This window comes from Furipterus horrens, unplaced genomic scaffold (assembly GCF_987537825.1).
Source record: "Furipterus horrens unplaced genomic scaffold, mFurHor1.1.pri manual_scaffold_4, whole genome shotgun sequence".
NCBI classification, from domain to species: Eukaryota; Metazoa; Chordata; class Mammalia; order Chiroptera; family Furipteridae; genus Furipterus; species Furipterus horrens.
In genome coordinates this window covers 196450933-196523021 of record NW_028327174.1, presented here as the reverse complement: position 1 = coordinate 196523021, position 72089 = coordinate 196450933, and the positions used below count along the sequence as shown (strand labels likewise).

At 39.2% G+C, this 72089-nt stretch overlaps 2 pseudogenes; one reads left to right on the top strand and one right to left on the bottom strand.

Annotated features, from left to right (window-relative positions):
- Positions 1–36808: 36808 nt before the first annotated feature.
- Positions 36809–36951, bottom strand: LOC150013711 (U2 spliceosomal RNA; annotated as a pseudogene).
- A 14024-nt stretch (positions 36952–50975) lies between these two features.
- LOC150013710 (actin-related protein 2/3 complex subunit 3 pseudogene) lies at positions 50976–51654 on the top strand (annotated as a pseudogene).
- Positions 51655–72089: the final 20435 nt, after the last annotated feature.

The window sequence follows — 72089 nt, the reverse complement described above, 5'->3', positions numbered from 1 at the left end:
AAATAGATTCGATTACAGACTGGCTGTTTGGCTTCACCAAGATTAGGATTTAATCACTTAAAAGATTTGTAAAGTCATGCCTGAGGAAGAGATTCATTTTTGGCATGAGCGAGTGAGAATGTCATTAAATTCTGTCCCCAAAAAGCAACTGTAAAGTTGGACAAAACTGTCAAAAACAACCACAGGCTTGTAACAGATTGAGAAGCATTTATTCATAAAAGTCACTGAATTTTGAATAGGAACACAAGTTTGTGATCTTGCCCAGGATTGATGCCATTTTTTTCTAGCTCTGATAGTATAGTAGTTCAGCCAGGGTGAGGTAGGCCATGAAAACCAGCAGCTTCACTACTCCTGTGGAAAGGGCTCACTAGATTTGGAGTGTTGTCAGTTGAAACTGATGACCTTCGTGACAAGTGAAACAGGGAGATCCCCAGCTTTGCTAGCCTAAAGTCACAGTCCTGTTTGGGACAAACAGCGGAGCAGCAGACTGGATAGGACTGCCACAGAGAGGTCTGGGAGGTGAGACAATACGGGGAGCTTGGTAAGCTCTCTAGATATCCTGGGTTGGCTGGAGGCATTATGTTTGCCAGAAACCAGTGTGAGCCCGAGCCATCTACACATGCCTGGGCACCGCAAAGGAGATGTGGAAAGCCCAGCAGAGAATTAAAAACTGAAGCAGACTTGAAGGCCTGAAGTGTGAGTGTGCTCCCCATCCCAACCACAGGTCCATCAGCAGAGAGTAAAAAGGCTCAAGGTGGTCAGACACCTCCTCTGACCAGTCAGTAAGCTCTGCAGGCAAGAAGGGTGACCCTCTCGAAGCCAGGCTTCAAAATAAAAACAAGGGGGGAAAACCCTGAGCCGTCAGAAACCACTCATTGGAGGAGAGACATGTTTCACAGATTTGGTTTAGGTAAGTTAGTAAAACAAAACAAAACAAAACAAAAGCAAACAAACCAAAAAAACCATCAGTACCACAAACTTCAGTGGGGGAAAAGTCCATATCTAGAGTGCTAACAGTACATTACTTTAAATGTTCAGTGTTCAACAAAACAATTAGAAGACATGCAAAAAAGCAAAGTGTGACCTATACTCAGAAAAAAAATCAGTGTTAACTATCTCTGAGTGATTCCACATGTTGGATGTGGCACACAAAAGACTTCAAAGCAGCTATTATAGATATTACAAAGAAATAAAAAGGAGCCATGTTCAAAGAATTAAAAGAAAGTGTGATGACAGTGACTTAATGACTAGAGAATCTCAGCGAAGTACAAGAGAACAAAATGGAAGTCTTAGATTAAAAAGTATAATAAATGAAAAATTAATTAGGGAGGGACTCAACAGCAGATTCAAGATGGCAGGAGAAAGAATTGTGAAGTTGTAGATAGATAAATAAAAAATTATTTTTTATGATGAATGGAAAAAAGATGGAGAATGGTGAACTGAGCCTCTCATCTGTGGGACAACATCAAAGTTTGTACACAAGGATACACATATATAAAAGGAGAGGAGTGAGAGAAAGGAGCAGAAAATATGACAAGCAACAATGGCCACAAGTTTCCTGAATTTGATTATAAGCATCATCCTACAGATTAAGAAAATCGGATGAACCCTACATGCAAACTGTTAGAAGATAAAGACAAAAAGAAAAATCATGAAAACAGCAAGAAAATAAGTGGTTTATCACATGCAAGGGAACAGCAGTAGGCTTTAGGGCTGACTTCTCATCAGAAGCAATGGAGGCCTGAAGGCAGTGGATGACATAGTCTTAAGTGGGGAAAGAAAACAAATTGTTAACTAAGAATTTTACATCTAGCAAAACTGTTCTTCAAAAATGAAGGTAAAATAAAAGACATTCCCACATAAAAAAGACGAAGAATTTGTTAGTAGCTGATCTGCCTTAAAATACTAAAAGAAGTTCTTAAGTCTGGAAGGAAGTTCACCAGATGATCACTCAAATCCATAGAATAAATGAACATTGGAAATGGTAAACATAATTCTTTATATTTTTCTTTCTTTCTTTTTCTTACTATTTTTTAAGTATATTTTATTGATTATGCTGTTACAGTTGTCCCAATTTTTTCCCCTTTGCTCCTCTCCACCCCGTATCCCCCTTCTCTCTAGCAATCCCACCCCCCTTAGTACATGTCCATGGGTCCTGCATGTAAGTTCTTTGGCTTCACCCTTTCCTGTACTGTTCTTAACACTCCCCTGTCTATTTTATACCTACCAATTATGATTCTTTAATCCCTGCACCATTTCCCCATTTCCTGTCCCAGCTGATAACCGTCCAAATGATCCCCATACCTATTCTGGTTGTTTGCTTAGTTGGATTTTGTTTTTATGTTTTAGATTCTGCTGTTGATAGTTGTGTGTTGTCATTTTAATGTTCATAGTTTTGATCTTCTTTTTCTTTAAGTCCCTTTAACATTTCATGTAATAATGGCTTGGTGATGATGAACTTCTATTTAGCTTTACCTTGTCTGGGAAACACTTCATCTGCCCTTCCATTCTAAATGATAGCTTTGCTAGATAGAGTAATCTTGGTTGTAAGTCCTTGCTTTTCATCACCTTGAATACTTCTTACCAGTCCCTTCTTGCCTGCAAAGTTTCTTTTGAGAAATCAGCTGATTGTCTTATAGGAACCCCTTTGTAGGTGACTCTCTTCTTTTCTCTTGCTGCTTTTAAGATTCTCTTTTTATCTTTAACCTTTGGCATTTTAATTATTATGTGTCTTAGTGTGGTCCTGTTTGGCTCTAGCTTGTTTGGAACTCTGTGCTTCCTGGACTTGTATGGCTATTTTCTCCACCAAATTAGGAAACTTTTCATTCATTATTTTTTCACATGTTTTCAGTTTTTTGCTCTTCCTCTTCTCCTTCTGGCACCTCTATAATTCAGATGTTGGCACTTCAAAAGTTGTCCCAGAAGTTCCTAAGCCTCTCCTCGTTTTTTTTTCAATTCTCATTTCTTCATTCTGTACTGGTTGACTGTTTATTTCTTCCTTATGTTCCAAATTGTTGATTTGAACCCTGGATTTCTTCCCTTCACCATTGATTTTGTGTAGATTTTCCTTCATTTCACTTAGTATAGTCTTCCCTTCTTCCTTTCTTCTTTTGCCATACTCAGTCATGTCTGTCAAGTCTGTGAGCATCATTATCACCAGTGTTTTGAGCTCTGCATCTGTTAGATTGGCTCTCTCTTCATCTGTTAGGTTGGCTATCTCCTCGTCACTTAGTTCTCCCACTGGAACCTTGACGTGCTCCCTCTTTTGAGCCATACTTCTCTATCTCCTTAACTTGCCTGGCTCTTGTGTTTACCTCTATGTCTTAGATAGAACCGTCGCACCTGGTATGTTGTAAGGGGCAGAGCCTTAGGTATTCATCAGTGCGGGTCGACCCGTTTTACCACCTTGTGGTGCTGTGGGGAGGGGGAGGTCTGAGAGGGAACAATGCCACTTGCCACCACTCAACGCCTTTTCCAGGCACTTCTCCCACTTCCTTTATGGGACTGGTGCCTCTCTAGCTATTGCCTGGTTGTGGTTCCCGGAGTGGGTGGGCCTTTGGACATTCTGGGACCGAACTGGACTCTACTGAGAAACCAGCAGTTCCTTCCTCTACCCCAACCCCCGCTGGTTTTCACAGTCAGAAGCAATGAGGCTTTATTGTCCCTGGTGATGGAGCCCTGAGCTGTGCGGTCTGGTCTCGTGCTGGGAGCGCTCCCCAGTTGTTCCCCCCTACTTTTTAAAATGTGTGACTGCGCTTTCCGCTGGCCTGCCGCTGTGGCCACTGCTGCCGCCACCACGTTGCGTCCTCTCTGCTCTGGTTCCACCCCTCCTACCTGTCTGGATGAGTATTTCTTCTTTATATCTTTGTTGGACTTCTGTGCAGCTTGATTTTCTGGTAGTTCTGGTTGTTTTTAGTTTTGAGGTAATTGTATTCCTTCTTATAGTTGTGGAGGGAGATGAAGCATGTCTACCTACAAATTCATCTTCTATGTTTTTCTTATTCTCTTAATTTTTTAAAAAGACATGATTGTATAAAGCAGTAATTATAACACTATTATTGAATTTATTTAGAACACATATATGGTAATATTAATAACAGAAAGAAGGGAATAGGAGATATATTGGAGTAACTTTCTATATTTCCTGGAATTGAGTTAATAAGTTGTGATAAATGAAGGTGCATATTGTGATGTCTAGAGCAACCATAAACAAAATAACAAAAAATATGTAGTAAAATAGTCAACAGGGATTAAAATGGCACACCAAAAAAATATTTCACACAAAAGAAGACAGAGGAGGATGAGAGCTTTAAGAAAAGACATGCACCCTGGCTGGGTGGCTGAGTTGGTTGGAACATTGTCTTGTTCACCACAAGGTTATGGGTTTAATCACCACAAGGTTATGGTGGGCACATGTGGGAGGAAACTGGTCATTGTTTCCCTCTCACATCAGTGCTTCTCTCTTTTTCTCTCTGACCTCTCCTCTCTCTCTCTAAAATCAATAAAAATAGACCCTCAGGTCAGGATAAAAAAAAGACACGAAACAAATTCAAACAAACAGCAAAACGGCATACATAAATTCAATCATATCAATAATTACATTAAACATGAATGGACTAACTGCCTATTCAAAAGATAGGGGGTTGTCTGCCTGGATAAAAAGGCAGGACCCAGCTTTATGCTGTCAACAAGAGACATGCCTTAGACTGAAAGACACAAATAGGTTGAAAATGAAGAGACACTAAAAGATAAATCTTGCAAACAGTAACCATAGGAGAGCTGGAGTGACTATGCTACTGTTAGATTAAATATACTTTTAAGACAAATAATTACTAGAGACAGAGTGACATTTCGTAAGGACAAAATGGTGAATATGAGAGGAAACTATAACACTTATAAAAATATACCTAACAGCCCTGGCTGGTCTGCTCAGTGGTTTGAACGTTGGTCTGTGAACCAAAAGGTTGCCCATTCGATTTCCAGTTATGGCACATGCCTGGGTTGTAGGCCGGGTCCCCAGTTGAGGGGAAGGCTTGGGAGAGGCAACTGAAGACATTTCTCTTGCACATCGATGTTTCTCTCCCTCTCTTTCTCCCTCCCTTCCCCTCTCTATAAAAAGTAAATAGATAAAATCTTTTTAAAAATTAAAAAAAATACCTCACAGAGCACCAAAATACATGAAGCAAAAAACTGTCAAATTAAATGAGAGATAGGTAATTCAACAATAATACTTACAGATTTCAATATCTCACTTGCAATAGTTGATAGAGGGGCTAGAGAGAAAATTAGCAAGGATATAGAAAACATAATAACACTGTCAACCAACTTAACATAGCTCATATTTGTTGAATATTCCATGCAGAATATCTCTTCTTTTCCAAGTGTACATGGAACAGTCTCTAAGAATATTCTGGGCCATAAAATATCTCAATATCATTAGTCATTAGGGAAATGCAAATTAAAACCACAGTGAATTTTCACTGCACACCTTCTGGAATGTTTATAGTCAGAAAGACTATAAAAATATCCCAAAAAGTGTTGCTGAATATATATAGAACCTGGAAAACTTGTGCATTGCTATGAGAATGTAAAATAGTATAATCACTTTGAAAATCAGTTTGGCAATTTAATAAATAGTTAAATATAAATTTACCCTATGATGGAGCAATTCCAGTCCTAGGTATCTACCCAAGAGAAATAAAAACATATGTTCACACAAAGACTTGTATGTCAGTGTTCATAGCAGCATTATTTGTAATAGCCAAAACTTGAAAATAATCTAAATTCACATCAACTGATGAAGGGATAAACAAAATATGGAATAGTCATATAATGGAATGCTAGTCAACAATAAATAAAATGATGCATGCTACAATAAGAATAAACTTCAGAAGCATTATGCTAAGTGAAAGAAACTAAACTAAAAAAGACTGCATATTGTGTGATTCTATTTATATGAAATGTCTAGAAAAGGCAAATGTATATATAGAGAAGACAGATCAGTGGTTTTCTGGGGCTTAGGGTAGGAATGGAGATTGATTGGAAACGGGCACGAAGGGAGTTCTGGGGCGCTGAAAGTGTTCTAAAATTGGATTGTAGTGATAGTTACATAATTCTATAAATGAATGAATAGAAGTCATTAAATTGTATACTCACAGTGGATTAATTTTGTGGTACAAAAATGATACCTAAATAAAGTTGTTAAAAAAGCAAAAAGAGCTAAGATTGGTTGGAAGGAGGAGGCTTTTGCCCTACTGATGATTTGTGATGCCTCTAATTAATCTTTGCCTTGGAAGCCTATGCCTGCCCTTCCTTCCTGCTCCCAAAGCCCTATCCTGTACCCCACCCCACCAAAGAATCCATTGGTAAGAACTTTCTCCAATGGAGAAACCACCCTCTCTTTTTTGGGAGGACTGACTCAACTATTTAGAGTGTGGCTGTGATGGAACATATCAGCTGATGACACAGAAGAATGCCTTCTTTCAGCCTCAGGTTATAGTTTAACCCCAGCTAAAGAGATATCTTACAAATATGTGCTGCTCGTTGACAAAATGGTGCGAGTTTGGGGAGTAAGGGAATCTTGTCTACTGAAAGTAGACAACCAGTGGAATGGTGCCATCACAGATGATATTTTGGGCTGGACTGCTGTGTGCTGTTTGCAGCACACTTTTCACTATTCTTTTTTCAGGCCGCACAACAATCCTATGAGAGAGGTATTTTTTGTCTGCCCACCCCCCCTTTATAGAAATAAAACTTACAGGATGACTTACTTGTCCAAGTGCCTACAGCCATTGCCCAGCTGGGCTTAAATTCAGGTTTTCTGAATCCATATTTCAAACCATTTCTCCTACATTCTGCTGTTTTGCCTCAAAAAGTTTGGCCACCCTATAAATTCAGGGGTTCTATGGCAAGTATAATCAGGGTAGGTTTGTCCCGATATCTGGTAGCTAATAACATTATACCTGGGTTGGAACAGGTATAATGCATGGCACAGAGGACTTGAAGGTGTTCTGTGCTTGGTTTAAGGAGCAGACCACATCCTAGGTTATAAACATAATTGTACCAGAAGTCATAAGGAAATTCACTTGACAAATATTTATGGAATGTCTAGTCTACTCCCTGCCATGCCTCTTGTCAAGATACAGGATCACAAGACCCAATTGGATCCTATTGAGATACGGACTGAGAAAACAGGAGTAGGCTGGAATTTCCTTCATTGTTTTCATTCTTTGCGACTATGTGCCCTCCAGAGTGACCACTTCCACCATGGACCATTACTTTCTACTGTCCCTGCAGCAGTGCTTTCTACAGGTCCCCTTTCTTGATAAAAATAGGCCATCATTTTTCCTTATCCACTGTGGCTTCTTCCATCTGGTTTTCAGCCAACATAGGTAGATCTTGAATCTTAAAGAAATCTTTGCTTTAAAAAAAAAGACATTAAAATAATTTTTCTTAACTATTGAAATAGTTCATGCTTATTGCTAAACACTTGGAAGACATAGATAATTTAAAATAATAAACATACAATAAAAGTCACCTTTAATTCTACAGTTTAGAGATTTCAGTTAACAGTTCTGCTTCCCGGCTTTCAGTGTGCTTTTTACTTATCAGCCAGTGCATGCACATACACACCCAGAGATTTTAGTATTTTGTTTAGTATCAGGCTTTGCCCTGTCAAGCAAATACTATTATTATATCTCCTAACTACAGATGACACAGATTTAACGGGTAAGTAACTTGTCCACATTCACATAGTTGGCTCAAACTCCTCACCGCTACCTTTCCAGAAATCTGTTTTCATCCCTAGCTATCACTCTTGTCCCCTGTATGTACCACAACATTTTCTGTATTGCTGTTATTTATTTACAGTCTCATCTGCAGAAAACACCCTTAAACTCACATAATTGTGTCTCTTCCCTGTAACTCTTAGTTTTATCTAAGAGAAACTGCATAGCATTTTGGTGGCTGAAATAGGTCTTTTTTTCATTGTCATATTTCAAGACTACTAATTCTCTAAATAAATGGCATGCATTTTCAGGTATACATTTTTCAAAGAACATGTCAGACATTCTTCTCTAATTTTTCAGAAAAATTTGAAATAATTGGTGTTTGAAGGTAAATGCCTAGAATACATGGTATCCTGAAAAACAACTCTATCTGAATTACTTTCTCTGTCCATCAGTGTGAAAGAAAAAAAAACATTGATTTCTCTTAAGTATTTCTTGGGTGGAACAGTCATGTGAATTTATGTTGTTCATTAGGTTCTTTAGGGAGGTTTTAGTATTGAGAGAGCATGAACTCGAATGCCTCGGTCTTTAAATAACGTCAGACACAATTTGATACGTATTCAGCTGTCACAACATGGTGCAAAATTTTATGTACTCTGAAGAGGGATAACAGCATGAGGGCGGCTGTGCTTGTCTGTGCGCAGAAGAGTTGTGGCAGTGGCAGGTGGCAGGAAGGTTTGGGAAGGAGCTGAAAAGTGGATGACATGTAGTGTGGTGGCGGAGGCTCGTGCTGCGTTGGTGAGCTTGGCTGTGCTTGGAGCAGCCTTCGGTAGCTCAGAATCACCCGTGGAGCTTGTTACAGTACCATACAGCTTTCAGGGCCCTGCTGCTGGGCTAGGGAAGAACTCCAGCATCTGCATTTTAAAAAGCCACTCGAGGTGATTCTGGTGCCCTGCCAGGTTTAGGAAACACTGGCCTGAGCCCCATATTTTTCCTAAATTGTCAATTTTTGCATTTTTCTTTTGTCTTTGATTTCTCTTTTTAGTTTTGTCTCAACTATACCTGTACTCTTCTTTCCTTCCAGTTTTGGATGGCTAAGTTGACAATACTGTCCTCCTACTGCCTTCTTTAATTTGACTTTTGCTCTGAGAATCTGTTTTTATCTCAGACTTAAGTGTATGGTAAATCACTCATGCCCAAGGCTCTTTGTTTTCTGTCATTATGATGAAAGATTTAGTGGCTTACCTTAGCTTATTTTATAGGATTCAGAGATTGATACTAAATTTTATTAAGAAAAATGATGTGCATCTCCTATCTCACTTAGATTTTTTTCTTATTTGAGGGACATGGTTTGCAAAGGCTAGAATTAATGGGCCTCATAGTGTTGGCCAAAAGAGAATATTTAAGTACATTTGAACAATAATAAGCAGGGCATTCATACTAAAACATACCACATAGTCATTTAAAAGAATGAGAATGAGGTAACAAGCTTGGTGTGGAGAATGTATATAATGTGTGTCTGAGTGAGAAAGCAGATTGTACAGTAGTAAGTATGAAATGAACTTGTTTTGTTTAAGGCATTCTCCAGAAAAACACAAAAAAGTTCTCTTAAGTATAAATATTTAGTTTATGATATTATCTTAATAAGTAGGTGATAAACTGAGTTTTATTATATTTTATTTATAACAAGTTATTAAACTTGTTTATTTACTATATTTACAGGTGATTTCCATTGAAGAAATGGATTGCGGATGATGAGATTTTCAATTTTTACCTTATATATTTCTATATTTGAATATAAAGTAGTAATTGATTTTTTAAATTAAAAATTATGAAAGCATTGATTATTTTTAAATATGGTGTGATTTCAAGGCACATAGTTTATTCTTCTTGTAAAATATCATTTTCTTAACTCTAGAACATCTTTTTAAAAAAGAGAAAATGAAAGCACCAGGCATTTAGAGAGCTTACTTCATCCTACGAACCAAAGGGAGCAAGAGAAGCTTTCGCCTAGTGTATTGGAGACAGCAGCAGCCCCCACACAGCACAGTAGCTGATGAATCCTCTGTACGGGCCTTCGCTTCCTTCCCGAGGGTTGTTTGGTCCGCAGTTTGCATTCATTGGTCAGTGAGTTGGTTCAGACTCGAACCCACCGACAGCAATGAATGTTGAGTGCAGCCATCAGTGTTTCCTTTTGGGCGAGTTGCTGTGGCTCCCCTCAACCCCTGGCTCTTCTTCTCTGCACTGGTTTCTTTGAGGTCTGCGTCTGGCACTTGTCTTAGTAACTAATGGTTGAGGACCCACGTAGTTATTGACAACATTGACACTAGAGCTGGGAGGTTCTTACAGAAGGGGAAACTAGGGTTCAGAGACGAGAAGGGGCTGCTGGAGCAGCTGACGGGGAGCCCTGTGCTCACACAGGCAGTGCTTGAATACTGGGAGGGATAAACAGGAGTTGAGGACCCTGGTTCTTTCTCTTTCGAACTGAGAACTCTGAGTACTTTTCCAGTTAAATTAGCACAGGTTTTATTTTGGGTTAATAATAATAATAGCTTACATATATTGAGAATTTGCTGTATGTTCTAGGAATGGTACAAAGCACATCACATATTAACTTCATTGAACCTTAGAACTCCATAAGGGTCGGTATTCTTATTATCTCCTACTTTATATGTGACATCACTAAGACTCAGCCACTCGTCCAGAGTCGCACAGCTAGTTAGGGAGTTGAGTCAAGATGCATCCCAGATCTGTGCAGACATTGGAAAGTTTTGTGCTATTTTTGCTTATTAAATCCTTCCCTTGCTCCTAATTAAAAGTTTTGAGGGTATATGGGAGAAATAAGTGTAAAATACTTAATTGGATTTTGTTCCAAAATGAAATAATTAAAAAAAATAGATCTCTCCTTGCTGCATTATATTTCTCATCAGAATGGCGTATTTCTAGAAGACATTTAAGTACATTATTATCATGGAGTTCTCGTCTTGTTGAAACAAAACACGTGTTTGCCAAAAACACAACAGAAAGCAAGGATCAATGGGCAATAGAAATAGAGGGGAACTCTAAAAAAATTCACCTTTGAGGGACAGGCAGTGGGACTGGTTCTGGTGGTCTCATGTAATATGTGAAGGTACAGCTACTCCTTTGCTTCAGAAAATGTGGTGGTGTTTGTAAGGACCCCGAGGTACAGTCAACGGTCGGTGGTTTTTTTTTAAATCCCAAACTCACCGACAGCGTTGAATGTTCCTTGGAGTCCTCTGAAGGCTGGATCCTGGCCCTGGCAACCTTTCTTCAGCCTGTCCGCACCTTCTGGGAGCCAGTGAGCAGTGAGACCACAGCTGATGTGGCTCTCACATTCTTTTCAGGTTTCAAATTGAGAGTATTAAATTATGAAATCCTAACTTGGGTACAGCTGAGAGCGAATGAACCTCAGGGTTGTGAGACTAGAAGTATTTATACAAGCAGACTCAAATATATGTCTGAGAAAATGGCTTTGAATGATATTTTTAATTCTGAAAATGTCAGAAACCCAATTTTATAGCAGTATATGTTAATTATTAAAGGGGGAGGGTAAAAAAAGGACATAACTGAGTACCCTACTGTGTGCTGAGATTTGTATATTTTTATCATCAAAATCTTGGTAACCTGCTTTTACCTCAAGAGAAAACTGAGTCTTAGAGAAACGATGCTTTGCCCAGAGTTACATAGCCAAAAGCCAAGGTTACAAGCCAGAACTTAAATATTGGACTTTATGATTCCAGAGCTCACTGACCATACTGCCTCCTCCCTTACCTACCACAAAACTTACTGTTGAATTTCTGAGGATAGAACCTTCAGTGAGAGCTACGTCAACCAAGTAAACATGCTCTTCTTGTTTGCCTTTAATAATAGTTGGTGAGGCTGTAGGTGAAATGTTTCATAAAGGAAGATGAAAAAAATTAACCTTCATAATTGATAATCTCCCTAGCTGAGATCCTGGATTGCTAAATTATCACAGAGGTTCATTGGTAGTCTACAAGGTACTGTCTATGTTGAAAAATAAAAAATGAACAAAAAAAACCCCACCACCTAATAGAAAAACCTGCGTTTCTTAGGTCGCAAGAGAGGAATTAAAATGTCATGTGCCTTTGCTTTTGGCAGAAAGGGTATCAGTGTGTTGCAGACATACTGATTATTTTTACTGGCTTGGTGTCCTTGACAAAACCTCTGGAAAATGAGTTAATTATATGGATGGAACTCTTCAGAATGGAGGGTTTGTAATGGGAGGGATCCAGGAGTGCTCAGTAGCAAAAGGGCTTCCAGAACTGCTGGCTGGATTGAGGTTAATCTTTAATCAGGGATAGTTATTACCATTTGCTTTAGGTTTAAATATTCAAGGTTAACTGTTCTCAAATTTATTTTTAAAGCAGACAAATGGCACCTATTAAAGAAAATCAACCACTGAGGATTTTGTTTGCGTGTAAACTGTTTACATTTTACATCAGTTTAATGGTTTCACCCTCTGTCAAAACACTTCAGTTAGCCAGCTTTGTTGAGTTCTCAGTGATATGACAGTAAATTGTATACAAATGACAACAAAAAATCAAGCAACTGTTACTGTGTGTTATTTAAAAATTCTTTAATGGGCTTATTTTAAATGGCCTTCTGCTTGGCCTGATAATATAGGAGATGTTAATGCCTTATACCATTTGGATAAATATTCACACTTAAAAAAAAAAAAGCTAACTCCTGCTACAACATACCATTAGATGTTTACAAAACACTGGTGCTTAAAGTTATGGCATTCTAAGAATGCTTTTCATGGACTTGAAAGACATAGGGTGTTTCTCATTGTGTTTGAGATCATGAAGTTTCATGGCATGAAAGCTTTCAGCATCCTCATTCCTTTCATTTGCTTTAAGTCCATAATTTTATTTTTTATCATCAAGTGAATTTAAGGCACACAGTGCATCTTTTAAGTGAGTTTGGCTACAGGGTTTATGCGCTCAGAGCAAGGATGAAGTCTAAGGGTTAAATTAGCCAAAAGTTATAGAAGCTACATATTTAGTAAGTTGATTTCAACTGTTTAATTCTTGATTTAGACAGGTTTTGAGTTTGTCAAAACTCACCATGCCATCCTTTATCACTTCACTTACCTCCTTTCTTTCCTTTTGCAGAGGTGCTAGAAAATACTGAAGTCCACATTGCTCCAACTTGGAGAGGTAAATGTTTCCATGGTCTTCTTGAGGCCTCTTGATAATACTTGAAACAAAACGAGAAACATAAACTCAGTTAAATAATGTATTTTAGGGATTAGAAGCATAGAAGGGGAGTCACTGTCTCAAGTGACTGGCTGCCCAGGCACTTCCTTGGCACTAAGCAGGGATCCTGTCTTGAAGTGTTTGGGGAAATGCTGCTAGCCTTGAGAACTAATCTTCAGTTGAAAAGATGACAGCAACATGTCAGCATGAATTCATGTTTCTCTTAGCCACACGGCTAGTGTTCTGCTTCATTCCTTTGCTGATTCAGCTGCATAACCCTGGAATTATTTTTCCTACATATAGCCCTTGCCATCAGGGAGCTCAGTGTCTACCCAGGGGACTAGACAGACACAGCCGATGACAAAGAGGATGATAGCTGTGCTGGCAGAATGACAGCAACCATGTTAAGGTTAACAGAGAAAAGAGGGGTTAATTCTGCCTAGAAGTGTCAGGAAACATACATCTTAAGTGGTCACATTTGATCTGGGCCTTGAAGGTTTAAGTAAACAGTTTTCACTAGACAGAGAAGGAAAGATATTCCAATAGAGGGAAAACTCTGCACAGGAAATCACAGACGCAGGAAAGTTCAGGTAGTGGCGAGTAGTGAGATTAACCTCTCGGCGCGTCAGTGAACATGCAGGACAAACAGCACTTGTCCTTTCCGCACGCAGTTGTGAAAAGCTGTTGGGGTTATGTATGGGGAAAGTAGCCTGCAGATGTAATTGCCTGCTCTCACTTTTCTCAGTGCTTTTGGTTCGTATGTGCTAAAATAGGATAAAGAAAGTACCTTATTATGATAGATGTTTCCAAATTGGATTCTAACTTGGCTGTTTTTTTCCCTTTAAAGTGACCATAGTTTAAAATGTTCATATATTAAGTGTTTGGAGAAGCAATATTATAGCCTAACAAAAAGCACAGACTTGGAAGCTAGAATCTTGACTTTGCAACTGTGTGACCATGGGCAATTTACTTCACCTCCTTGTTTCTGTGTTTCCTTATTTGTAAAATGGAGATGTTGATAGTATCTACCTCCTAGAACTATAATGAGTAAATGAGGTTAAATATGGCAAGTGTATAAACAGCACTTCATACATGTTAAAAGCTATATGTATTGTTATTTCAAAATATTTAAATTGTTAAAATCATTTGCAACTATTACTTACATGTGACTAAACAAATTGCATGTTTTGCCCAGAATTTGGTTTCTAGTCCATATACATTAATGAAAGAACCTCTTTAATAGTTAAAATGGTCTCCGACTAGTTATTTATAGGTACATTTTAAAGAAAGTTTTGAAATTAATGCTCTACCACTTTCTTTGTGACCTTAGGTTAAAGCTTTTCTCTCCTATAAGCTTCAATTTCCTCAGTCTATGAAAATGAGAATCACATTAGTACCTACCAGCTAGATTGTGAGGGTTAAGTTAGGTAATATAATTAAAAACTCTCTAGAAAGCTGTGGAATCTCTCCCTTAAATACAATACACATAAACACAAGTTTTTGAAAGTTTCAGTTATGGACTTCCAAGCACCCATCTCTAGCCTCCCTATGAATTTCAGGTTAAGAAATTCTGACCAGAGCTGTAGACCAAGATTTCACAGTCTAGTCTTGTCACTGGTTGTCATTGGAAGTCTTGACTCCATTTCATTGAGTGGCTTCTTGCCAGCAGCAGTTCACATTGTCACCATCGTCCTGTCACACTTTCCCCTAAAGCACGACCTATGTGGTGTTAACCAGACAGTGATGGTCCCTGGAGAAGTAGTTAGTTGGACTGCATCAGATTGTTTACTAATCGGAGACACCCACTGTTAAGTAGTAATTCTGCTTATACAAGGAGAATTTGTAAAAGAAGCTGCAGATGAGAAGTTCCACGAATATTTGAGTGAATTTAACTATCTTGTTTTGCTCCAGTCCGCCCTCCCTCCCCCGCCCCCGGCCCAGCAACCATTTGTTTGGATCGGATCCCAGCAGTGTGACTACTAATTCTGGCCTTGAGTTAGGCTGAAAGAATGTGTTATTTTAAGACAATGCTTACAGAGGAGCTGCTTAATTCACAGTGTTTACTTGAATATTAGGAAAAGGGAAGAAAGTTCGCCACAGGTTGTGGTTGTGTATGGAATTATTGGTCATTCTTATATTTAGCCTGCTTGAGGTTTTACCAGAGTTGAGAGGTAGGAATAGAAATTTAAACTCAATAGCTTAGAACATTTTGCTATTTGACATGGCAACTTTATATCAAGTTACTCCAGATATTTTAGATGTGTCTGGAAAATCATAGGAGTCCAACTCGCTGAGATAAATTGATCTAGTGCCGAAGGCAATGAATATTTCTCTTCAAATGAAACACATACTTCAAAACCTATCAAAGTATTTTAAGGGCCACCTGAATTCTTCATCCCCTAGTAACAATGACTTCATGTGTTGCGACATTATTTTAGATTATTTACTTTATTTTGCAAACCCACAGGAAGTAGGACTTCATTTTTCCATGGTAAATTAATTCACAGGATATCTGTAATCAATGAACAACTCTTCTAAGTAACTGTCCCAAGGATTGTTGTTCAGCTGAACTGAATAAGTGAGCTTGTGAGTTAGGAATATGAAGTCACAAAAGAATTAGGGACCACAATCATGTATTAGCTAATATTCATGGGGATTAAGGAATGAGCCGGAGAGAATTTTAGGCTTTTTTGCAGTGTGTGGACAGTGTTGGCAGAGATGTGTAAAGTCCTTTAAAGCCAAGAGGCATGTGTTTTGCCTCAACCAGTTGATGAAATAAACAACAGTGATCAAACGACTCAATTTTTCCTTTTTTACAATAATGAAACCCTGATGATATATCAATAATATAGGGCCACGGCTTTCTTCCTTTGACCTATTTTAGTATATTGGGTTAAATTTAAGTATATGGCACTTTATGCCTTAAAAACTTGATTTTTATTCTTATGAAGTTTATTGCCTCAGGTAGATTATATCTTTGTGTTAAGGCATCTTAAGTTATAAGTAATGAGGCATAGTCATTCGATAACTAACTTTTGAGTTATTCATAATATTTATAGAGAAAATGCTCTTTAAATGTTGCTTTTCTTGGCTAGTTCCAGCACATAATTGAATCTTTGTGAAATATGATATTTTTAAAAGCTTTATTTTTAAGTGTATATTTTCTAGAAAAGCTATGCTTAGCTCTACTTCATACTTTCATAAACAAAGTACAGTAGTCCCTCTATATCGCGGTTCACTTCTCGTGGCCTCACTGTATCGCGGGATTTTTAAAAATATTATATTTAATTACTTATCGCGGATTTTTCGCTATATTGTGGGACTTTGCGGTACTGTATACGTATGTTGTTAAAGTCACGTAGGTTTAAGAGTGTAGAATATGTTTAAGGACATAAGTAGTGTTTATAAAAGTGTGGAAAAGGTTAATAAGGGAGTGGGAAAGGTTAATAAGGGATTGGGGATGGTTTATAAGTGTGTGGGAAGGGTTTTTAAAGCCTTAAAATACACGTAACTACTAAAATAAATGTAAGGTTCCTACTAAGCAGATTTTCACCTGTCGCGGGGGGCGGGTGGTCTAGAACGTAATACCCGCGATAAGTGAGGGAATGCTGTAGTAGCTTACTAGGCTGGATAAGCTATTAATATTTGACATACTGTTTTTAGATTTACAGCAGTCCCTCTCTGTATTGCGGCCTCACTGTATCGCGGGATATTTAAAAATATTATATTTAATTATCGCAGATTTTTTGCTATATCGCGGGATTTTGCGGTACTGTATACGTATGTTGTTAAAGTTACGTAGGTTTAAGAGTGTAGAATAAATATAAGGTTCCTACTTTGCGGGGATGTCTGGAACATAATACCCGCGATAAGTGAGGGAATACTGTATATCTTCATTGGTAACCTGAAATTGGACAATTCTAATGTTTGGGGATGCAAATCATGAATAGGGGAAAAAATTCTGGGATGAAAAAACAAAACAAATTCCAGTTTACAGTTTTATAACTTTCAAAGCTCTCAGGAATCTTAGAGGTCATTTGGTCTCTAATAATTTTCAAATCTGACTGCATCAGGATTAAAAGTGGTAGTGTTAGCAAATGTAGATTGCTAATAATGCATATTTTTAGGTGTCACCCTAGAAATGTAAATCATATCTTCTAGGAGTGGGTTCAATAGTTTTCATATGCCCCTGAGGACTCTGATGTAGGCACTTCCCGGGCATTCGAGAATCTCTGAGTTAGGCTAAGATCTTTCTTTAATAGACGAGGAAACTGATTCAGAAGGGAAATGAAAACCCAAATCACACAGCGGGTCTGAATTGGAATCCTTGGCCCTGGGTGTGTGTGTATGCGTGCATGTGTTTACTTACACCACACTACCTCTTCATTATGAAAAAGCATGCCCTTCACAGAAGTTTCCTAATGTCCTGTCGGCCCTCTGCAAAATCAGTCTGCCTGGCAGGTCAGACATCTTAGCCTTAAGGATGTACTCAGAACTAGCCCAGCCAGACACCTGAAGTGTTTGACTAAGTAAGCAACACTGAGTGGTGGTGGCTTAAAAACTGTCCACAGCATGAAATGAGAAATAGCTATGAGTGATCAAAACTCTGTGAAGGCCCTCCAGGCTCTGACATTTATCAGCTACTGCTATACTTTAACACTTTTCTCTAATCAAAGTTGACTACAACTGGATGGAAGAGGCTTGCAGAGACTCTGACTGCTCACTGGGAAGGAATTTATTTTAATTGTGCCAGTGAGAAGGGAGGAATGATTTCAATAAAGATCAAGAACCTCCAAATACATTTAAGCTTGGGCTCCTGGCCAAGTGTCCATCCTCAAAGTGCGTTGGTGTCAGCTGCTGCCTTGTGATGAGGTATTTCAAAAAAGCCAAAGGCGTTACCTTTCCTGAGTTGGCAGGCAGGAGTGGCACAGGAATCAAGGCCTGACACATGTCATCAGCCTGGAAAAAGTGGAGTTCAGACACTAATGATGGCTCTTGTCAAAGCTGAGTGTGATAAAGTCAGGAGGGCTCGGTTTGGGGGGTAGTTTGCATAGGAGAGGAGTTATAGCTTAGAGAACACCTGCCAAGAGTTTTCACTGCCCCAGTTGTATGCCAGTGACAAGTCCTTTACCCTTGCCTCCGGTCACTTCTTTTTAATGGGTGATGGTAGGGATGCTAGGTGGGTACAGAAGAGAGGCAGCGTGATTATAGCTAGCAAATCTCCTTATTTGCTTGTTTTCTTGCCATTTTCCTGTAGGACTAAATTTGTGTGGCCATACTCCAGGCTGGCGTTTTGTTCTGTCTGTATCTGAAGGTGTGCTGGGCCGGAGTCACAGGTCCTCTAGTTCCATAAATGCCAATGCTGGTGACCACACAAATGTTTTATTTATTTTTTCCATTTTTTATTGTTGTCCTATTACAGTTGTCCCATCTTTCCCCCATTCACACAAATGTTTTGATTGGCAGTTTTGAGAAAGCACTTTTTGCTGATATCTCTCTGTTAGAGGTGTTATTTTCAAATCTCAACTCTGCCATTTAGTAGCTGTGTGACTTTTGGCATTTGGTGTATTCTCTATTTCTTGTCTGTAAAATGGAGGTTAGTAATTAATTGTACATACATCACAGGGTTGTTGTGAGAATTAAAAGAGGAACATAAAAATACCTGGCACATAGCATTCAAATTTCAGTTACTATTATTATTGTAATTATTTGCTCAGACTTCCTGCTTACTGGGAGGAATGGAATGAAGGGTTTCTAAACCATTGTCATAGCGAATTCAGGAATTGTGGTTTAGAGTGAATGAAAAACTGAGGTCAGTCTTAAGTTAAAATGGCTGTTTTCTATTTTTTTTTGCCATTGCCTCTCCTCACGCCCCTCTCTCTGGGGATATCTGGCAGTGATGAATACAATGACTATTGTACATTTTGATGCCACTGCTTTGATTAGTGCTAAGACCAGCAGTTTAACCCAATATTGCCTTTGCACTATCAGTGCAAATGTCAACATAGTGAAAAAGGCAAATGGTGTTTTATCACTAATACATAAATAATTTTGACCTTGCAGACTCTCTGGAAGGTCTTGAGGATATCCATGGACCACACTTTGAGACCCCATTGCTCTGGAGTCCTAATATTAGGAAACTCCAGGCAGATGGTGGAAGCTGCCCTAATCCCGTCAGGATTAAGACTCAGGATTGCAGTAAGATACAGGAAAGAAGACAGCCCCTGGCAGATTGCTTCGGCACCTCCCTGGTGCTGAGCATAGTGTTTAGGGGCTTAATATGCACGTAGTGGAGCTCAATAAAGTTTGATCAGTCAATGCAGAGCCTAAATATTATATTTTTCAACTTTTCCTTGTAAACATACCTTATAATCAGTTTTTTATGTTCTCATGGTAATCACCATGTATTTTCTGAGTATTGCTGACCCATTTGTTCAAAGTTACCCTTTTGTAACTACGTTAATTTAACAGTTGTTGTTTAGAAATACTGTTTCTGTGTGTTTATTCTTGTTGTGGGGGGATAAGAAGTAAATCATATGGCATTTGCTTTTTTATAATTTTGAAAAACATAGCAAGCAGTGTTCAGATGCAGGGGTTAATAGTGCCTGGCATAAGAGTCAGCATTTAGGTGTTTATTTGTAATAAATACCTCCTTTTCTTGAGCATTTTTTCAATGTCAGGCAGTGTGATTTATAAGTAAAAGTTGTATATATACACACATACGCACACACATATATAAAAATTACATGCATATTCAATATACAAGGGTGGACAAAAATAGGTTTACAGTTTGTATGGGAAAAGACATGCAGGTTATAGGTTATGATTATTACAATAGCTTTATTAACTCAAAAAAATGTCACAGTGGCATAGTGTACTTAGGTACAATCTCGTAAGTGCTCAAATTGCCACCCTTTATTATTTACACATTCTTGTAGTCTACTTACTATACTCTAGCACACTTTGTCACAGAGTTCTTACCTACTTTTGCCCACCTGTCTGTATGTCACATATATGTAAGTATATATTTAGGTATATATATTTTGAATATATATAAAAATATATTTATATATAAATAGTACATATAAATCTACTTTATATAAATATATAGATCTTCACATTTAATCTTCACTGTAGTGCCGCCAGATATTTGGCATTATACTCACTTTATATGTGAAGAATAAGACTCTAATATGGAATGTGACTTGTCAAAGTCACAGAACATTGGTTTGTCTGGTGCCAGACTTTTCATAATGCGTATTGCTCAGAGGAGGTGAAAGCAATATGGGCTGGATTGGGTAGAATCAATTATTTTCCTAATGCTAGATTCTCCCTAACACCTTCCCAGATTTCTCCCCAATATCTTTTTTTTGCCCCTTGGCTCTATAACATTTCTCATGGTGTACCTTGTATTAGAATTGTGTACAAGGCTTATCTTTTCTACTCAGTGAAAACAGACATTTGTTCAGATATATATTAGGCACTTGATAAATGTTTATATTAAACCGTAAGTGTCCCTCACTTAATTTATTGTTTATCTAAATAGTATATAAGTGAAATTACTCAAATATATTAAGTTAACTTTTAAGTAAACTTAGTATTTCATTGAGATGTGAGTAACAACCCCAACATCTGTCTACAATATTCCCTCACTTATCGCAGGTGTTATGGTCTAGACCCCCCCACGATAGGTGAAAATCCGCGAAGTAGGAACCTTACAAATTTATTTTAGTATTTATATATATTTTAAGGCTTTAGAAACCCTTCCCACACACTTATAAACCGTTCCCAGTCCCTTATTAACCTTTTCCACACTTTTATAAACACTACTATGTTCTTAAACATATTCTACACTCTTAAACCTACTTAACTTTAACAACATATGTATACAGTACTGCAAAATCCCGCGATAAAGTGAAAAATCCGCGATAAATAATTAAATATAATATTTTTAAAAATCCCGGAATACAGTGAGGCCGTGATAAGTGAACCACAATATAGAGAGAGACTACTGTATTCTAGAAGTTGTAGTGTGCATCTTTTTTGGGCAGAAAGGTGTCAATTGTCTTATTTTCAACTTATAAGTTTAAAAAGCAATAAAAAATAACATTTTTATGGTTCATATGATAAGAGATAGTTCTATGACAAGATCATTCGGGAGGGGTTCCTGACGAATTGATACTTACTTGTTTTTTAGATCAAGGCAGATAGAAGAAAGTTGTAAAAGGCTAGCTTGCTAATCTTTTAAATATAAGAGATAGTAATTTTGCAGCTTAATAAATCAAGTCAGAGACCAAAGCATCCTCCATAAGATGCTGGTTACAATAAAGCCAGTAACTGGCAGATTGTTATTTATGTCTCCAAAATGAACAGTGATCAGAAGCAACCAGTTATGATAATTGCTATTATTTTTGTATAGACTCTATAAAAACATTATTTCAAGAATAACATCTATAGCCCTGGCTGGTGTGGCTCAGTGGATTGAGCATTGGTCTGTGAACCAAAGGTTCAATTCCCAGTCAGGGCACAGGCCTGGGTTGAAGGCTAGGTCCCCAGTTGTGGGTGCGTAAGAGGTAACCGCACATTGCTGTTTCTCCCTCTCTTCCTCCCTCCCTTCCCCCCTCTCTAAAAAAGAAATACATCTTTAAAAAAAGAGAATAACATCTATAGAAGTGACTAATTGTAAATGCTTAGCTAGCATCTTGAATGGAAACTGAGATCTAGGTGGAGGTGCGAGAGTAGTTGTCAGTTCTTTGTAAGCCACATGCAAATTGGGTACCTTCCCTTTGGGTCTTTCTTAACTACCTTTTTTAAAAATTTCATTTCCACAATAGAGTCTTGACTAGGGTATATGAAAACAAACTGATTAAAGGAATTTATCCCCAAGTTTACTTCCTGACTCTTAGGGATATTGGGCTACACAAATAAATCCATGAAAATTTTGGTTGGTAGACCTAGAGTCTTTATTTGTGCTGCTCTGGGATGTGGAAGTGAGGAAAGGGCATTTCTGTCAAATGATAGCTCGCTCCGTGTTAGTCTAGGAGGGGTGCTGAGGAGGTGAGAGAAGTAACAGCTTTCTTTGTGTTATCTTAGTTACTGCTTCCAGTAACCCTCTGGTAAGGTCGTGGTTCTTGCACTTGTCCCTGCACTGAGATATTCTGTCCCATTCCACTGTTCTGTAGCTGACCGTAGAAGTGCTTGGTTTGCAGCAATTTACAGTCATGTGTTGTCCAGTCACATGATGAGCATATTAATTTTAACAGTGATGATTATTGCTAACTGTGTAAGATCAACTAGCTTGTATCATTTGATTGAAATACTAAATTCTGCAGTTACTGAAGGGTGTTGATGTGTACATCGTTCAGGCTTAGGACTTGACCCCATGAAACCGCTGTTGATTAGGGTGCTCTTTTAATTCGTGTATGTGTAACCGGGACTAAGGTTGTGTGGGCATGTGGCTCATTTAGGAAGAATGTCAGCATCTAGGCATGAGAACATGGCCTTACTTTGGTTGTGAACTCTAAAGAAAGTGTGATTGGGGTGGGATTTATTCAGACACTGACGGGAAATAAAAATGAACATATTAAGGTTTAAACTTTCAGTTAAATATTTAAGTTAGTTTAGAAATACTGATTACAGGCTTTCTTATTTACAAGTTGTCTAGTGCATTTTCTTAAGGATTTATTTAAATAAAAATGAATTCCACTTTTCCCTTTGGTCTCTTATGCTAATATTTTCAATCTTCTGCCCTTTTAAAAATATTCGGGGGGCTTTTGTGCATTCTAAATATGTAGACAGTTTTTTTGAATTTCATATAAACAATGAATAACTTAGTGTAAGTACGTAACAGGGATAACATGGGATATATTTATTATACCAAAAATTATTTGCTATTTATTCAGATTTAACTAGATGTCCTCTATTTTTTAAAACTTTAAAATTTTATTGTTGCTCAATTAGTTTTCCCCTCTGGTTACTGTCAGTTTGTTCCTTATTTGCATGTCTCTGGTTATATTTTGCTCATTTGTTTGTTTTGTTCATTAGGTTCCACTTATGGGTGAGATTATACAGTATTTGTTAAATATGTAGACTTTTTAAAGTACAGTTTTTAGGTCTTTTGCCTATTTTTGCTATTACTACTGATACTAATAGTCAAATAAACTTCTGTTTAATGGGATCAGTATGACTAAAATATGTATGACTAAAATAGACATTGGCAAACTATTTAAGAAAACTGAAAAAGTAAAATCTAGATCTTACTATTGAAAGGAAAACCTAACAAGTGAAGAATAATGCTGTATGAGTTTAGAATAATAGATTTTTAAAAATCCTCACCTGAGGACATTTTTTCATTGCAGAAAGAGAGAGAGAGAGAGAGAGAGAGAGAGAGAGAGATTGGTTGTCTTCTTGTACGTGCCCTTACTGGAAATCAAACCTGCAATCTTTTGGTCTATGGGATGTTGCTCCAACTAACTGAACTATACTGGCCAGGGAAGAATAATATAGATAGTTCTGGGGGGCAAAGGATATGAGGAAATCTTGTGAGCTGCTATAAATATTCCATAGTTTGTCCTATGTATATATACATCTGTTAAAATTCATCGAACTTAAACTTAAGATTTGTTCACCTTACCATATGTAAATTATACCTCAAAAAGTAACATAGTCATCATATCTGAAGCAGACTGTCAAAATCTTGATTGTTGTTGAGTGTGAGTGATAGTTCATTTTACTATTGTCATTGTGTTTATGAAAATTTGAAATACTTCATGGTAAAAATGAGAGAAAAATCCCCTTGGTCTGTGAGTGGGGACCTTCCCCAAAACACCTGAATTTCTTTATAAAAAATTGTGTATTTATTCTTACATGTTTAAACTTCAGTCACTTTCAAAGTACTTTCCACCTGATGCAGTACACCTATTGAGATTTTTTCCCACTGTTGAAAACAGTTTTTGAACTCATCAGTTTTGATGCCTTTTAGTGCTTCTGCGTTTTTTGTTTCACCCCTTCCACACTGGCAAAATGTTTCCCTTCAAGGACTTTTTTTCATCCGAGGAAACAAAAAATGGTCACTCAGGATGAGATCAGGTGAATGGGGAGGGTGGGGCACGGGGATCATGCTGTTTTTGGTCAAAAACTGCTGAATACTCAGCATGGTGTGGGCAGGTGCGCTTGTAAATCACCCATCATGAAATGGACAAACGCATTAAAAGTCTTCAAAGAATATTCACTGAAGCCTAATGCAGCCTCTCCCAGCAACGCCAGCCGGTACACTGATACATGTGGGTTCCTAGAACACTCAGCTAGTGGGGGAAGCCTGTACTACAAGGATCCCGCCATCCAGAAGATAATTGTGTGTTTTTTTTTGGTGCCCCCCCCCTCTACTTTATGAGAACTAAAGGCCTTCCTCCCCCACCCCCGACCTTCTTTTTCCTTAACCTGTCATTTTTCAGGTTTGGAATTTGGTGTTTTTCTTTGATATTGCTGGAGAGATGCAAATAATGAAGTCTTGTTTTTGTGATATCACTTGTTCAAAGAGCTCAAACGCAATCTTAATTTCAAAACCAGGTGATACATAAATTCATCCCATTCTTGAATCTGAGTGGAGAAAAGTCAGACCACTTAGTTCCATTAAGTATGTGGTAGTCTAATTAAACATCAGTTTACAAGTTATATCTTTTATAAGCATACCTACTACTTAATGAGGATTTGCCATGGACTTGATTTTGTGAGAACTATATTGTAGGCTGGTATTACTGTTTCATTTTGCATTTGAGGACGCTGAGGTCAAGTAACTTGTTCAAGTTCTCATGGCTCAAGTAGGGAGGGCGCCCCATTCTTGGCCTCCGAAGGCTACATCTTAAGCTGCCAATGTCTTAGAATATAAATATGAAGGTGATTATCATTCTTTCTAACTGACTCTTTATTGCCACAGATGTGGGTAATCACTATTTTAAGAGATATTCAAGTGCTATTTTAGAGGTCTTTACAGAGCTTATGTTGAGTGTCCTTTAAATTTTCAGAATTATATCTAATGCTTTCTTAATAACTTGGTAATATGGCTTTGTCCTTTAAAACAAAATCTAGAGTAAAGAGAAATATTTATGTCCCTGTTGTATGAAAAAAGGCTGTTTGTAGGTCATCTTTTCTAAAAACGCAAGAAATTCTCTCTCCAAATCACGTTAGAACTCATGCCAGCTTGCTACAGCGCCCTCGCCAGAGTAATGATGTAAGAATTTGAAAAAGTACATAGTGCAGCTGCCAAAGCTCACACTGTTTAATTTCAACACCGTCTGTCTGCCAGAGTCCACAGCTCAATATTTTTTTTCCTGCATGTACCAAATTATAATCACATATAAATTTATTTCCTCGGTGGAGGGGAAATAAAGACTTATTGTATGATAAATGTACTGCTTTCTGAGGTAATAATAATGCTGCTGTTTTGCCTCTCACATACTTTTTGAGCATTTTCCCTAACTTTCAACTATTTATTATCCTGGGTGAATTCTTCCAAAATGTGACACAGAAGGGCAATTTACACCTTTCCTGGTTTATGCTTTGCAAAGAAACCCTTCCCGTTGCATGGTTCTGTATTCAGGAAGTTCCATGTGCTACATTCCATCTATTTGCCAAGGCTTGGACTCATCCAAAGTATAGTATTTGAATATGCAATTACACATACACATATTGGCAACGGTATACTCTTTCCTGGCCTCTCAGAGAAAGTTTGAAGCCAGAGGAGAAAATCCAGATGTTCTTGAGTCTGGCATCCTCAATTCAGAATTCTAGATGGCAAGACTTCATTTGGAGGTGTACCAGGCTTACTCAGCACCTACTCTTGCCAACCATCACGTTTTTATGACCAAAGATTCTAGTGTGCCTCCTTTGCTGAGCAGAAAGCGCCGCCACCAGAGCTGCATGGGAAGTGACTCTCCATCATTTGAGAGAAATACTTGATTTGCTTCAGGAGGCATGTGGAGGAGGGTAGCTTTCCTGGTGGGAATAAGTCTGGATGAGAGCAGGTGCAACTGCAGCTGCAGCTCTTTAACCAAATCTGGCCTTGTTTAATGTTTAAAGAGTCTAAAAGTGTTTGGCATTAGTAAATGAGCCATTATGGGCTCTCAGGCCCCTAACATAGTACTTTCCTCCAGGGGGAGGCGCTCACTGACTCAGTCAATCACCACCTATTGGACGCCATCTGTGCACACCAGGCAGTGTACTAGATGCTGGTGCAGAGTAAGATCTTTCTGTCCAGAAGCCCACAGTCTGGTAGGAGGCACAGATTCTTGTATAAATAGAATACAATTCACCAGTTTTATCGTTGCTGATACCATTTAGTACTTTGTTCACTTTGTAGGTCAGCTACAAAAACCAATCCACAGGACTAGCTCTGTGCCCTTCTAAGAACAAACATGAGATTTCCCATCAGTACTAAAGTATGCTTCCTTGCTTGTATTCTTGCTTCTTTAGATATCTCTTCTGACTTACTCAAGGATAAAGATCTATGGAGTGTGTAAAGAAAATACTAGTACAGTAGACACCCCCTTTTCAGAGGGGGTACATTTCCAGGATCCCCCTTGGATGATTGAAACCTTGGATACTACTGAACCTTATAGACTATGTGCTATGCTTTTTCTGTTGTTATGTGCTGTGTGATGACCTTATGGTCAGTGACAGACCAAATATTAAACAGTGGTCCCATAAGATTATAGCGGAGCTGAAAAATTCCTGTCTCATTGTGAGGTAGTAGCTGTTGTGATGTCATAGCGCAGTGCATTACTCGTGTATTTCTGATGATGCTGGTGTAAGCAAACCCACTGCTCTGCCAGCTGTGTAAAAGTGTAGCACATACAATTATGTACAGTACGTAAGACTTGATGATAATAATAATAAATGGTGTTACTGGTTTATGTATTTGCTATACTGTAAACCATTTTTTTTAGTGTGTACTCTTTCTGCTTATTAAAAAAGAAGTTTGCTATAAAATGGCATGCTGTGCCATGGCCACAGAAGCTTCATATATTCTTTGTTTACCACATTTTTCGATAGTGTCAATGTCTCTTGTGCTTGACTTAATCTCATGTTGTTTTGTACAGTAACATGCTTCATAGGCATGTAACCTAGCAGCAATAGGCTATACAGCATAGCCTAGGTGTGTAGTAGTCTGTACCATCTAGGTTTCTGTAAGGGCACGCTGTGATGTTCGCACAATGACAGAATTGCCTAATGACGCATTTCTCAGAACATATTCCCGTTGTTAAGTGGTGCATAACTATACATACATAGTTTTGCACTTAATGGAAGCACTTTCTGGCTTTTCTTTGGCATATCTGAGTTGCCAACATTACTACCGTTGTGCTTGGATTATTAAGTAAAATAAGGGTTACTGGAACGCAGGCACTGTGCAGTCCTGCAGCAGTTGATCTGGTGGTGGCTGAGATGGCTAGTAAGGGACTAATGGCGGGTAGCATATGCAGGTGACTGCTAGCCCGGACGAAGGGATGACTCATCCAAGCTTACTTCCTCATTTCTTTGATACAGAGCAGCCTCAGATAAAATGTGTGGTGCTGCTATTAAAATCAGAACAGCTAAACAATAAAAATAAAGTAAAAAAAAAGAACAGCTAATACATAGTATTTATGTTCCAGGTTTTGTTTTTAGAGCTTTATATAAAGTGCTTAAAAGAAAGGTTGTCTAATCCTCACAACAGCCCAGAAAGATGTAGGTACTTATTATTTTCCCCATTTTACAGATGAAAGCAGGAAGGCAAAATGAGATAAATTAACTTGCTCAAGATCACATAAATAATAAGTGATGGCAGAGTCAGAACCTGAACTCTGTATTTCCAGACCCATTGTGTTTTTATAAACAGTGCACTATGCCATTTGAAACACACTCCGTTTGACATTGAGTGATAATGGTTTCCTAAAAATAGGGGTTAATAATATCTACCCTTTGAGCTCCTCCTGTGTAGCTAGGTGTTACACATGTGGGGTTACTTCTCTTCAGTCTTACGGGTGTGTGAATTGGTCACATTTTACAGGTGATAATACCAGCCAACACTTATGGAGCACTTACTGCAGGACAGGCATGAGACTAAGTGTTTTATTTGTATTTCATTCAATGCTCACAACCGTTCTGTGGGTGATTACTATTACTCTCGGTCTGGATATGAGAAAACTGAAGCTAGAGGAGGTCACTCACCTAGCTAAGGAGTGATGGGGTTAAGATTTGAATACAGGTTTGCCTGACTCCAGAACCGAAGCTTTTAACTACCACTTAATATTTGGTATGAAGCTGTCATTAGCTAGATATTCCGGCAATGAGGTCAGTCTCAGAGGACAGAGCCTCCAAATTTTGTTCTTCCTCATCCTTAATCCTCATATAGTTTGTTGATAATCATGACCCTCGCTTTTCTTACCTCTTCATGTTCTCACAGTAGAGAAACTTGATAGGTATCAGAGATTGCCTTCTTGTCTGGAAATGAGTTCTTGGTCTGTCATTTTCATGAAATCATGGCACGTAGTAAACTTGCCTTTGTCAAGACTGACTTTTTCATTAATTCCATTTTCTGGGACTTAACTCTTTTTATAGATTTATTATTATTTTTTTGTTATCTTCACAAAGATTCCTAGAAGTTTATAGTGGGGAGATGTCACATATCTATGAGGTTCTGTTTTTGAAATACTGTACTATGTTGGCACACCTCATTTTATTTTGCTTCACTTCATTGTGCTTCACAGATGTTGTATATTTTACAAATTGAGGTTAAGACCCTCCACCAGCAAAAAGATTATGACTTGTTTTGCTGTGATACTTGTTTTATTGCAGTAGTCTGAAACTGAACCCACAGTATCTCTGAGGTATGCCTCCTTAGGCTTATTTTCTTTACCACCTGAGGTATGACAAGTGTTGAAGACTTTTGTTTATTCTAAATTATTTTTTTATGTGGGAACCTTTATATGTCCCACTGAGTCTCAGTAGTTGCAGCCAGCTAGCTCTAGAATTTCATATTTCACTCACTCCCATTGGAAAACTCAAACCTAATGGTTTCAGAAATGAGTTTGTTTTTTCCTCCCTAAATATCTTTTTTGTGTGTGTGTGTGTCATTCTAGATTTTCTCAACCAATTGGTCACTAAGATTTATTAAGTCTTCCTCCCCAATTTTCTATCAAACTCTGGCCCAAGGTACTCAGCATCACTAGATAACAGAAAAATGAAAATTAAAAAAAGAAAACAAAACAAATATATTACTATATACCCACCAGGAGTAGGATAGTGAGAGAATTAGTGGGGTTTTAACTTTTTATTCTATGTAATACTTCTTATAAGCATTTAGAGTTTATTTTTCAGTAATATTTTAAGCATTTAAAAAAATATAACAACTTTGATGGAGGAAATGTTAAGTAACATGAAAGTAATTGGGTAAGATGTTCAGGGCCATGTGGAACTTTGGTGCCCTGCAAATCAGATTTCATTTAGCTATGTTAATTTTATATTTCAGTAAAATAGCAAGAGACATTGCTCAGAGGTTGAATAGAGCAGAATATTAAAATGAAACAGAATTTTAAAAGCCTCACCTCCCCGTTTATATCTTTTTAAAAAGAGTTGTGGTAAACACATAACATAAAATTTACCGTCTTAACCCTTTATATACAGTTTAGTAGTGTGAAGTATATTTGTACTGTTGATCAGCAGATCTCCAGAACATTTTCATCTTTCAAAACTGAAACTCTGTACCTATTAACTCCCTACTTTCTACTTTCCCAGCCCTTGGTAACCACCATTATACTCTCTATTTCTATAAATTTGACTACTTTAGGTACACAGTATAGGGGGAACCCTATTTGTCTTTTGTGACTTGCTTATTTCACTTAGCATAATGTCCTCAAGCTTCACCATGTTGTAGCATGTGACAGCCTTTGCATCTTTGCCACCATGTGGTCAAAAGCCTCATCTTTTCTTTTTTTTTAAATAATTTATTTATTTGTTTATTTATTTATTTATTTTTAGAGGGGAAAGAGAGGGAGAGAAACATCACTGTGTGGTTGCCTCTCACGCGCCCCCAACTGGGGACCTGACGTGCAACCTAGTCATGTGCCCTGACCGGGCATTGAACCAGCGACACTTAGTTCGCAGGCCGACGCTCAATCCATTGAGCCAGGGCAGCCAGGACCAAAAGCCTCATGTTTTGATCTGAATGACAGCAGAAGCCCAAGCGGTCTCCTTGCTTCCAGTCTTTCCCACCGCCAATTTACTTTCCACTCTGTGGCTAAATGGAGGTTTGACTTTGCTTGAAAACTTGACGCCCTGACTATATTTAGATAAAACCTAAATGCTTTCGCCTGACTTGTTAAGTCATATCCTGTCCTCATTGCTCCCAAATAGACAAACCCTTTGCTTCATCCACTCTGAATATTTTTCCTTGATCATGCCGACTTTCATGTTCCCAGTCAGTATTTGTTGACTATGAATCATGAATTAATCATGAGTTTTACTAAAGTTAACTATCTTTGTCAGCTGCCTCTGCATGGAGCTAACTTGAAGACTTAATGTCAGAATGTACTAACTTAGTAATAAAGTATAGACTTCCCATTTCCTAGCTTTTTAGACCTTTCTCAACAACTAAAAATAGTCTGATCTGAAAACAAACAAAAGAATCTTAAGAAATATGTTAACCAAATTCATATGAAGAGAAGGCTAGGGGGAAAACAAAGAAAGTGTCTTTATTTTGAAGTCTTTATTTTAGTTGGCCCTTGAACAAAGAATGTGTTAAAGGTTCCCCTCTCTCGTTCACTGTAATTTAGTTTCGTAGGTATTGAGGGCCTGCTGTATATTCAATTCCATGAGTCAACAAAGTAAAAGACTGCCAGAGAGGTTTGCACATCTCGAGCAGCTACACATACCTTAGTAATTACGTAGTTCAGGTAACTTCTTTGGTTTCTCAAGCAGTGTTTCCTGACTGCTAGATGGAAAATGCCTAGTGTTTAGAGTTCATATACCCATCACAAAGCCAAGTATTTTTTTCAACCTAGTTAGATTTGGGGGGAACTAGCACATTTAGACTCTCAAACGAGACTGAAGTCACCCTCTTTACACAAGTTTAGCAAATTACTACATAGTGTTGGAACGAAGTTCACTGCTTTAGCCTGACAAAGGGAGTCCCTAGCTACCATATCAACCTTCTCTATTGCCCCTGAGCTCCAGCCACATTGCACTTGTGGTTTCTTGACTATTATTTGGTCTCCCCTGTTCTTGCTTTTGCTCATACTATTCCTTATGCCTGAAAAGCTCCTTATCTTTTTCTTTGCTTTCCTACAAAGTTTCTTTATCTTTCAAGACTCATCTCAGAGTCCTCCTCCCACTTGTCTTCTTCCCCTTCCAGGTTAAGTGCTTTTACTTTGGCCTTCCACAGTCCTAGGTTTTTCTTTTTCTTTTGGCAGAGAGCAAAGCTTTTATTTTCCTTTCCCAAGAGAGGGAGGAGGCTGGGTGTGGAGACATGCAGCAGCCCTAGGTTTTTCTTTATCACAGAACTTAGAGCACTGTGTTCTCTGTTTAAGGTTTGCCTCTACTACCAGACTGGGAGCTCCTTTTGGGCAGGTTTAAGGGCATTTTTGTGCTTAGCTGGTTGCAGGGTGGGTGGTCAGCGAATCTTTGAACGGATAAAATGGATAAATTGTACTGTTAATGAATGCTTTAAAAAAGTGCCTGGCTGAATAAATAACAAAAAGACAAATCCCACACCTACTAAAAAGGCAGTTGATATCCAGCCACAAGTTGTGGGCAGTATAATCCTTGTTCCTATATAGGCCATACATATCCTGTAAAGAAAAACTCCCTAAAAGGAAGAGAACTAACGATAATTAAACACTGCTCTATATTGGGCACTAGACGAGATACTTTGTCATTTAAGACTCATTTAGCTAAGTATTTTTCCATTTTACAGTTAAGGCACCTGAAACTCAGAATTTTATTTAGAAATTTACTAATGAAGCTTGGATTAAACCCTTGTTGCCTTACTGTATACTTTTTTCTCCACACTTTGCTTTCTGCCCAAATTAAGGATATCTGGACATTTGTTAAAAGGTAACCACGAATTCCTAGGAACTATTTTAAAGAAGAACAGATACCTTAAAAATAATAATGTTAATGATAATTTGGTTTTAGCATTTACAGAGGGCTTTCACATATGATAATACAGCGATACCATTCTTTTCAGATATTATATATATATTTAAGCAATGTTAAAATATTAGCACAGAGCATTGGTGCAACGGAAACTATAGTGCATTTTAGCAAACTGAATATATTTCTTAAAATTAGACTATATTGTTATAAAGTAAATTTTTAAAGAGGTCATATATGCCTACTTTTTCTAGAGACTTGAAGACTAATAAATTAGTGATATTGAGCTATTTTTAAAGTTCCATGCATAACTGAAACTATACTTGCTGACACCCAGAAATCTATTTTCATCATTATGTAAAATTGCATTGTACTGTATCATATTCTTGTGATCTTGGAAACCAGTTCTTTTTTAAGTTAGGAGCAGAAAATAATTTATCTAGTCTCTAAGAGTGAAAAGGGTTTTAAAGAAAGAAAAAGCCCAACTAAACCACAGAAATTCAAACTGTTGTAGTGAAATGAGCCAGTCCCCAAGAACAAGTCATCTGCATATAAATCTGGACTCTGTTGTTTCCTAGCAGTTTTGACAGTGAACAAGTCATTACTTTCCAAGCTTCAGTATCTTCATCAATAAAACAGAGGCTAATAACAGTGCCGGTTTCTTAAACACATTAGGTATAAGCAAGTATCAAAGTATTTTAGCAGATGCAAAGCTTTCCCAGGAATCTGACCTTTCACACTGAGCTGATCAGCTTTCATTTCTGGAGCATACAGTTACTGTGACAAATTCTTTTCTATGTGGTACACATATTCTCAAATATCTGCAGGAAACCTTGGGCATTATTTTCTGTTAAGGAGAAATCCCTCTTGTAAGACTCAAATTAAGCAGGATTTACAGGTAAATTACAATGAAATGAAAATCATAGTAGTTTTATTAGTTATTCTATAGAAAGTAAGTTTTTTTTCTCCCTGTCAATATTTGAATTCCTCTTGACTGTAGGTACTTGTGTAAACATTTCTGCGTGCTGTTATGTGGTCATGTGATTGCAGTCTGTTCAATTGGATCGTATTGACTTTGGGTTTTTTCCCTTTCTTAGGAAACCTTGATTTTTAAGTTGGTCTTCAGTACAGTGCCCTGAAAGGATTTCCTTTTTCTAGTCATGGTCTGAGATACGTTCTATCCCAGCAGTTAGACAGGCAGATGTTACATGATGTAATATGGCCAGATTATGAAGAATACGAAAGGCAAGTTTTTTGAAAGGCCTCTTGAGGAATTTGAATTTCTTATACATAAAAGTACCTGAAATGAAGTCATCATTGAATAAATGATGTTGGTTGTCTTCTTGCCTTGATAAATATTTATAGAGTTTTCTGTTACATTTGGGATACCAAAATATGTATTCATATTTAATACTCTTTGTTCACTACTAAAATCTGAAAATAAATCAGATGTGAAAACACTTAATTTTTGTACGTCTTAATTTATCAGCGCAGTTTTCATGTCACTTTTGAAAATTTTGAGTGATTCTTGATTCATGTCATTGTTTCCAAGTAATGAAACTCATCCATGAGGCAGAGTGTTTTGTTTATTTTGTTTTGATTTGCTTTGCTATATTTTTACTTTTGAGGCTTTTAGAGCCTAATGTTAAACTTCTCTGTGTCCTGTTGGAAAGTTTTCCTGCTATCAGTTCCTGTTGGTGGAAGTGTAAATTGGTCAGACCAAAAAACAAAACAAAACAAAAAAACTATCAGAAATGTGGAGTTCACTACAGTATTATTTATAATGGAGAATAACAGTTACCTCGATACCTACCAGGATGTGCTTTCGGATTAGTTTCTATATGAGACTTTATAATAATATTTAGAGGAAAAACATGCTTTCTTTGCCCTTCTTGATGACTGTGGTAGATTTGAGAATCCTAATCTTTTAGATATGTTTCTTCTATACAATTTCTGGTTAAATTGGCTGAAATAGTGATAGTACTAGAGATGAAGTCAGTGCCTTACCCTTTGAAACCTGTGTGAGTGCAGTGCAGTGATGTATTCCACCATTAACATTCCCAATGAACTATATACCTGAAAGCTTTTAAGAGGCCAAGCAGAAGAAATTTTTCTGTTCTAGTAATACGAGATTGTACAAAGAAGTAATCCTGAAAAAATGTAATGCTATTAGAAAGCCAAATGGAGGCACTTCTAAAATTTGGGTCATAGTAATAGATGACCAGATTGGGACCCTCTTTTTTTTTTTTTTAAATTGTCTAATTTGTTCTGAGTACACTTGCCAGATCTCATTTCCACTTGACTTTGATATTCAATAAAAAAGCAAAAGACACTTGATATTGAGTCTTTACCAGTGGAAAAAAGTCTGGGTGGAAACTCAAGTTCTGTAAGTGTCGAGGAACTAGAATGGGAATTTCTTGATTGGGACTTTCCAATGTTGGGAGTCTTAGGTTCCGAGGAGATAACATTATGCCTTTGTGGTACATGGATATCCTTTACTCCATTGGTAACAGTGAGTTCTTTATATAGTCCTATGACAACAAAGACTATATTCCATTAGGAAGAGAGGTTAATATATAGACACCTCATAGACATACCCGTAAGTGGTTCTAGTTTGTGAAATGAATTTCCATAGAAGCCGTATTGTGACTCTAGTCTCTCCTCTTTTATATTTGTCATCTATGTCTCAAATACTCTTTTTTTTTTAAGTATAATCTTTATTGTATTTTTTCCTTACCATTTAGTCCCCTTATTCAAATATTCTTGATTACTAAGAGCCAGGTGAGTCATGGGTTGAGTACTAGCTAGCTATTTAGTCATGACAGTTGTAGCATGCACCGTTAAAGGAATTGGTAAATGCTAAGAACATAATCTTGGGGAAAGGAGTGAAGGAAATATGTATCACATTTAATGCTCCAGTTTATCATGATATGCTCCTGGAATGTCATTCCATGCCTGGACCCCCTTTAACTCTACCCCCTCCAGAAATTCCCTTGTTCTTAAACATCATCAAAAGTAGACTGAATTTTTACGTAAGATAGTGGTTTACCACAGATCTGAGTAGTAAGTCATTGTGAAACCAGCCTTTGTGTTTGAAGGTATTTCATTTCCTTAATGGCTTGAAATCCATTAAGATCTTGTAGGTTAGCCCTGGTCAGGTGGCTTGGTTAATTGGAGCATCATCCTGTATACCAAAAGGTTATGGTTTTGATGCCCTGTCAGATCACTGACCTAAGTTACAGGTTCTATCTCTGGGTGGGGCGTGTACAGGAAGCAACCGATTGATGTTTCTCTTTTCCTTCCTTTCTCTAAAATTAATAAACATATCCTTGGGTGAGAATTTTAAAAAAAAGATCTTGTAGTTTAGTATATTTCTTTGCTTGAATCAAATGGAAATCAGGGTGTACATTCTTCCATTATTATGTCATGAACTATGTTAGTTCAACTTCAGCAGGATGGCATGGCAGTTTCCCCAATTACTGGACCCATTCTGAAAGTTTCTGAACTCAGATTCCTACCATTGTTTAAATGATAGGGCTTCTAGCCACAGTTATTCCAGTTTATAGCTTGTCAGCTCCCCAGCTGATACATCTGTTTAAAAAAAAATTTTTTTAAATTTATTTTAGAGGGAGGGAGAGAAACATCAATGTGTGGTTGCCTCTTGAGCGTCCCAACAGGGGACCTGGCTTACAACCCAGGCATGTGCCCTGACTGGGAATCGAACCCGCAACCCTTTGGTTCTCAGGCCGGTGTTCAATCCACGGAGCCACACCAGCCAGGGCTGATACATCTATTTAGTTCATCACTCATTCTGGGTCTAGCTCTGTGCTCGATACATATTGGGAGCTTAACATTTGTTGGATGAATGTCTAGAGAGGGAGGGCTGTGCTTGATCAGCTTTCAGTAAGAATCCAGGAAGACCTGCTGAGGAACCTTTCCTCTGGAGGCCTTCCGTGAGTTATTTATCAGTGCTGATGGCATCCATGGAAATCCTTGCAGTCAGAGCTACAGTATCTATATGTTTATTCTGTCTATCTATATAAGCTTTCTGCTTAAGCAATCCCATAAAACATCTTATGGTAGCCAGGCTTTGCCGAGACTGAATTTTTTTTTCTTTTAGTAGTTATTTTTTATTGCATTTTTTCCTTTACCATTTATCCCACCCCTAACCCTCTTCCACCTCCACCTACCTGAGGCTGAAATTTGAATACTGTCTGGCAAATCCAAACTTCTCACCTCTAAGTACTATTTGTTCTTTAGCCATTAATCTGAATGTCTTTTTTGGAACTACCACTGGTAACAAAGACTCACAAGTGACTTGTTAAAAGCCACCTAGCTAGAGAGTGGCAGAGCAAAAATTTGATGTTATTTCTAATCCAGCCCATTTCTGGGAGATAAATATACCTTTTCAGATTTCCCACCACACTATCTCCTGACAGTTTTTCTGCTTGCTTTGGAAAATCTACTGGTTTACACACTCTGAAAGGTTATGTAGCACATTCAGCATGTTTTTTTTCCTGGTGGTTTGGCATAATTAAGAAACACCTACTATTTCTAGTTCCTGCTGGATTATTTTCTATTTTAAAATGAATCTACAAATGTAGTAGGAAAATGTTAAACATGAATTTTCTTTCCCATACCTATAGGAGACTATTTTAATTTCTCAATCTTGGGCGATATTTTAGAATTTGATGTTTTTTTTCTAATGACCAAGAATTAGTATCAGTATCAAATTGCACTTTATAATATTAAAATCTGATGGACCACCTCACTTTTAAAAGACTAATTTTTCCTGTATTCATTCAGTCATTTCATTTATGTTTCTACACTTGATCTTAGCCAAAAGGCCGAGAAGCGATCATTTGTTTCTAAGACTTGAAATTCTCTGTTTGGTGTTTACAGCTTTTATTTTTGTATATTTGTTTTAATTAAAATTTAAACGGATAATAATTAAAATTTAAACAGATAATGGTCTATGCTTAAATCAGCCTGGAATCTTTCTATTTCCATTCTTTGTTTTGGAAGGGTCTTGGATAAGGACCTGGGACTTCAAGCCCTTACTGTGTTTTCACAGAATTGACATTTCTAGAGTGTTTTCCATGTGCCAGGAACAGTTCAAGATGGTTTTTATATATGGTCCTTAAAATGACCTATCAATAAGGCATTAATATTCATATTTTATGTATGAGGAGTTTGAGACAAAGACAGGAAGTGACTTTTAGGATTACATACTAAGTGGTAGAACCAGGATCCCCACCCATATCAACTTGACCTTAAGACCCATGCTTTTTGGACCTAGCAGGCATAGTATGGGTTGAGAATGGTATGAAAATTTAAGAACCTCTTATCCAGTTCATTTGATGATAGATTTGGAGGTTAAGACATGCAATAATAATATAAGCCACTTGCATTTTAAAAACCACTAAAGCCTCGAGGGGCACCACTCATTGCATCTGGTCTCGACCGTAAACCAAGTTCACAGTGATTGAAGGTCATAGGTGTTGGATGTTTTGCCTGTTTTGTGACTACTATTTTTTTATCCTCACCCGAGGACCTTTTTTTTTTTTTTTTTTTTTTGCATTGCTTTTAGAGAGAGAGGAAGGGGGAGAGAGCGAGAAACATCAATTTAAGAGAGAAACATCAATTGGTTGCCTCCTGTATGTGTCCAGACCAGAGATCATACGTGCCTGGACTGGGGATTAGACCATAACTTAAGTATGTGCCCTGACTGGGAATCGAACCCGCAACACTTTTTTACGGGACAGTGCTCCTACTAACTGAGCCATACTGGCCAGGGCTCAAGAATTACCATTATTATAATTTAGATTATTTAAATGTTCCTGTAAAAAACTCCTGGTTGGGAAAAACTGTCTAGCATACAAATATTTCCATTTTATTCCAGTTGAATTACTAATATGGTCAGCATTAGTATTTTAAAATACTTGTTTAGTAGGCTGTTTGTATTGAATAGTATCTGTCTATCGATAAGGAGTCACATCATGAAGATTAAGGAAAAAATATATAATAAATATTGGCTACCCTTTTTTGAATCTCTATTACATGCCCATCCTCTTACTAGATGCTTTATATACTTTATTGTGAGTCCTTCCATACATCTTGCAGGGAGGGTAGTTATTTTCCCATTTTGCAGGTAAGGACACTAAATTGCAGAAAAGTGAATTCATTTGTCTAATATCTAGCTAGTAAAGTGAATAGTGGTAATCAAATTCAGGTCTGACTGATTTCAAAGGCCCTTACTCTTTGCTATTCCATATTGTCCATGACAATGATTCTGTAAAGGAGACTAGAGAATTAGTTGCTTCATGTGTTTAGGAAGCACTTTCTGACACTAAGTTAATGATGTTCTGGATCCTTTTAATTATGTTGGCTGCTACTTCCTGTCTGTCACTGCTGTCTTAATAGTCTTCATAAAGTCTTTATTGCAGAGTAAGAAAAAAAATGAAACCTTTGATTTCAAAATACTTTTTAAAAGACATTTCTCAAGAATCATGGTGGAATCATGGTGCTTGTCGTGGTATTTTTTACTTAGGGTTTAATTTCTTTCATGTCCAGCTGGGTGAGTGGTTGAAGGTAGGTGTTCTGGATGTGAGCATTGTCTAGATCAGTGCTGTCCGGTAGCACTTCCTGCAGTAAGGGAAGTGTCTCCTAAATCTGCTGTCCAGTGTGATAGCCACTGGTTACATGTGGCTCTCGAGTGCTTGAAATGTGGCTAGTGTGACTGAGGACCCGAGTTTTTAATTTTATTTAATTTTGATTCATTTAAATTCAAATAAAAATAGCCTCATGTGGTTGGTGGCTTTTGTATTGGACAGCAGTGCACTTTAAGGTCTGAACTGATGCTTGTGTTTGATGAGCAGTGACAGAATTTGAGAAGAATTAAGTAACTGGTAGTTTAGAAGTTTCTGATTTGTTGTTCAGCAACATTAAATTTGGCATGTGTTCAACTTAAAGCCATGGGACCAAATAGAGTGGAATAGTTAACATTTTCAAAGCACTTTTAGTCATTCATGATCTCATTTGATGGGTATTTCAGGTATAATATCTTTTAGAACTTGTATTTGCTAGTAGATCACGGAAGAAAGGCAGAAGAACAAAATCATTTACAACTTCCTTGTGTGGGGTCTCCTGCTGAAACGGACACCCCTTGAGCCTGGTGGTGCTCCGGTGGCAGCGTGAGGGCCTGGGTAGGAACCCATGTGCTGTTTTCTTCTGCTCATTAGTTGAGATCAGAGAATTCTTTCTCCCCCCTCACCTAGAATGTCCATTAACTTTATTTTTTAAAGTCTAAAGTGAGGAAAGTAGAGGCAATTTCTAAATTTAGCCAGCAAACTACAATAATTTAATAATCCACAAAGTAAAATGTGGTTTTCCTTTTCAGTATTCTAAAATAAGTCCTTAGGGCTTTGATTTTAGTTCTTTGTTTTGGAATATACAACCGATTCAGATGTATTATATAAGATTAGTTTTTAAATTGATATGTATCTTCCAAAGAAAGTTTTGATGGAATTAAATAATAGGTTTTATATGATGTTTTGAAGAAAAATTTGTTTCCCTGGAGTCTTGATACAGTTTGGTTTCATTTTGATGGTCTTGTCTTAGGAAATGATTTGTAAAAGATAATAATTTTATTATGCGTCACTTGTGTTATTAAGCATATTTTTTTCTCTAACATTTTATTTGGAAAAGGCGCCTCTCTTTTCTCTGAGAGCCCACAACTAATCAACTCTGGGTGCTTTTGATTTTTCTGACTGCCAGAGCATTGAATGAAGTTCCCTGTAGTGAGAAAAGACGAGCACATGGGACTCGTGAATTTATGTTCTCCAACAAAAGAGCTTTTATGACATTGAAAGTGGTTTAAAAGCTAGAAGTAGCTCTCAAACATGGCATCCCTGCGTTGCCTTTTTTTTTTTTTTGGTATTCTCAGAGCTGCCAGGAGTGCATCGGGCCTGTAATTTCCTGTTCTCTGAATCCCCCATCTTTCTGCAGCTCCAAGCTTTGTGTCCCACAGCCTGTGACTCTGTGCTAACAAATCGCTATTGTCCAGTGGGGCGAATGGTGGCTGGAACTAAAGAATTGCTGTCTGGTTTCTATTCAAATCCAGGTAGTGAGATATATGAATGGACTTTTCGAATCGTCATGTGAATAACGTCTGCTCGGCATGAAGGCTCAGAGCCACGCTAGGAAAGATTAACTCCTAGACTGACCACTAACATCCTTTGTGGTAGGAGGTAGAAACATTCTCAAGCATCATTTTATTCACACCTAATTTTCCATTTCATCACCTAAAAGTATGATTAGCCATTGAATTATTTGGCTACTTCAAGTTTTAGTGTTTCTCTTGATAATGTGGAAGTTTGGGAAAATGCTAAGTTGTTTTTCACTTAGAACACTATTATTTTCTGTCGTAAGTTTTTCCACTTTATATTTATTATGGCATAAAGTTATCTTTGTAGCATACATGTAAAAATGAGAGATAAGAAGCTGTTTTTTCCAAGAAACCAAGCTTTTAAAATGATTTTCAACCAATGAAGGGGAAAGTCCTCCTTTTTTTCAACGCATTCTACTTATTTGCATCTTTTCTCCCAAAGTCCAAATTTATACAGATAAAATATAACCAACTTCAAACACAGTATATTAACCAAACAAAACAAGCCTCCTGCAAATTAGGAACCAACTTAAAGCATCTGTAAGTATTACAGAGTCAGGATTTTAAAAATCAGGTTTAGGCTGTAATTCATAATTCTTGTTTACCTTTGGAAAATTTTATCTTTTCTCCTGTATACCTGCAGAAATGTCCACAGGCTTGAAGGGCCATGCTTTTTACATTCCTTCCATATCACAGGTACTATGGGATGGAGAGCCTTTTATGTTTCTTTTTGTCTTAAACTCAGACAGCTTTGTAAGCAGTAGTGTGTAGATTACAAGAGTTAGACAAAAGCAGGCGCGACTGAGGAGAGTTGGGCTGGGGGGGAGCTTGGGGCACTTCCTGTCACTCAACACATTCCAGATCACTAAAAAATTTCCACACCCTCTGCATTCCCTCCTGCCCACCCCAGATCCCAGTATTTTCTGATTCCATATGTTGTGGTATCGATCACACTCCTGCCTATCACTGGGCTCTGGCAGGACTGTTTCGGAGGAGATGCATTCCTTTAGATTGCACAAAGCATAGCTGGGAAAATGGCTGGCCGTTTCAGAATCTAGTCACGATCGCACGCATGAGCACCTCACACATCCATACCCCGTTCCCCCCCTGCTCCCGCCCCTGCAGCTGGCTGACCTGTCTCACCCGGTGCTGGCCTATCGAACGGCCAGGACTGTCTGGTTTTGGCTCATGCCTTTGTCCATGTCTGGCTTAGTTCCTCTCTGTCTACGCTTGCCTCTACCCCCAACGCCCCAGGCGGCACAAGTGTTTGGCCACACAAAACTACAGATAGAAAAGGTGGTAAAAACTTCGAACTTTGCTAAATTCTCCAACAGTTTATTCTTCTGTGAATTTTCCCCTTCATTAAGCACTCTGTTTTAAGAAAACAAATACAAAATAAAGTATCTAAAGGCAAAGAATGCAAAGCAAGCTTTGTGTTCCTTATAATAACTGGCTTCATAACTCTCTCCAGCTGCGTTATGGGGTGTGTATAAAAAGCTTCTGTTCTGAGAACAAAGGAGCACGTGCAGAAATGAGACTAAAAAAGCCACTGACAGTATTTCACTACACAAATTACTTAAAAGATTTTAGTTAAGCCTCTCAACAGATTCAATGTTAAAATGGTTTTTAGTTAAAAAAAAAAAAAAAAAAAAGAAAGTGCTTACCCAGTAAAAGAACCGAAGTAGTCCTGAACTGTTACGTAAGACTTTTTACAGTTGGATCTTTGTCAAAAGGGGGTGGGGGTGATGGGAGAAAAGCAGCAACAACAATCAAAAAAGTTCGAGCTGCTGTGGCTAGAGGACAACTTCTGTGTTTCCAGATAGGATTCTTGCTGTAGAAATGGAACTTCCAGCCAGCACACCATCCTGTCCCAGTAGAGAAATGAGTTTGTCAGTAAAAAAAATTAGATACTGGAACCCAGGCTAGACGAGGTATTGAACCGCGCCAGATTTCCTTCCAGCCCTGTCTGCTCAGCTCGCATTGAACTATATATGACCCAGATGATGGACAGAAGCACATTCAGTCATGTGCACACTGGAAGAAAGCGGATTTGCTGGTCCCTGGCAGTGCAGGGGTTTGTCTTCTGATTGGGCTGTGCCCTGATCAGTGAAATGTGAAGCCCTCACCATTCAGAGGCCGTAATTCAGGACTGGCAGTTTGAGTGTCTGGCTGCCTCTAGTCACTGAGAGATACTTTGAAGGTGTTGCTTTTGTTCGGTGGCATTACCCACCCGGAGGTTGCTTATACCTATGTGCTCTGTCAGGAGCAATGCTAGCCTTTCTGAAATGCAGGAAGACAGCCAACTTTGCCTGAAGCTGTCATCTTATTGTTGATGAACTTGACTCCAACTTAAAACAGTTATTTGATTTGAGATTTTTTTTGTGATCCTAAGTCCCATGTCCGTATCACATCCTGGCCTTGATTTTAATGGGTTTGATAAAGTAAAAAAATAAAGGTGGCATTTGCCTTTGATGCTTTCTAGATAATGTAACTTGCTCTTAATGAAAATTGGATGAGTGGACAGCAGAGAAGTTAAATTTTAAATTCTGGAGTCTTTGAGTATACGAAGGTGAAACTGTCATTCTTCTCTCAGTCCTCAGTCTGGGATAAGAGTGGGGACTCCTGGGGGGAGGGCTAGCAAAGCATAGACCCCGTCGTGCTGTGACATAGACTTTAATCATTCAAGACAGCCGCAGTCTACTCTCTTCAGTCTGCCTAAACTAGGGTTTTGGGTATTTATTTCCCATCTTTCTGGGCTACTGGGGAACCAGGTCATTATATAGGACAGTCAATTGTGGCATTTTTGCTTAGTCTATGAAAGTTTCATTGCTTAATGCAAATTAACTTTTTTTTTTTTAATGTTAGCATTTTTCTTTTTCCCGGGGACTTTGTCTCTTTAGAAATCAACTTATATAATCCTAAACTGATATTTATACATACACATACTTTGGTTTATTTTCTCCCTCTCTTACAGTTGGAGAAATAAACCCACCCATGGTCAGTGTGTATAGCATCTCTCTATTTTGCTATAAATCAGGGTTTGGGTGTTTATATATCAATACTTGTAACTTCTTGGGTGTTGACTCCAGCACATGGTGTGTTCAGTAGAGGACTGGCCAGGAATTCTTCTCATATCTTAACCTGGGGAAAAGAACTGGGTCCATATGCTACCAGATATAAAAATGATCAAAGTTACAGAAAAGTAGATATGTTTTTATTGAATTAAGAGAAACATCAATTGGTTGCCTCCCGTATGTGCCCCTACTTAGGTATGTGCCCTGACTGGGAATCAAACCTGCGGCCTTTTGGTGTATAGGACGACACTCCAACCAACTGAGCCACCCAGCTAAGGACCCATATTAACCATTTTTCAATGTACAGTTTTGTAGTATTAAGTATGTTCACATTTTTGTGCAACCATCTCTACCAACCATTTCCGGAACTTTTCACTATTTTCCCCAACTGAAATCATATACCTAACACTAACTTCCTATTGCTCCCTCTCTCCAGCCCCTGGCAGCCACCATCCTACTTTCTGTTTCTTTGAATTTGACTACTCAAAATACTTGATATGTGGAATTATGCAGTATTTGTCTTTTTGTGACTGGCTTCACTGAGCATAATGTCCTCTAGGTTTATCCATGTTATAATATGTGTCAGAATTTCCTTTCTAAAGCTGAATAATATTCTGTTATTTGTAAATACCACATTTTATTCATCATTTTAAGTGTGATGGACACTTTAGTTGTTTCCACTTTTTGGCTATTATAACTGTCATTCTTAACCATTCTTTTTACAGCCTCGTGAGGGCTTCTTTACAGAGCTTCTCAGATCCATCTCAGAAGCCATTGTGTTTTTACAAGTTGGAAGGGCTTGGGTTTACTTTTCTCTTTTCTTTTCTTTTCTTTTCTTTTCTTCTTTTCTTTTCTCCCTCCCTCCCTCCCTCCCTCCCTCCCTCCCTCCCTCCCTCCCTCCCTTCCTTCCTTTCCTTTCCTTTCCTTTCCTTTCCTTTCCTTTCCTTTCCTTTCCTTTCCTTTCCTTTCTTTCTTTCTTTCTTTCTTTCTTTCTTTCCTTTTTTTAGAGAGAGGGGAAGGAAGGGAAAAAGAAAGGGAGAGAAACATCAGTGTGTGGTTGCCTCTCACATGCCCCCAACTGAGGACCTGGCCCAGAACCCAGGCACGTGCCCTGACTGGGAATAAACTGGCGACCCTTTGGTTTGCAGGCTGGTACTTGATACACTGAGCTGCACCACCCAGAGCGGGATTACCTTTTAACTTGAGAGATCAAACTCTTAACACCAGATTTGCTGGAGAAGGGCAGATAGATTCTCTTCAGTCTTCCTGGATGAGACAATACATACTACACTTCTCTCTTTTATACTTACTGTGTATGGGCTTATCTTTCCTATTACACTGTGAGCTCTTCCTGGGCAGGTACTATAGTCAGTCCCTCCTGAACTGTGTCTATGCCTGCTGTACAGGCACAGGACCTGTAACAAAGTAGACGTGGATAAATACTAGTTGGGGAAAATGTGTATGAATAAATAATAATAGCAATTTTAATTGGGTTTTTATTATGTACCAAATGCTTATTTAATCTGCAAAACAGTACTGTTGTCTTTATTTAATAGATGACGAAACTTGTGTAAGGCCTAATAGCGTGTTAAGATATAACTGAGATTGAACCCCTGTCTCTCTTGGCTCCAGAGCCATTATGCTAGAAGCGACCTTCATAGTGAGGTGAGGATCAATGGATTTATAAACAGAAGGTTTAGCCTAAGCATCAAAACCAAATCAAATATTCTTTCACTGGGCATCAGGAGCTGTGGCCCTGTGGTAGATATGGTTCATGAGTGGATGCTCAGTGGAAAGCTGAACATTCCTTGTTGAACTCAATTCACAGCTATTTCTGTGTACGTAAATTTTTTTCTCATTATTTTTTAAGTGCAGTCAATTGTCCATTGATGTTGTTTATTCATTTGTTCGTGTGGCAGATATACACACATACATATACATACACATGTGAGTGAGTAAGTAACTGACACTCTTCTGGGTGCTAAGGAGAGAGTCAAAACCAAAAGTAAAAGATTCTTATGGAACTCATATTCTAGTGAGGAGACAGAAAAATAAGTTAACGATGTAGGGTGAAGTACAACGGGAAGGAAACTGCTGTGAATAAAATAAAATATATATTTACTTATTTTTCAATTAAAGTTTACATTTGCTATTATTTTGTATTAGTTTCAGGTATACAGCATAGCGGTTAGACATTCATATACTTTACAAGGTGTTCCCCCTGATACTTCCAGTGCCCAGCTAGCACCATACATAGTTATTACAGTATTATTGACTCTATTCCCTCTGCTGTACTTTATAGCCCCGTGACTATTTGAGAACTACCAATATATACTTCTCAGTTCCTTCACTGTTTTCACTCAGTTGGATGGGGGACTCCTTTAATGAGGAAATAGGGAATGCTGCTCTGAGGAACCGAAATATACAAACTGAGAGCCAAATGCTGAGAAGAACCGCAGCATACAGAGAACTGAAAGAAGCGTGATCTGGGCAGTGTGACCAAGAGCTCTAAGAGAGGACTGAGCTTGGCGTTTCGAGGAGCAGAAAGGGCAGTATGGCCTAAAAGTAAAGTGAATGCAGATAGGAGGTGATGTTGGAGAGGTGGGATGGGGCCCTATCATGTAGCACCGTGTAAGCTGTGGTGAGAAATTTGGATACTTTTTTCCCCAAATGATAGGAAATTGGGAAGTTTTATACAGAAGAGTAACTTGTTCTGCAGGCTGAAGAAGTCCTTCTGTGCAATTCTTGTCTATGTTTTGTTCCTGAGGCTTCCTGACACCACCTTTAACCAGAGTCCTTCCCAGGTGGGGGCTTTGTGAAGGCTTTCACATGGTAGTGGCCATCTCTGGGTGTCCTAGCAGAATGATATTTCTTTTAGAATACTTCTGGGGATAATATTGGTTTCATTGTTTTTTTTTTTTTTCTTTTTTTAAATCAGAGAGAACTTGTCCAACAAGAATTGCTTCTGGGTGATTTCACACATTACTGTTATCTGGATAGGTTCTTGCAGGCTGGTTCTTTATATTAATTTAAGATAAAACTCAGTCCTAATTAAACCTGTTCTTTCTGTGTCAGAAGGCTGTATCCTTGGCAGATGATGATGTCTGACTGTTTCATTTATATGATGTACTTAAAGACATATTGATGGGAATCTGAAATTGACCAGTGAAGAGGAACTTTCCCAGTATTCTTAAGTAAGGTTGTATTCAGATATTCTTGACTCTAGAAGGGGTAATTGCTAACATTTGACCCATGTTGTTTTATTTTTTCAAATCTCAAATATTCTGTAAACACAGAAAATAACACTATACACATTTGACAGTCTCATTTTGAAGGTCAGTGGCTTTCAAGTTTTTGAGCATTATCTATTCTGTAAGAAATTTTGTATTTTAACTTATACACATATTTGTACATATATCTATATATGTGTGAAACTTCACTTCCATAAAATAGTACTTGTGCTCGTTATAGGTAGTATCAGCTGATATTTTCTCTTTTATTTTTTTACTTAGAAATGTTATTTCTGAGCCACTAAATTGAATTTACAACCCACTGATGGGGAAACCTGAACTTTGAAAAGCATTATAAGTGAGAAAACTGAGGCTCTGAGAGGGTATGACTTGTCTAGTGTTCATAGCGATGAAGTGGCAGAGCCAGGACTTGCAGCAAAGCATGATTTCAAAGCCCTTATTTTTTTCTACCATATTATATAGTTTCCCAAGTGACACAAACCTTTAATGAAACTGAACAAACAAAAAAAACCCACAACAGACTTCCGGTCAAGATAACAGCATAGGTAAACATGGCTCACATCCTCACACAACCACATCAAGATTACACTAAAGTGTGGAACGGCTGTCACTCAGAACTGCCGTAAATCGAGTTGAATAGAAGTCTGACAACTACAGAATTAAAGAAACCACATCTATCCAGACTGGCAGGAGGGACAGAAATGCAGAACAGGTTGGTCCCACATCCATGTGTGGTGGATAAAAATTTGGAAGGGATATCTCAGAAGCAAGAAGGCCAGTGCCAGGAAGAAAAGTACCCATAACTTCTGGCTGCAAAAGCCGGTGGGGGCTAAGTTGGTGGAAAAAACTTCTGGAGTCTCAAGCAGTTCCTCTTAAAGAACCCAGACATCGTCTTACTCAGACTTACTCCCTCTGAGCTCCAGCACCAGGGTGCTTGAAAGGCACCGGTGGTGTACAGGGAGTAACCAAAGTGTATGGCATCAAGGTGGGAGCTGGGGGACAGCCTTTTCCCAGACAGGAAGGTGGGCAGAGGCCATTATCCCTTTTCTCAGCCTTCCCTCCACAGAGCCATATCTAAGACTTCCATCAACCTGGCTAACACTATTTGCCCTGCTATGAAGATCCCCCAAGACTGTCCCACCCCACTTACAGGCCCACTCAAACTGTTAACCGTGGCTTTTCCATATGAATGGCTGGTCTTGGCTCATGCTTCACAATTCCCTAAATCCTCTCAAATAAGCAACAGCCAGCTTTAGTGAGCCCTCAGCCCCCATACCTCTTGCAAAGTGGCCCTAGGCCCGGCACTAGCAGCAGCCAGCTTAGAGTCACAGCTTGGCTTCACCTGGGAATCTCCAAGCCCAGCACAAGTAGCAGCCATGTCAGATTGCTTTATAGCTCAGGCAGGGTGGCCCCGGGAAGAACACAGGTGGGGGCTGACCTTGGCCTCCACCAACTGGGAAACCCCAGAGCCTGCACACCCAGTGGATAGTGATAGACCACATCAGAACACCACCACCCCGCCCCTACACAGCTGATCCTCCACGGAGGACAGAGGTTGGTGGTAAGTGGTCAGAGCCAGTCCTTGTAGCTGTCTGGCCTGGGTAAACCCCTCCCATTGATCTGCCAATAGCAATCTAGGCTCAACTATAAGAGGAGGGTGTACTCAGTTCACACAGAGAGCACACCTCAAGTACCCAGCTTGGGTGATAGGGGAGGCTAGGCCACTGGACCCTACAGGACATTTACTACATTAGGCCACGCTACCGAGACAGGAAGTCATAGCAGCTCTTCCTGATACATAGAAACAAACACAGGGAGGCTGCCAAAAGGAGGAGACAGAAAAATGGCCCAAATGAAAGAGCAGAACAAAACTCCAGGAAGAGCTAAACAAAATGAAAATAAGCAATCTATCAGATGCAAAGTTCAAAACACTGGTTATAAGTATACTTAAGAAACTTAGTGAGGACCTTAACAGCATAAAACAGATCCAGTCAGAAACATAGAATACACTAATTGAAGTAAAGAACAATTTACAGGGAAACAACAGTAAAGTGGATGAAGCTGAGAATCAAATCAATGATTTGGAACATAAGGAAGCAAAAATCAACTAATAAGAACAACAAGAAGAAAAAGGAATTAAAAAAAATAAATGAGGATAGTGTGAGCAGCCTATGGGACCACTTCAAGTGTTACAACATTTGCATCATAGGGGTGCCAGAAGGTGAAGAGCAAGAGCAAGAAATTGGAAATCCATTTGAAAAAATAATGAAAGAAAACTTTTCTAATTTGTAAAGGAAATAGACTTGCAAAGTTCAGGAAGCACAGAGAATCCCAAACAAGATGGATGCAAAGAGGCCCACTCCAAGACACTACATAATTAAAATGCCAAAGGTTAAAGATACAGAGAATCTTCAAAGCAGCAAGAGAAAAGAAGTTAGTTACCTACAGAGCAGTTCCCATAAGACTATCAGCTGATCTCTCAAGAGAAACTTTGCAGGCTAGAAGGGATTGGCAAGAAATAGTCATGAAGAGCAGGGACCTACAGCCCAGATTGCTCTGCCCAGCAATGTATCATTTAGAATTGAAGGGCAGATAAAGAGCTACACAGACAAGAAAAATTTAAAGGAGTTCATCATCACCAAAACATTATTATATGAAATGTTAAAAGGGCTTATTTTTAAGACAAAGAAGATGATTAAAATTATGAACAATAAAATGGCAATAAATACATATTTATCAACAATTGAATGTAAAAAACTAAGCAAACGAGAACAGAGACAGATTCATGGATACGGAGACCATTTTGATGGTTGCCAGATCGGAGGAGGTGTGGGGGAATGTGTGAAGAGGTGAGGGGATTAAGAAGCACAAATAGGTAGTTACAGAATAGCTGTGGGAATGTACAGTACAGCATAGGAAATGGAGGAGCCAGAGAACTTATACGCATGACTCATGGATTGCCTGAGGGAGGGGAGGTGCTGGGTGGAGGGGGACAAAGGGGCCAAAATTGGGCCAACTGTAGTAGCATAATTAATGAAATATAATAAAAAACCCACCACAAATGACCTTTATTAATAATTATGTAAAATGTTAATTTCCCAAGCAGAGACTACATAGGAAGGGACAGAGACAGTTTCCCCCTGATCGTTGCCTCTGTACTTTACAAAGAGCTCTAGGCCACTTGAATTTGTCCGTATCTTGGATGGAATGCTGTTGATAGTACTCATTAGTTATGCTGGGAACCCACAGATACCCAAAACACTTGTATCTCATTACTTAGTCTAGCCCTGAGTTAATCTTAGCTTCTTAAAATAATAGCTGCGGAAGACCTAGCTTCTGCGTGTGAGAGTGTAGCTTCTCAAAGGTGAGCTCTGGAAATGTGACTTGGAGTCAGCAGTCAGATATGGGAGAGGATGTCAAGGGTCTGAGTCCGGCCCTGCTGGAGAGTGCCACATAACCCCCTTTCAAACATCCTGCCCAATATCCCCCCTCCCCCCAATAACATCCTGCCCCAGGATGGTATCTTTTTTACAACTGATGAACTTACACTGACACCCAAAATTCATAGTTTACATTGGGGTTCGTTCTTGGTATTATCCATTCTACGGGTTTTGGCAAATGTATCATGATATCACATGGGCTTTTAAGGTGGAGATTTGGTTTGACTTCCTGAATATTGGAATTTAGAGAATATTGTTTCATAGAGACCACAGAACAGAATAGTCTTAGAAAATCCAAAGTACAGTCACTGTATGTAAGTGCCTCAGGTTAGTTCCAGTGCTTATCTGCTTTGGTTAGTGCTCAGAAGGGGCCGTGGGATAGACTACAGAGATGCAGTTTTGTTTGCTCAGGTGGCTGGCAAAGGCTACAAGAGCTGTCATGGGGGCTGGTGGGGCTCTGGAGACGACAGTCAGATAACATCTGGCTTATGAAGGTATGCAGCTAGAATTTGAAAGCGCTTTGGTTAGGATCCAACCACTTTTTCTTTCACCATTATCTCTAAAATATGTGGCACATATTAAAAGCTCAAAAATTGGTTTAATTTTGGGAGGATCAGTACATAACTTTTTCAGCTATCCAGTGAAAGCATGGAAAACTAAAGAGTCTGTCACGGTGTACAAATTTGTAGTGATTTTTTGTCTTATTTGCTTTATATACTTTTTCTGATTGTATTTCTTTCTGAAAACGGAACACCTTTTTTTCTAATCTCAAAGGCTGTACATATTCATTGTTAAATGTGTCTTTTAAGTTCATTTCTCCTGAGAGCTTTACAGTGAAGTCACGTGTTAAGTACTCACTCTGAAACTGTTAGATAAACTGAAACTGTTAAAAGCTCAGGAGACATTAAGAATGATTTTGAAATCTGGGCTGAAACTCGGGGGCCCACTGAGATGCCTGCTTACCGCTCCTCTCTCATGGACCCAGACACCGAACTCATTGGACACATGGCACTGTTGCCTCTCAGAAGGCAGATCAAAGGACCCGCCCCTGGAGAGACAGAAGATACAGATACTGTGAATGAAGCCGTCTGTTACTTCAAGGCCAAGGTCTTCTTCAAAAACTATGAAATTAAGAGTGTAGCTGATAGAACTTTGATATACATAACGCTCTATGTTTCTGAGTGTCTAAAGAAACTCCAGAAGTGTAATTCCAAAAGAAAAGGCGAGAAAGAAAATATACACTGGGAATCACTAACTTTCCAATTCCTGGAAAGCCTGGTTTTCCACTTAATGCAATTTATGCCAAACCTGCAAACTAATAGGAAGACGAAGTGGTGAAACCTATTTATAACAGCTAAGGCAAGAGACTGGACAGAGACTTTGTGAGAAAGTTTTTGACCCTCAGAATGATAAGCCCAGCAAGTGGTGGACTTGCTTTGTGAAGAGGCAGTTCATGAACAAGAGTCTTTCAGGACCAGGACAGTAAGGAGAGCCTGGGCAGACACTGTTTCCACAGCCATGGTCTGCATTTGACAGCAATATGTACACAGTTTTTTGCCTTTATTTCATAAAGTTTTATACAGAAGAGAGAAGAGAACATGTCATTACTTGAAAAGTTCATTATCAAGAGTTTGGGGGGGGCGAATGAATTATCAAAGGCTGATTTGAAATTTTCTGCAGTATTAAGCTGGTACTTACTAAGTAATAATAAAGAAATTTCTAACATTAAAAAAAAAAGATTTTGATATTTGATGGACACCTACACTCACCTTCTCCCTAGGTACAGGCCAGAGTTCTTAATGCATTTCAAATATCTCCATCTGTGTGCCCCTCTCGTCCCTCAGACCTACCTATTTGCAGTCTTCCTTTGTGTGTGTGTGTGGGGGGGTGAGTAACATAGCATTAAAGCTGTGGTCACCTCTGCTGTCTCCTTCTTTGATGGCCTTCTTATCCAGTCAGCCAGCCAGCCAATTTGGTCATCTCAGTTTTACACATTGTCTTTTATATTTCTGCTTTCATCATCAAGTTACCACCATCTCCTCCTTTCCTCCCCAGCAATCATTTTTCTAAGCTTTTATATTTTTGATCACTTCAAACGTCAGAAACTATGCCAAGTGGTTCTCAACCGGGATTAATTTGGCAATGTTTGGAGACATTTTTGGTTGTCACAGGAAGGGAAGGGTTGAGTAGGTAGAGACCAGGGATACTGCTACATATCCTGTAATGCAGGACAGTTCCCTGATTTAAAGAAAAAAAAAAATCAATAGCGTAGAAATTGAAAATTTTTATTTAGTTCTCACAACAACTGTACATGGCTTTTCTTTTCCCTGCTGTATAGATGATAAAACTGAGGCTCACAAGGGGTAAGTAACTTAGAGTCCCACAGCTAGTGATGGAGCCAAATTCAAACTTAGGCCTGACTCAGTCTGATCTCATAGTGGTCATGATAGGTAGTCCACTCATAAGCCTTATGCTGTGCTCAATAAGACCATAATTTCTACGGGGACTATTATAATAGTCTCCTACCTGATCCTCTTGCCTCCTGTCTCTTCATTTAAGTCTGTCCTAAGCCTGGCACAAAGCTGTAATTATATATACTGCCTGTCTGCTCACAGTCTTCCGATGCATGTAGAGTGTGGGTTTGGTTCTTCAGCCTGGCACTCAAGGCCAAGGCTGCTGCAGTCAGTTTCTGAACTACCTTCTCAACTAATTTTCCACAGTTCACTCTTCGAAGTGTCTATGACATGCTTTATTTTCTTATTTTTGCATCTTTATATTTTCTAATATTCTATAACATATATACTGTTGTTGGAATTTAGAAAGTTATTTTTAATGGTGGAAAAGGGTAATCTAGCCCATTTGACAATTTAGGGATCACAGACTAAAGTGATCCTATCATTATTTAAAATACTGTGTGTGTGTGTGTGTTAAAAAATAGAGTGATTACTGATACACCAATAAATGTTAAGAATATTTTTTTAATTCTTGGACTTCTTCTGTGCAACCCTTTATTCATGCTGTGCCTTTTGTCTGGAACCCCACACAGCCACATTATCAACCACCCAAATTCTACTTGGCTTTCAGCACCCAGCCTGAACATACTTCCTGCTGCTGAGCCATACAACAAAGAGGTTAAAAACATATGTTTTAGACACTGACAGGCTTTAGTTTGGGATCTGGTTCTGCTGGTCACTAACTGAGACCTTGAGCAAATAACCCAATCTCATTAAGTCTTTTGCCTCATTTGTAAAATCCGGATGATATCTAGCTCACCGAGGGATTTTGGAATTCAGTGAGAGCTGGCATGTAAAGAGCTCAGCACAAGGCCAGGCACAGTGTGCATTCTTAGTGGGTGAATATCAGTCCATTATTAGACCCCATTGTTACCACTTTAGTTTTCTTTAATGCACATCTCTGTATCTCTAATACTATGAGCTCTAGAGTCAGAATTCTTTTTTCTTTTTTTAATATTTTTTAATATAGCTTTAGAGAGAGGGGAAGAGAGGGAGAGAGAGAGAGAAACATCAATGTGTGGCCGCCTCCAGTGCGCCCCCAGTTGGAGACCTGGCTGAAGACCTGGCCTACAACCCAGGCATGTGCCCCGACCGGGAATCAAACCGGCGACCCCTTGATTCGCAGGCCGGCCCCTCAATCCACTGAACCACACCAGCCAGGGCAAAAGTCAGAATTCTTGCATTTAAATCCTGGCTGCACCACTACTAATTGTGTAAACCTGATCATAGAACCTAGCCTTCATGTGCTTCAGTTTCCACGTCTGTGAATATAATAGTACTTGCTACATACGGCTCACCTCAGGATTAAATGGGATAATGCAGGTAAATCACCAGACTAGGCCTGGCCCATGGTAAATGCTTAATTATGTTATTACCACTTTTCTAACATTTATTCCTTCTTATCTGTATTACACTCATTTGTGTACTTGTAAGCTCTCTTGTCTGAAGGTTAGCCTCTTGAAGATAAGGTTTATAAAATATTCATTCTTGTGCCCTGAGCAGTGTTTTGAACTTAGTTGTAATGACATAGTTATATTTTACTTGATTAAGGACTTTGACAGACATCACCTTATTTGAGCCTCACAAAAATCCTGTGAGATATGCAGACAGAATGCCAGCTAAGTGTGTGCATGAGTAGGAAAGGTAGGTAGGTTTGGGTTCCTACCATGCTTTAGGTATTGAGTCCTTCCTTCACATTGTTTCTTCTGTTTAGCTTTATTAGCTACTCTGAAAGGTAGTGTTTACTACTACATTTTGGCCCTTGGCTGGTTTGGCTCAGTGGATTGAGCGTCGGCCTGCGAGCTAAGTGTCGCTGGTTCGATCTTCCAGTCAGGGCACATCAGAGAAGGAAAACTCTGACTCCAAAAAACCTCCGCTGCCTTGCGGCATACCTCTTCAGGGGAAAGGCTAAGGGAGTAAACCCCGACAGAAAATCCGGAGCCGGAGTCCCTAAGGCGGTTTGACGTTGTAGTCAACACCGGCAACTCCTGCGGCGCACCTGAAGCCAAGCTGTATTGATTCTGTCTTTCCCTTGGACCCTTCAGCTGCGAAGAGAGGGGGGGTCTGCTGCATGGGCAACAGCAGACCCTCCATATCACCCTGCCCAGGCTCTGTAGCTTCAGCTTCACTGGAGAGGACACTCCAGCGTCATCGCAAGATGTCGATTCAACACGGGAGGAGACAGATACCGTGTCACTCCCGAGTCGGACTGCACAGCCATTCTCGGCGGTGCAGATAGACTCTTAAGAAGCTACACCATCGTCTCTCGAGACGGACGGCTGCCGACGACTACTACATTTTATTCATCAGTCCTAGTAGTTTCTTGGTGGAATCTTTGGGTTTCTCTATGTACAGTATCGTGCTCTGTGCAAATAAAGACAGTTTTACTTTTCCCTTTCCAATTTGGGTGCTTTTTATTTCTTCTTGTCTGATTGCTGTGGCTAGGACTTCCAGTACCATGTTGAATAAGAGAGGGGAAAGCAGACATCCCTGTCTTGTTCCCGATCTTGGGGGACATTTGTAGTTTTTGCCCATTGAGCATGATGCTGGCAGTGGGTTTGTCATATATGGCCTATATTATGTTTAGGTGTGTTCCCTCTATTCCCACTCTGCTGAGAGTTTTGATCATAAGTGGGTGTTGGGTTTTATCAGATGTTTTTTCTGCATCTGTTGATACGACCATGTGGTTTTTATCCTTTATTTTATTTATGTGGTGAATCACATTTATTGATTTGTGAATGCTGTACCAACCTTGCATTCCCGGAATAAACTCCGCTTGATCGTGGTGTGTGATCTTTTTGATGCATTGCTATATTTGGTTTGCTAATATTTTGTTGAGGATTTTAGCATCTATTTTCCTCAAGGTTATTACTGCATTTTAAATATAAGAAATCTGAGGTTCATTAAAGTTAGGTATTATGAAAACATTCAACCAGCTAATAAGCTTCAGAGCCTAGACCTGTTACCACAAACCCGTACTTCCTCATTATTGAATTTTCATGGTCAGATGGTAGGTAAGCCACGGTCTCATTCTGCTCCTGGCTCAGCTTTGGGAACTCTGGTTACCTTGCCTGCTGAAATAGCTGTTGATGTCAGATGCTGTAGTCATGTCAAGAAACAGAAACTTTCGGACAAGGACCATCAGAAAAATTGATCTTAGATTTCTTAGGATCCTTTTTTTTAGAGACTGGGAAGAAAGTAGATGAACCTATTCAGTCTGATTCCAGTGATTTCAAGGGCTTCATGAACATTTTAATATACCACTAAGTTTGCGGTAGACTCACGTGAGAGTTTCTGAAACTTACATTATAATCTGTACTATGTTGGAAAGAGCCTTAGGCTGTTTGAAATTAGGCATCTAGGAGTTCCCATACCAATAGTCCTGTTTGGGTGAGATTTTGTGTAGTCTTTGAAGTCAAACAGAACTGGTGTGAGAAGGTTACCTAATCTCTCCTGAGTGTTTTTTCTTGCATGTACAATGAGATAAATACCCATGTGGCAGAGTTTGGAACATTAAATGGAGTGAAGTAGGTAAAACACCTTGCCTAGTATGCTGTAGTTATTTAATAAAATAAACTGTAATAATAGTAAGTGTATGTTATTCCCACCGACAGGAAGAGGTCCAGCTGTTTAGCCTGGTATAAGACCTTTCCCAATCTGGCCTTCCTCAACCTCCCTCAGTTTCCTCTCCTGTCACTCACTGTCATGTGCCTTAAACTATCTACACACAATTACTTGTAGTTTCAGAACAACCTGTGCCTTTATGCTACTGAGTATTTGTATATGCGACAGCTTTTGCCTAGAATGCACTTTTCACTCCCTTTTCTTGGCCTTTCGGGAGCCTGCTCCTTCAAAACCGGGCTCTAATGCCACTTCTGACCCTGAGGTTTTCATCCGACGCTCCCTGCCCCTCATGGACTTGTCACTCCTGCCTGTGAGTTCCCATTAGTACCTTGCTTGTGCTTTTCTCGTGACACTGTAGATAATCTCCTGGTCTGTCTCACCCACTGTTTCTAAAGGACAGTGACCCTGTGTTAGCGTTTCTCTAGAATTCCGAGGCAGCAGGGTGCGTTACTGTGTCTCTCTTGGGGCTTCTTTTCCAGTTTGAATTTTAGATGTGAAAAATGGGATGGCACATCTCCTTGTTTTAAACCTCTGTGACCTCTGGCAGTCCACGTGGTTAATCTTACTGCTCAGATTTGGACATCACCATGTGTGCAGTTCCTTTAATCCTTCTCTGGCTATCAAAATGGACTTAGCAGTTGGCATCCTCTTTTTTCTGTCTGGGGCAATTGGAGCTTTGTAGAATTTGGCTTGGAGGAGCAAAGACCTTGCCTCCTCAATTTAGGATGGTCATGGGGTGTAGGATGGGGTGTCATTGAGGACCGAGCATGGCTCCAGGATGACCTGTGGCCGTGCTCATGTTTATTCAGGAAACCAGGGATTACATTCGGCCTCTGGTGTAATTTTCTGTGACACACTGACTCTGTTTTAGCCTACAGAGTGCGCTATAGAATTAGGGCCCTAATTCTCTTCACTCTACCCCTTCCCTACCCTGTGATCCTCAAAATCACTGTCTTTTAAGGCACTGCCATTCTTGGCTGATAGTCTTCCATTGGAAGTCACAATGGAAAAGACAGCTCTCAACCATCCATGTAAACAAGCAAAAATCACCACGACAAAGAAACTGAGAACAGTGGTACAGTTGGGATCAGTGGTAGGTGATCTGTTCCTGGGACTTATATGTTGATATTTCTCTACTACTGGGTGGGGGAGAGATCTCAATTAACAGGAGCACAGTTGCATAATTTGTTTAATAACCAGTCTGAAGAGTAGTAGTTATAGTGATAATAACCATTTTCTGAGGGCCTCCTCAGTCTGTAGCCCAATGCTACGTTCTACAACCACAGAAGTAAGTTGGATAAGGTTCTTGTCCTAGAGGAGTTTGCAGCCTAGTAGAGAGAGATTCATAAAACTGGCTGTCACGTTGCAGCAAATTCATCTGAGTAATACTGAGAAGTACAGGGTATTGTGAGCTCTGAGAAGAGACAGGTGTCTGAGACGTAGGGAGCAGAAAAGGGCAGGCCATTTTTTAGGGAGAAATCATGTTTGACTCTTTTTCTCTGCATAATTTGGGGTTTGTCCATTCTCTTCATAATCCATTGCTTGAATGTTTTTCCACCCCTCCCAGGCCACGTTAGATCCCTTCATTGATACATATTCCTCCTGTATCACACTTAACCACAATTACGATTAATTTTTTCAAGTAATTGCTTTGTGTTTGCCCCTTCTACCAGTAGTCTGTAAGGGCAGAGGCATGGCAGTATTGTTTGCTCTGAATCTCCATCATGAGACTGTAGGTTCCCAATAAATAATTGTTGAACAAATGATTGAATCCTCATACTCCTGGAATCCTCAGATTGTTTCAACATTGTGCAGGCTTAGTGTGTCAGAGGCTTAGCAAAGAATAAGCCTACAGTCTTGTGGGAAAAATATTCCACACCAGATTGATTATCACCGCAGTGCTCAGGTGCCTACATCTGTGTCCTTTACAAGGCAGCCCCTTAGATTCTGAGCTATAGTGCAGAGTAGACAACTTGTACACTAACTAGGCTGCTGCTTCTTTTTTTTTAAGATTTTATTTATTTATTTTTAGGGAGAGGAAGAGAAACATCAATGTGTGGTTGCTTCTTGGCACGCCCCCAACTGGGGACCTGGCCTGCAACCCAGGCATGTGCCCTGACTGGGAATTGAACCAGCAGCCTTTTGGTTCGCAGGCTGGCACTCAATCCACTGAGCCACACCAGCCAGGGCAAAGCTAGGCTTTCTTTTTTTCCCTTGCGTTTTCCACTGTGTCAGTTGTTTTTACTGATGATGCCACTATTCCCTTGGGGGTGGGGATACAACAGCCAAGTAAGAAATGGGTGCCAAAAATATCTGGCATAGTATTTGACCCATAATATCTCACCCGAAAGCTCCTCAATCAAACTCAGTATGTGATTGTTTTTCTTTGAAACTGCCAGCTTTACAAAGGCATTGGAGTAAGCTGGGTTCTTATCCAGGTTCAGTCAGCATGTATTGTGTGTATCAGATGAGAAGCTGAACCTTTTTACATTCTTTTCCATTTGGCTGTTGAGGGTCAGAGTTTGGGTCTGACCTGGGCAGGATTTGTGCCTGCCTTGGGGAGATAGATTCTGGTGAAGCTCTTGACGGAAGTGAACTTGTCTAGTTCACCATTCTATCCCTAGCACCTAGGCAAGTGCCAGTTGCATAATAGTTGGTGCCCAAAAAGTATTTAAATAATGCATTTGTGGCCTACATAGTTCTCAGGCTTTATTTTCTTGATGTTTGTCCAGTGTTTTCAGACAGACTGTTTTCCCCTCTTCTCATCAGGACACTTCCCTCCTTTACCCATAGTAATTGGCCCCATGCTTAACAAATCAGCAGAAAAGATACTGTAATTTCTTCTACTCGCCTTTTTAGGATTACTGAGCTCTTGGTTAGTTAGATGGGAGCATGGCTTATGGAATTGCAACTAAAGTAGCTCAAAACATTGGTTAGCTACAGGGGGGTGTTTGTTCTCTCTTCTGTTCAGTCCGTCTAGAAGTTTTGAGGCTCAGAAAATCCTAGAGCATCAGAGCAGAATAATATCCTTACATGGATATTTCCTACAACTTTCTCATTATGCAGGTGAGAAAAACAAGGTCCATAGATGTGTGTGCCTACGATTATTCAGTAAATTAATGATAGAATCTGGACTAGAACCCCGTTCTGATCACATTTCATTAAAATAAAAAGTTAAATAGTTCTGGAAGGAAGAGTACATAGAAAAAAGTAAAACTTGTAAAATACAGTGGGGGGACTATGTTGAAGCAGTGATTCCATATCACGCATGATGTTTCTGTTATAAGCTGGATAGGAGTAGCACTTTGCAAATTTGGGGAGATTTCACAAGTCTTCAAAATTTCATGCCCTTGTCCTAATCCAGTAAAAAAGTAGTAGCTGCTGGAATTGAATAGATTTAAGTTTTTCATCTTTGCAGGAGAAAGTGCCAGAAGAGTTATAATGGTCTTTGGGGAGAGATTCTTGGCCCCATTTTCCCTATAGTGTATGCATCTGATAGCTGGCCCATCATTCTATTTTTAGGCATAATCTGTGGGATTACAGAGTGGCTTCATTTCTTTAGAGCTGTGATGCAGAAATGTAAGCTGTGTAGAAATGGGTTTGCTTTGTAGCAATTTGGATATTAGTACATAGATTTTTTTTTTTTTTAATTTATAATCAACTGAAAAAGATTCCTTTATCCAGAGATTTCATCTTAAAGCCAACTTCCAGTTGTGTATTCTAACTAATTTGGGAAAGAAATGCTAAAATGTAGAAATATTGGAAGTAGGGATGGTTTTTACTACTTTGTATCTTATCACCAATCTTCATTTCCTTCTCTCTGGGTCATATGAGGAACAAGAGATATATTCCTTATAGGACTTTAAAAACAATTCATAACAAGCATTCATTAAGCATCTACTGCCATTTATTGGACACACCTCCCTATATCCCAGGAACTGACCTTGCCTGATATATTCATTTATTTTTATGTTACAGTAACCATAAGAGGTGAGGGATGTGGTATCTCTATTTTATACAAGAAAACCGAGGCTCTAAGCAATTGAGTAACTTGCCCAAGGCAAAAAAAATAGTAAAAAAAAAGTGCAAAATAGTAAAGTAAGAATTGGAATCCAAGTCTCTCTGATCTCAGAATCCTGCTCTTTTCCCTACAGTAGGCTGCCTCTAGTACTTTTAAGAAGATGCTGATTGGTAGAACTGGAATGGCTCAGTTCAGAAGAATTGGGGGGTATTATATAGTTATTGTACTCTTAAGATAGAATTCAGTATAGCTGTATGTTCATAAATAATTTGTTTTGATTTAGAACTGTCTTTGCAGGTTCTGTTGCTTTCTTGATTATATGAATGAAAAAATTTAGGAAACATGATTTACTACTTTAGTATCTCAAATGTTCATTTGGAAAAGGCTCTTGCTTTTCGTTCACAAAGTATTTACAATTTAACAAATGATTGATGAGATAAAGTTCCCCCAAAATTTGGAGGAAAATCAGTATCACTGGAAGTTAATCTTTCCTATGCCAGTGACCACTTGATCTAGAAAAACCATGCCAGTGATTGAGAACTTGGCAGGTATGACTCTATTCTCTAGATTGGAATGTCTGGGAAGCTGTAACTACAGAAGTGTTTATCCAACACTGTACACAGAACGATATGTTCAGACAACAGGAAGAGACCATTCTTTCTCCCAGGAAATGGAGGAAGTTAGAAGCAGGACATCTCAAGAAAGTGAGAGGCCTAGTGGACAAGATCTTGATGGCTTTGGGAGATGGCTTTGAGAAAGGAAGAACTTGGAGTTGGGTCTTGGCTCTCTGCACTTGGGATAAAATAGGATAATGATACCTTCTTACAGAGTTATTCTGAAGTCATGGTTATAAGTGGATTGTCTAAATGATCAAGATGAATGAGTATGTTTTGAAACTACTTGACTTGCAACATTTTACCAGTGATGTAATTGCAACAGTAATTACACTTAAGTAACCTGCTATCATTCTTTGTTGTAGAAAAATACCTTATCATGCAACTGGTTTCTACATGGCCTACTTCAATGTAGTTTAAATTGAATTTATTAATTAATTTGGCATAATAACAAACAATTCTTGTTTTATTACTACTCATCGTTCTACAGGTTCCAATTCTTTTTTTTCCCCTAAGATTTTATTTATTTTTGAAGAGAGGGGAAGGGAGGGAGAAAGAGAGGGAGAGAAACATCGATGTGTGGCTGCCTCTCACTCACCCCCACCTGAGGACCTGGCCCTCAACCCAGGCATGTGCCCTGACTGGGAATCGAACCAGAGGCCCTTTGGTTCACAGGCCAGCACTCAATTCACTGAGCCACACCACCCAGCGTAGGTTCCAGTTCTTGGTTGGTGGGTGCTGTAGAACAGTACAAAATGCGGAGTTAGTTTTCTCTTTTAAGTGTATATACATTTGTGGCAGGAGTGATGGGAATTCAGGATGGATTCTGAAAGCCATCTGAGATGGGAAAGGAAGCACTACAGGAGACAGAGGCCTTTTTGACCTGGTTTTGACTTGACTTGTCACAGCACAGAGGATATGCTGGCTTGTTAAGATGTAAAAACCAAGCTCCACACCCCGCCCCCCCCCCCACAGCATCTTTTCCCCATCTACATTTAGTTCATCGGAATCACTGCACTTTCTGTTGCTTTCCTTAAAAATAAATAAATAAAAATAAAAATAAAACCCCTCTTACTCTTGTTTGTGAAGATGTGCTGCAATGGAACTGTTCACTTTGCCATCCTGCTGAAAACCCCTTAGCCTGTGTGTTTTCAAAGCCTGCTGCAGCCCAGTGCTTCTTGTTTTCTACCTTTTGAGATTTTTTGCCATCCCACGTCTAGGAGCGAGTGGAGGAAGGGAAGGCGATATTTCATAGTTCATCACCTCCACTTTAAGAAAAAATAAGGGTGGTGACATATTAGTCTATCCTAGAGTCTAGACAGGTCAGTGGAGTCAGGCTGAGCACAGCTCTGCCATACTCTAGCTGGGTGACCGGTGCCAAGACGTCTCATCTCTCAGAGCTCAGTTTTGTCATTTGCAGAAATGGGAAACACCATTTTTGTCTTACAGGTGTTAAAGGTTGAAAAATATATATGTGAAACATTATAGTGCTCAGCACACGGGAAGTGCCCAACAACGTCGTATTCTTTTCTTCCAAAAGCATTTTCTGAGAACAGCATTGGTTCTTGCTCTTATCCAACAAGCATGTTTTAGTCACTGTTAGTCACTCCTATAAGGAAGCTTCTCAACCCTTTGTCCTTAAGCTACATTTTATTGTTGAGAAAAGCCTTGTTAAGTTCCAGGAAGCTGGCTTATATGTGACTTTGGGAACATACATGATTTATAAATCAGGATCTGCCATGCAAAAAGAGCTCTGGAGATAAATCTCTGGATTTAATTTATCCATGACATGTTTGTCCCTTATTATTAGAGCATAGGATGATCATTGTGAATTCTAAACAAAACTAGATCCTAGATGTATTAATGTATTAGTCAGAATTATCCAGAGAAACAGATGGGCTCTGTGTATGTGTGTGTGTGTGTGTGTGTGTGTGTGTGTGTAGATAAGACATTTTTATAATGAAATGGCTGACATAATTATGGAAGCTGGCAAGTCCAAAATCTTTGGGGTGGGACAGCAGCCCGGAGACCAGGAGAGCTGATATCTCAGTTTACGTCCAATGGCAGTTGTCAGGAGAATTCTCTGTTGCTCAGAGGAAGCTGGTCTTTACGTTCTATTCAGGCTTCCACTGGGTAGATGAGGCCCACCCACATTATGGAGAGCAGTCCGCTTTACTCAGAGTCTACCAATTTAAATGTTAACTCATCCATAGAAACACCTAGAATAATGTTTGACCAATTATCTGGGCACCTAATAGCCAATCAAATTGGCATATAAAATTAACTATCACCCTAGGTTTAATGAACAATACAGGACTTAGAAATTCTTGTGAATATTGGTCATCATGTTTGTGACTCTTAATAATACCATGACTGCAGCTCTTTCAGAGTATTTTCACATATATTATCCCAGCTGATCACAGCAGCTCCTGTGGGGTTATTGAAGTTGGGGTTTAACCCCATTAGTTTAAAAGAGCGCTAAGACTCAGACAGACAGACAGGAGACCTGCTCAAGGTCGCACAGCTAGTCAGTGGCAGAGCTGTTGCACAACTTACTGAGATTCTGTAACTTCAAACCCAAGTATTTCCCTCGTGACCATTCTCTTTGTGTCCGCTGGGGTGTTCTGGAAATGAATTTGAGAGGCTTGCAGCTTTCCTTACAAGTAATATCCTGCTCTTTCTTGGAACCATTTTGTGATAGAAAGTTAACAAAATATATGTTGGCAGAACCTAAGCATCTTTTCAGATAACTCTAATGACGACTTGAGGCAGGCTGGTAGGCATGAAGGAAGGAAGGAAAGGGAAGGGGGAGAAAGAGAAAGGAAAGGGGAGGGAAGTAGGGAGGAAGGATGTTAGCAGCAAAAAGAGTAATGTCGAAAAGGAATTAGAGCAGGACAAACGGATTGTGCTGCCATGTTCAAGGCTGTTACTTCTGTAGGCAGTGAGGAGGAAGGGCACTAATGCAATATGACGGATCTGGAGCAAAACCCAAGACACTGCATAGATTGCAGAAACTCAGCCAATGGCGATGCTCAAATAGCAAGGTTTGACTGAACAATATTTGATATCTCAAGAGTTGTTTTGTGTTGTTGGGAGATACTGTTGTGTTGGGATCTACTTTTTTATTTCAGCTTTTGGGAACCTCTTTCATGGTCTTCTGTTAGGTAGTCAGTGTGTCTGAGGATAACTCCCATCCATCATATCCCCAGGCTGGGAAGGGACATGATGCCAAGAGGGATTCAGAAGAGAAGATACCCAAACTAATTGAGGTCTTACTAGTCAGAGGGAGAATGAGATAGAAAAGGAAGTCTTTAGAAAATTCACTAAGAAAAAGCAGAAGGTAATGCTCTCATCTGCCTGAGGACAGGATCCTTTGATTTGCTAGCCTAGCTAACCTGTGACTATGATCCTACTCTGGCCACAATGTACAAGGAAACTGTCACAACCCTCAAGAAAAATAGAACACCCAACATATATCTGGAAAGAAGTCTTCACAAGTGAATTGACTTTCTCCCCTGTAAGTCACCAGAGGTTTGAATTGTCTTCCTCCTTGCTACCGCCACACGGCATGGTAGTTAAGAGCTTGTGCTTTAATACTCAGGCATTCTTAGGTTCATATTCTAGCTCTGCCCTTTATGAGCTGTTTGACTTAGGGCAACTTACTCAGCCTCTCAGAGTCTCAATTTATCACTAATGTGAGGCCAGTAAGCTTACTTCTAGACTTCTTATGTGATTTTGATAAGATGGTACACAGAAAACATTTAGTACTGGTGCCAGGCACAAAGTAAGGGCCCAGTAAGTACAGAAGAAAAAGAGGGGTAGGAAGGAGGCTTATGTGGTCTACCAAATAGACCTCAGTACAACTGAGATAGGGCTAGAATTATGAAAGCAGGCTTTCTTTGCTTAATACTCAGGGACAGGAAAGGGAAATTTAAAAACATATTATGATTCTAGAAAGTTGGACCCACAGGTACAGGCCATTGCTCTTGGTTGTCTGCAGAGAGTCAGTTTTCCTTACTAGCTCTTGGCTTGCCGGAACTCTGCTGCCCATCCTACCTCGAACCCTCTGACAATTTAGAACTCACCAAAGATAAAGTTTTGTACCCTGTTATTATATCCTTACCTTTCTTCAACTCACTTCATTTTGACAATTCTTCTTCTTCTTTTTTTTTTGAAATTTTACTTGCTTTGAGAGAGTGGGAGAGGGAGGGAGGAAGAGAGGGAGAGAGACATCAAGGTGCGAGAGATACATCCATCGGTTGCCTCTTGTTCTCCCCCAACTGGGGACCTGGCCCGCAACCCAGGCGTGTGCCCTCACTGGGAATCGAACCGGCGACCTTTTGGTTCACAGGCTGGTGCTTATTCCACTGAACCACACCCACCAGGGCAATTTTGACAATTCTTTTCCCTTTTTTGTCATGCCACCATCTCTGCAGACGGTTGACTGTTAAGAGGGGCAAAGAGGGTCCTGCCACCTCCTACAGAGACACAACACAGATATTTCTGGACCTTTAGAAGTACTCCGCCTGGTCGAGGTTCATAGTCCCCTTACTATGAGGTACCTTAGCACCCATGGGTTTATTAACTACTTCCAAGGTCTCTTTCTCTATGCATAAAGTCGTGTAAAAATTGAACCCTGCTGTACATTGTGCCTTGCTTATTCAGGATCTATATCTATTAGAGGGCCCCAAGAGCCAGGGTTGAGCTAGTTTCATGCCTTTTTGTTAGGTTTTCCAGTACTTTTCTTGGTCTGCCTAGAATTCCAAAACTATTTGTTTGTGGCTTTTTCCTAATAGCCTCTAACTTCTCTAGACATCTAAATCCTAAGTATATAATAGCAGGTATGAAGACAAAAATAAATCCCAAATAGTTTATAGTAGTCCAGGATTTGTAATTTGCTGATCTCCGATCTTTTCTAGTTTACCAATTATTTGTAAGGCCTTTCTTTTCAGAGATTTTGACTGGGTAAAATTATCTCAATTGTCAAGATTTAAGTTCAAAGTGTTTTAATAAATCAAGAGCCTTGATCTTTCAAACAGCAGTGATCAACAGAAAATGCTAAGGAAACATTTGCTGTTTTGTTTGTCTGAACTAATTTTTCCAGTTTTAGGATGGGAGTAAGGGAGATCACCCACGTTATGAACCCTGTTTAGTGTGACGGACACAGGACACAGGGGCTTTACACAGAACCAGCCCTTTCCTACTGCAGTGCTGTGTACCCGGTCACAGAAGGAGAGCGCTGGGGGAGGGTACTGGTTGGTCGTACTTGGCGTTTGTTGAGTTCTTAGTTGCTTTCCTGGTGCTGGGAAGGCTGTGGAGAGTGCAGATGCAGGCAGCCTTTTGTTTTTTTTTAGGAATGTGGTTGCCAGAAATTAATGGTGTGGCAGAGAGAGAGAGAGAGAGAGAATATTCCATATGACTTATGGTTTGAATTTATCTCGTCATTTTTATACAGTTTTTCTGTACAAATGAAGTGCGGGATGCAGTTAGAATAATGCTCAAATTAAGTTTTTTAAATTTCTATTATTTTTCATAGAGGTTAGAAGCATGCATTGACTCCCCACTGTAAGCTGAGCATGGTTGGAGCTACTGAAGGGAAATTTCTTGTTTCTGAGAGTAGGTGTGTATCCATAATGATCTCACTTTTAGGCAGAATATAGGAAGGGAGGTAAAGCAATCTTTTATGTAATCTTTCTTAAATGCACATTTATTCAAAAAGTTTTAAGATTTTAAAAAACTCATGCCCTTCGGTATTCATCTAAAGTGTGATCACTGATTATCCCTGGCATCTTACAGTTTTGGCACATTTTTATTGCCACATTTATTGATTTAGTTGTGTTTTGGATCAGGGCTCTGGTTACTTTACTTGCTAGCAGTGGCCACAGTCTAGTTATGTAACTTGGCACATCATTTCTCTTTTCTCTTTGAGGGGCATGATCCTTCCTCTGTCTACGTCACATGAGCACATGAGGGTTGAATGGGATAATGCAAGTAAAAGTCCTTTTCCAAAGGGAAAAGCATTCTATGAGCATAAAATGATGCATGGTTTATAAACATCTTTTTTCCAACTGTTTTTACTAATTCATTGAAGCATATTTCACTTATATATTTCACTCTAATTGTACAATTCAGTGATGTTTGTTAAATATACCCAAGTTGTCTCACAGTCACCGTAAATCAATTTTAGAACATTTTCATCAACCCAATTTGATGCCTTATGTGTCCCTTTACTATTAATCCTATTCCCAACTTTTACTCAAAGTAATTTTTTTTCATTTTTTAATACCCAAGAATATGTTATTAATTTAGAGGAAAGGGGACAGAGAGAGAAAGAGAAACACCAATGTGAGAGAGAAACATCAATCTGGCTACTGCCCATAGGTGCCCCAACTGGGGATTGAACCCGCAACCTCGGTATGTTTAGGTATGTGCCCTGGCTGGGAGTCAACCCTCAGCCTTTTGGTATACAAGATGATGCGCCAACTAACTGAACCACTCAGCCAGGACTCTAAGCAATTCTTAGTCCACTATCTGTCTCTATAGATTTGCCTTTTCTGGACATTTCATATAAATAGAATCAATGTGTGTTCTTTGTGTCTTGTTTCTTCCATTTAGCATAATGGTTTTGAGGTTCATCTATGTCATAGCATAGATTAGTAGTTTGCTTTTTTATATTTGAGTAGTATTCCAGTATATGAATATACTGTATGTTTTATCTATCCATTCACCAGTTGATGGAATAAGATAGGTGTTATTAGGAGTAATGCTGCTATGAACATTCACATACAAGTCTTTGTGTGGACATATGTCTTTCTTTTAGTATAAAACTTAATTATAAATGTAATACATGCTTATTCTGAAGATTTTTTTATATATGGAAGTGTAAAACTTGGTGTTTCAGTCACGCCCTTAATTACACTTCCCACAGGTGGCAATGGTAGTACTAAGAGTTGTCATCATCATCTGAGTGTTCTGAGCATTGGCTGTTTGCTAGGTGCTGTGCTGCCGTATCTGTAGGGCACCAATTCAGTTCAGTTCTATATCTATATCTATATACATACAAGGTCTGTCTGGAAAAAGTCCAGCCATTGTCAGTATAACAAGGATGGTTTGTACAACATCGATGTAACATGGCAGCCAAGGAGAGTGGACCGGAATGAGTGGACAATGATGATTTCACTGTACTAGTCAGTGGGGGTGGCAGACGTCATTGAGTGAGCATGTGTACTGTGTGGCCGTCACATTCAAAAGGACTGAGCAAGTAGAGAAACAAAGCTGCATCAGATTTTGCGTTAAGCTTGAACATCCCTCCACGGAAACTATTCAGATGATTCAGGAGGCCGCAGCGATGGGCAACTGATCATTGGCAGCTTCATCATGACAACCGACCCGCTCATGCATTGCATCTTGTGCAGAGTTTTTTGGAGAAACATCAAATCACTCAGGTGATTCAGTCTCCCTACAGCCCAGATTTGGCGCCCTGCAACTTCTGGCTTTTCCCAAAACTAAAATCACCCTTGAAAGGGTAGAAGATTTCAGACTGTCAGTGAGATCCAGGAAAATACAACAGGGCAGCTGATGGCAATTGGGAGAACTGTGAGGTCCCAAGGTGCCTACTTTGAAGGGACTGAGGTGTCATTGTCCTGTGTACAATGTTTCTTGTATCTTCTTCAAAAAGAGTCTTTTTTATATCACATGGCTGGATACCTTCTGGACAGACCTCATAGATATAGCTATATATATATATATATATATATATATATATATATATATAAAGGAATGAATGAAATAATCATTTGAAGTTGATACTGTTTTTTTCCATTTTATGAGGAAACTGAAATTTAAGGATCAACTCTAAAGTCACACTTCTAGGAAGTGGCAGAGTAAAAACCTAAATGTGGGCAGTCTGGTGTATGTTCTGCCAGACTTCCCAAAATACACAGTTTATTTAAAAAACAAAAACTATACACTTATTTTATTCTTTAGCTTATTTCACGTATTTTGTCTTAGAGATTGTTCCATGGTAGGATTTATACTATTTTCTATGGTTACATTGAATGGCTAGGCCAGGATTTGTTTCATTCATCTTTGTTAGTGGACATTTGGTTGCTTTATTTGTTCTCTGTTATGAGCAGGGCTGCATCAATATACTTGTACAATACTTCGCTTACCTGTGGCATTACTTTTGCAGCATGAAATCCTAGAAGTGGAATTTCCAAGTGAGAGACTTACACACTTAGATTTTGGTGCTTTTAAATCCCACCCCCACACTTACACTAAAAGGTGGTAAGTAATACCCCTCCCCCAAACTCCAACACCACAGCAGTCGGGATATGAGAGCCTATTTCTCCACCCTCATCAATGCTGCATTATCTCTGTAATGCAGGCTGTGATAGCAATAATATAAATATTCCAGTGAGGGGGAGTGGTGAGTAGCTTACCAGTAGTTTCCAGACTTTTGACTGGTAAGGACTTGGCATTTATGTAGGCTCTCGAGAGCTGCCGTATTGGAGTAGCGCAAACTGTAGCTGAGACTAATTTAGGATGACTCAACTTGGCTGATGATGTAAAATGAACACCAAAACATTTCAGCTACAGTTGCTTCCATTTTCTTTGGCCTGTGCCCTAACTCTCCGGTCTCCTGGTTACCTTTGACCTCGTTTCTGCCTATCCCTGCCTTGCACCTAACTCAGTTTAAAGTGAAGTCAAGGAAAAGGGAATTGAGAACTTGGACATCTGTGATAGATAAGTGTGCTTGCCCTTTCCATTCTTCCCTTCAACAGAAATAGCCAAAGCGAGGCCAACAGCCTAATGCTGTGTTTGTTTAGTCTTCTCCGGCGTAAGGCGCCAGTTCTCTGTGTTACAAGCAGGATCCAGGTTGGCATGGTCTCTGGAGCCAGTATAGCACTATGCACACCTGTTTAAGGGGAAGTAAAATGTTTATCATGGCGCCAGTAAAGAATCAAGGACACAGAGTGTTCGATGTTGCTAGTTGTTAGTTGTGGGTGATCCCTAGTTGTGCTGCTTAGACAGGACCTACCACACCTTCCAGCTCTCAGGAGCGCTGATCAAGCACTGTCCTGTGGACTTGCCTTTGTCTTCTGACTAATCCCTTTCCTCTCCACTCGCCATGCCTGGCTTTCATCCTGAGCTCCTTAGTCTGGAGGATGCTGCCCTCTGCTGGTGGACTCTAGACAGCTACAGCAGTTTGAGATGGGTCTGATCACTAGGGGAACTGACCCACTGACAGAGAAATGGAGCCAGAGTCACAAAGCTTTCCATAGTCTCCAACTCAGTGAACCAGTCCTAAGAATTTTTGCTGTGAAAATAATTCAGCAAGCGCTAGAAAATATACAAGTACTGAGGCTGTCATTATAACATTATAGTAGCAAAATAATAAAACCTAGGTTTCTAGCACTTGGGCTGCTAAAATTGGCTATGTAAAAGACAACATGGAAAAATGAAAATATTTATCACAAAACAAAAACCAGGCAGAATACCAGTTGCAGTCATGGGAGATGTCTCTTAATGGAAGATAATGACTAATCTGGAATCCTCAACACTAGTTGTCAAAGCTGAGGTGATTTCCTTTGATGTTTTATTATATTGTTAGTAAAACAGTATCCCCATAAGTTTCTTTAGTGTTGTTATATTCTGTCTTTTCTTCTGGGACATATACTTGACATTTGAGTGGTCTGCTGCAAACATTTCTGTGATGCATGGTCCTCCTTCAGACCTGAGTTCGTAGGATGGTAAGTAGTTAGGTAGCAACAGTCTATAACAGGCACCCCAGCTGTGACAGGGATTTCCTGAGCAGCCTCTTCACCTATGGTTTCTTCTATAATAGAGGAGGCCAGGTAGAATGTAGACATTCATGTGATTTGACAAGGACCTGACTTGCCTCTCTGTGTGGGTCTGTACTCAAATGGTGCCCAGTGGGATAGGTTATCTGATATTTCTTGAGAATTCTCTTCTTTGTAAAGAACCTTTAGGAAAGAAAGGAGCCTTTCAAAACCTGAAACTTCTGTTTTCTAAAACTAAGCATCTCATCATATAACAGTTGGGTGGGAATAAAAAATATTGACTCATATGTCTTGCTCCTTTTCATTTAACAAGTAAATTACTCAGTTTTCAATGGGGCCAGGACTAGAATGAGGCAAGCGAGATACTCAGAGTGCAAAGTTGAAGACAACAGTCATGCTTAGGGTCATGTAAGTACAGGATGAGCCCAGTTTCTCAAAGAGTCCCTGAGTACCTGCTCTGTTAGGCCCTGCGCTCAACTCTGGGGAAAACATCATTCCTGGTGTGATGGGATAGATCGTTCATTATTCTTTCTCAGACTAAACCTGAACCTAGATCCTAGGGATCCCGGGCTCTAGAAGCATCTGTCTGGTTGAGCAGGTTTTAATTGACCACTTGGCTTTCAGCTGTGGGTTTAGCTCAAGGAGTAGCCTACTAATGAGTTAATCCTTGAAAGTGTGATTTGCCCTTGAGATAGCCTGAGTGGTCCTGTGAAATCAACAGATTACATGCATTTCTCTCAAAATCACTGCCCACATGTGCTACCTACCTACCTCCCACCCCTTGCCCCAAGGATGTAGTTTGCTGCCCCTTGTTCCTTTTTCATAAGGATCTTAACACCAGGGGAAATGCCTGCATAGTTGTGCTGGAGATTCTGTCCAAATTGTTTAGGGGAGGGGGTTGTCAGGGAAAACTCGTGCAGGTGACCAGGAACGGATTGCCTGCCTGCCCACTACTGCCTGACATCACCTTAGGCACATAGTGACGGAGAGAAGTGATCGCTGAATGATAGGCAGCTTGACTTGAAATCCAGAATGAGTCTTGCAAAGAGACCAGATATAGTCTAAAAAGTCTGGTTTCTTATTTCCTTAGTCATTTTCCCACTTCAGAGATTTTCCTATATTGATGAATATTTGAGTTGCTCCCAGCTTTTAAAAATTGTATAAAATGTTTTTGTGATCATATTTATCGGGCATATTTATGAGCACGTGTGAGTATTTCTGTAAGATAGAGCAGTCCAGGTGGGGTCTTTGGGCCAAAGAATGCGCACAGTTCAATTGTTGATCGGTACTGGGAAGCTGTGTACCCAGCACCAACGTTGTGTAAGCATAGCTCTTTTCTCTCAAACCGCTCCAGCACTGAAATAGTCGGTCTCAGCATTCTAAATTGTTCGGTGGTTTGTTGGATGCCAAATGATGTATGATAGTTACTTTAATTTGGGTTTTGATTAGTGACCTTTCATTATTATTTATACTGTAATCATATTAGGCCA